We start from the raw sequence: 72,089 nt of genomic DNA, 5'->3' as shown, positions 1-72,089 counted from the left end.
ATATATGATTTGTAACCCTAGGCCCCGAGTATGTTATAGAAGCCTGGGAGCTAGTTCGTCGATAGTATACACACACGAACAATGCCTGGTATTCACGTGTACTTTGTACACACCCCTATCACTAATATACAGTACAAGGAGTAGGCTTTTTCCTCAACTGCAAGGGTCCGAACTTGGGTAAAACCTTGCCTCGTATTGCCATCCAGCCTAACAGTCAGGGATATCCTACCGAATGATCTGATGGAATCATATCTGCCAACTACTAAGAGAGAGGTGTGTCTGTGGGGGGGGGATGTGTGCGAGAGAGGCCTAGATAATGTGCGTGCGGGAGACACATAGGCACATATATGTGCGTATAGAGGGCTAGTAGAGACCGTGCGTGTGTGTATATGCATGTGAGAGAAATAGTGTTTTCCAACTAAGATTAGTGAAAAGAGTGGTACATAGTAGTCAGAAAGAGAGAGAGATACAGAGAGAGTGTGTGCGTGAGGCACCCCGACACCCCGGGAGAGATTGTGAGCATGTGTGAAAGAGAAATGCCGATGTATATAAAGTGTGTGCACTTATGCGTTAGATAGAGAGATATATAGCACGTTTGTGAGGACGGGCCGAGGCATAGTGCATCTACATGTAAAAGGCGGTTCTACGCATTAAATTAAAATATAAATGGCACTATTATTTTTGGATGAGATCATGAATTTTGCAATTTGCGTATGAACGAAAATTGGTCTATCAGACACCCATACTCTATTGAATTCTAACATGTGCATGTGTTTATTTCATGTTATCGATCCATAGAGTGAGAGCGGTTTGAAATACAGGCAATGCATTGCTTTTGCAATTCATATATAAACATTAATTAGTGCACTCCATGTTGTTAGTGTGAAGCACTTTATACATTTGTCACTTACATGGATACATTCCAAATTGCTAGCTACGAAACAGAATACATGTTGAATTCAACATAAAGGGGGTTTCGAAGATTCGAATTCATAGGAAGTGCATTAATCTATTTGAACCCGAGATAATGACATTTGTAAATCAGATCTAAAAGCGGGCATCAATCTTTGTTGTGCGTTTGAACATGCTATATATTCATACGCATGTCTAACTATTTTTTTGCAACCAAGGAGATTATATCTGGAACCATGCATGAACTGAGGTAAGTTGCATATTTTTTAATATATACTCGTGTACAATGTATATTCAAATGTACCCCATCCATTCGAAAACAATCGTAGTTTTAGGACTTTCAAGAGTAAAGATTTGTGAAGTTTGACAAATCCTGAAAGTTCAATTCAAGAGAACCGAAAACGTTAATGCTTCTGCTCCCAAATATTGAACGAAGCGCCAAATAAGCCTCTGGTCACCCGAAACCGCGCGAGACTAATGTTTGGTGGTAGGAAATTACTGTCCTGACTCTGGCACGTGTAGCCTATCGGCCCGATGTCCAAAGGTCTAAACAGGGGTAGGTTTGTAACTTCACCAACATGCTAGTCTCAACCGCCTCCTAGAAGCGCCTCAGGGGTAGGTTTGTAACTTCACCCATGCGCTCGGCCGAAATCTATCCGGCCCACCATTTGGGACACCTGAGATTACTGTCCTACCCCCAACCCGCAATATGTCCGAAATTTTAGATGGGGGCAAAGTTTGTAACTTTCCCCAAATTTCAAACAAGCACGTCCCAAACCGAAAACATTGTTCACCCTTAGTTCCCCCTCCCTCCGTTTCCCCATTCATACTCCATGGGCACCAAAACGCCCTCTCCACCAGCCGCAAAACCCCAGCCTCCTCCGTCCTCCACCCCATCGCGCCCAATCCACCGCTGCCCTCCTCCATCACGCCGGAGTCGGTACCCCGACGTCGTCGTCCAACGCAACCACATCCGCAACGCCCTCAAGGACTTACCAGCTAAAGCCAAGGCAGAGCTGCCTCCACGACGCCCACGCCGACGTGCGCCGTACCAGAACCACTTTGACCACGCCGTCCTGCGCCTCACCGCTGCCGCTCCACTGTCGCAACCGTCCACCGCACCGGAGATGTTCCCGCTACGCCGTCGTTCGCCGCCTCAGATCTGGTTCCCCGCCGCCGACAGACGGCCACCGCACCACACTCAACAACTTGGCCATGGGTTCGTCCAAGGCTCCACCGTCCTCCACAACTTCTCGTTTCCAGCAAACCACAAGAAGATCGTTGGAAAAATAGAAGGAGGACACAGCACTGCCAGCAGAAAGAGGTACTACTCTTCCCTTATTCGTGCAAATCTTACGTCTTTACTCACACCGTATTCATCCCACGAGAGAAACTAGTTGAGCGCTTCGCACTGCATCTTCTTCGTGATACTAAATGCACAAGGTTTCCTCCCATTTACTATTTCACCTTTGCTAGAGGTCAGTAGCCCACCTGCATTTCAATTCAGGGCCAGTCGAATCGCAATTAAAAGAAGCAGCACCCGCTTAGGCGCGCGGAGCACCTAGTCCGCCTGTTCGCCGGGGAAGCGGCGCATCGGTGTCTATCATAGGGGTGTGGGGCGCAGGAGCTGCTTGCGCCCGATCTGGAGGTCGGCGGGGCTTCAAGGGATGGCCGGGGTGGTTCCAAGCATGACGGTGCGGTAAGGTCGAGGGGAGGGCGAAGGCAGGGGACTGGGCCGGTGGTCGCTGGCGTTTTGAGGAAGATCATAACACTGACTGGCTGGAGGTAGATGAAGGCGATCTGCCTGTTCTTTGTACATCAGACGGTGCAGAAAAAATGGATTGACCTATTTGTTTTTAGTCGACTGTTATTTTCATAGGACCACACCTTGTGGTGTGCTTGAGGAGCATCTGCATTTCCCAGCCATCCCTGTGCTCATATTTCAAAATCCTAGAATCTAGTAATTTCATGTGCCATGCATGTTGTAGAGCTATCATATGTCTCCCGTCATTTATTTCTCACCGACCTGCTATCTGCTACCTTTACACTGTATTACTTGTGCACACACTTCACCCATACTCACACTATTGTTTTTTATGCATGGGTATTTCAGACTCTGACGCGGTGTTGATGAATACAAAAAAGAAAAGACAGAAGTCGCTCCAGTGTAATTCGAAGATAAGCACTAAGCGTCTCAGCGCTCTAAAGGGTGCAGTGCCAGCAGATGGAGACAGTAAACGTAGCTCTGTAGTTGATGATCTCAATTGCCACACACAACCATCCCAGGTGCTTGCTTTAACTTCGCGCTGTCAAATGTGGTTGCATGTTGCATATGGTGTCTAGCTTGTATTGCTTCCAATTTGGTTAAATTGCGTCAGCTTACTTTACACATTATACCTTCAATAATGACATGCCTTCATGTTTTTGATACATACTACATATGTCTATTAACCATGTTCGTACATCAAACTAATGCTCTTTTGTATCCCTCATCAATCACTTATGACGAGACAGTCACCCGAGTGGGTTACTGTGAGACGCGCTACTCGTTTAAAGAGTGCAGTGTCATCCTCCCCACATGATTCTCAAGAAACAGCAAGGCTAAATGAAGATAGTCAACGTAGCTCTCTAGTTGATGACCGCAATTCCCCCACACCATCATCGCAGGTGCTTGCTCTTACTTGGCAGTGTGATACGTGGTTGCATGTTGCATATGGTGTCTACCTTGTAATGCTTCTAATTAGGGTAAATTGCATCTGCTTAGTTAACACATTATACCTGTGAATATGACATGCGTTCCCGTTTTTGGTACATATTACGTCTTTGTATTAACCATGTTCTTATCAAACTACTTTTCTTGTGTATCCCTCATCAATCACTTCTGACGAGACACCTTCAAGTTGACAATGTCATATTGGTTGCATCTTGCATATCATTTCAAACATGTATTGCCTCTAAGTTGTTGAAGTGCCACTTATAATGAGACACATCTAACTTGGTAGAGTGATTTTGGTTGGATCTTTCATATGGTGTCTAGATTGCATTGCTTCCAATTTGTTGAAATGCCTTCTGCTTAGCGTTTTTTGTACATATTCCATCCTCCTACAATGTGGTTGCCATACATAAAAGTTGTGTTCGTCAGTATCATGCATCAACGAATTTGGAAGTGCGAATTTCATTCCTTTTTCTTGTGTGTTTACTTGACAAGGCAAAATCTAAAAGGACGAAGGCACGGAATGATGGTGGTCCTCTGGAGCAACCGAAATAGATGATCTCTGCAGATTCTCCTGCTACTCCTACTGCAGTGCAAGTTCCAAATCTCATCTCCCCTACTCCACAACCCCAGGTGCTTGCTCTAACATGGCAGTGTGATATCTGGTTGCATGTTGCATATGGTGCCTAGCTTGTATTGCTCCTAATTTGCTAAATTGCATCTCCTTAGCTTACACATTATACATGTGAATATGACACGCCTTCCTGTTTTTGGTACATACTACATCTGCCTATCACACCATGTTCTTACATCAAACTACTGTTCTTGTGTATCCTGCATCTATCGCTTATGATGAGAAAGTCACGCCCGTGGGTTAGTATGAGACACGCTACTCTTATAAAGAGTGCAGTTTCATCCTCTCCACATGATTCTCAAGAAATAGCAAGCCTAATTGAAGATATTGAACGTAGCTCTGTACTTGAAGACCGCACTTCCCCTACACCACCATCGCAGGTGCTTGCTCTAACTTCGCAGTGTGATATGTGGTTGCATGTTGCATATGATGTCTAGCTTGTAATGCTTCTAATTAAGGTAAATTTCATCTGCTTAGTTTACACATTATACCTGTGAATATGACATGCCTTCCTATTTTTGGTACACACTACATCTATGTGTTAACCATGTTCTTACATGAAACTACCTCTCTTCTGTATCCTGCATCAATCACTTACGATGAGACACCTTTATTCGTTGCATATTGCATATTATTTCTAGCCTGTTGCGATGTATTGCTTCTAATTTGGTCAAATACATTTGTTAGGCCACCCTTTTAATTTGGCAGAGTGATATTGGTTTCATCTTTCATATGGTTTCTAGCTTGCATTGCTTCTAACTAGTTCAAACACCTTGTGCTTAGTTTACACTTTATACATCATACATGTCAATATGTCATGTCGTCCTATTTTTCATACATATTCCATCCTCCCATCAAGCGGCCGTCTTACATGAAAGTAGTGCTCGCCAGTATCATGCATCAATGAGTTCTGAAGAGCAAATTTTATTCCTTTTTCTTATGGGTTTGACTTGACAAGGAAAAATCAAAAAAGAGGAAGAAAAAGAGTAAGAAAGGCGATGATGGTGGTCCTCTGCAACAATGTAAACGGAGCATCTGTACGGATTCTCCTTGTATTGCGAGTGCATTACAAGTTCCAAGTCTCCGCTCCCCTACTCCACCATCCAAGGTGCTTGCTCTAATTTGGCAGTGTGATATCTGGTAGCATGTTGCATATGGTGTCTAGCTTGTATTGCTCCTAATTAGTGTAAACTGCATCTGCTTAGCTTACACATGATACGTGTGAATATGACACGCTTTCCTGTTTTTGGTACATACTATATCTGTCTATCACACCATGTTCTTACATGAAACTACTCTTCTTGTGTATCCTGCGTCAGTCACATATGATGGGACACCTTTAAGTTGGCAGTGTGATATTGGTTTGCGTCTTGAATATGATTTCTAGCATGTAGTGCTTCTAGTTTGATGAACGCCACCTATGACGAGACACTTTTAACTTGGCAGAGTGATATTGATTGCACCTTCCATATGGTGTCTAGCTTGCAGTGCTTCTAATTTGTTGAAGTGCCTCTGCTTAGTTACCACATCATAGGTGTGAATATGTCAAGCCGTCCAGTTTTTCGTACATATTCCATCCTCGTATCATGACTTTGCCTTTCATCAGAGTAGTGTTCGTCAGTATCATGCATGAATGAGTTCTGAAGAGCGAATTTTATTCATTTTTCTTGTCGGTTTAACCTCACAATGCAAAATCAATAAAGCGGAAGGAAATTGGTAAGGCATTGGATGATGGTGGTCCTTCCGAGCAACTTAAACGGAGGGTCTCTACAGATTCTACTCCGCCATCCTCCCAACAAGATTTGCAAGACAATGCAAGGCTAGACAGTCAACGTAGTTGTGTAGATGATGAGCACATCTCCCCTACTCCACCATCACAGGTGCTTTTTCTAACTTGGCACTATCATATGTGGTTGCATGTTGCGTATGATGTCTAGCTTGTATTGCTTCTAACTTTTTTGAATTGCATCTGCTTACTTTACACATAATGCATGTGAATATGACACGTGTTCCTGTTTCTAGAACATACTATATCTGATCACACCATGTTCTTACATCAGACTACTGTTCTTGCATATCCCGCATCAGCCACTTATGATAAGGCACCTTTAAGTCGCCACTATGATATAGGTTGTGTCTTGCATATGATTTCTAGCATGTACTGCTTCTAATTTGTTGAAACGCCAGACAGTTTGAACTTGGCAGAGTGATATTGGTTGCACCTTTCATATGGTGTCTAGCTTGCAGTGCTTCTAATTTGTTGAAATGCCTTCTGCTTAGTTACCACATCATAGGTGTGAATATGTCATGTCGTCCTATTTTTCGTACATATTCCATCCTCGTATCATGTGTTTGCCTTTCATCCGAGTAGTGTTCGTCAGTACCATGCATGAATGAGTTCTGAAGAGCGAATTTTATTCCTTTTTCTTATCGGTTTGACTTCACAATGCAAAATCAATACAGCTGAAGGAAATTAGTCCAGCAGTGGATGATGGTGGTCCTTCAGAGCAACTCGAACAGAGGGTCTCTACAGATTCTACTCCGCCATCCTACCAACAAGATTCGCATGACAACACAAGGCTGGACAGTCAACGTAGCTGTGTAGATGATGAGCACATCTCCCCTACTCCACCATTGCTTGCTCTAACTTGGCACTATTATATGTGGTTGCATGTTGCGTATGATGTCTAGCTTGTACTGCTTCTAACTTTGTTGAATTGCATCTGCTTACTTTACACATAATGCCTGTGGATATGACACCTGTCCCTGTTGATAGAACATACGTGTAGATGATGAGCACATCTCCCCTACTCCACCATCACAGGTGCTTGCTCTAACTTGGAACTGTCATATGTGGTTGCGTGTTCCATATGATGTCTAGTTTGTATTGCTTCCGATTTTGTTGAATTGCATCTGCGTAGCTTACAACTTATACCTGCAACGATCACTTACCCATAAGACACATTTAACTTGGGAGTGTGATGTAGGTTGCATCTTGCACTATCTTCTAGCTTGTACTGCTTATAATTTCTTGAAATGGCACTTACGACGAGACACTGTTTACCTGATAGAGTGATATTGGTTGCATGTTCATATGGTGCCTAGCTTTCATTTCTTCTAATTTTGTTGAAATGCCTTCTGCTTACTGTTTTTCATACATATTCCTCCTCCTATCGTACGTCTGAATATGCAATGTTGTCTTCTTTTGTATATATTCCATCCTCCTATCCTGCGCTTGCCTTACATCAAAGTAGTGTTCGTCTGTATCATGCATCAACCAGTTATGCAGAGCTAATTTTATTCATCTTCTTTTGGTTTTGACTTCATAAGGCAATATCAGAAAATAGGAAGGAAAAGAGTAAGTTAGGGGATGTTGGTGGTCCTCCGGACCGAGGCAAACAGAGACTCTCTAGATTTGCCACTGCTACTGCTAATGAAGTTGAAGTCCCAAGTCTACATGATGAGTTCATCTCCCGTACTCCACCATCGCAGGTGCTTGCTCTAAGTTGACAGTGTGATAATTGGTTTCATGTTGCATATGTTGTCTAGCCTGTATTTCTTCTATTTTGCTTAAATTGCACCTGCTGAGTTTATACGTTATACATGTGCATATGACATGCTTTTTTGTGTCTAGAATACACTGCATCTATCAATCATACCATGTTCTTACATCAAAGTACTGCTGTTGTGTATCCCGCATCAGTCACTCATGATTGGACGCTTTTAACATGGTAGTTTGATAGTGGTTGCATCTTGCATTGATTTCTATGTTGTACTGCTTCTAATTTTTCGAAATGCCACTTATGACAAGACACTTATAACTAGGCAGAGTGATATTGGTTGCATCTTTCATATGGTTTCTAGCTTGCATTACTTCTATTTTCTTGAAAATCCTTCTGCTTAGTTTACACATCGTAGCTATTAATATGTCACGCCGTCCTGTTTTTTTACATATTCCATCCTCATACGGTTGTCTTACATCAAAGTATTGCTTGTCTGTATCATGCATCAATGAGTTCTGAAGAGCGATTTTATTCTTTTATGTTGTGGGTATGCCTTGACATGGCAAAGTCAAAAAAGAGCAAGGAAAAGAATATAGTAGGGAATGGTGTTACTCGTCGGGTGAAACGGAAAAGGATCTGCCCTCGAGATTCTGCTGGTACTTATAGTGCAGTAGAAGGTCCAAGTCCACCGGCTAAATCTACAAACACAGTATCACCTGCTCCACCAGCTGCAGCATCCGCTTCAACTGTACCAGCATCTCAACGAGTTACTCGTTCGTTTGCTCCAGAACTGGCCAGTTCCCAAGCTGCATTCACACCTTACACTACTTCCGAAGCACTGCTGACACAATAGGACTTGGCAAGATCAGATGAACCTCATGAGCATCAACACCAAGACAGTACCTGACCGAGTCAAGTTGCAGTTGCATGCTCCTTTATATGTACTCTCACAGTTTGATGTGCACTAACACTTTCCATATTCGTTGTTGAACTAGCACCACGGTGCAAGCGGAAACAGACATCAGGGATAATGCTTGACAGATTAACAAAATCTAAAGGAGGAAGAATGGAGATCCATTTTGAGGCAGTTTAAAAAGGCCACGTGATGAGAGTCATCCAAGTTAGTATCAGAGGCAGCCATTGCCGTTAGGTGTCATGCACGTATCCTCCCAACGTGGATCCAGTACAGGAATGAGAAAGACAATACCCAGTTTAACACCTTCCTTGACTATTTATCTGTAAGTAATGTTATTCATCGCAATTTGTAATATTGTCTTGCTCTGTGCCATACTTTCTAGCTTCCTCCTAATAAGACTCACATTCTTTTTTCAACAGATGAGGTTCAAGTTGGATCCGAAAGATGATGCAACTAAACAAGCACGCACTCATGTTTTTCAGTCTGCTCTGCGATAGTATCGGTACCACCTTAGAAAATCTCACTTTGAAGGCAAGGCTAACAATGAAATCGCCCAAACATCTCCAGTGGAATATATTACAGATGAAGACTGGACAGCCCTTGTTAAACACTGGTCTGATCCAAAGTATCAGGTAGGGTATATGTATTTGATCAGACCACATATTGAACTTGTATTTATGTATGTGCCTTACAAGTGTATCCTCTTCTAGGCTAACTGTTTGAAGAACAAGACCAACCGTTCTAAAGTGAAATTCCAACAGACAACAGGATCTCGTAGCTATATTGCACACCGCGAGGCTCTTGTAAATAGCTGCTACTTCCTTCTTTTTTCTGTGCCATATTATCGTATCTATATTGACTTGTTCCAAATACAGAGGAAAACCCGTGCGGACCAAAAAGAACCTGAACCGAATGTAGTGCAAATCTTCAAGGATTGCCACACCAGCAAGATGAAGGGCACGAGCACACCAGTTCAGGCCGCTGTTGTAAGTCCTTACTCCTCCTGCCTTTGAACTGATTGGTACTGTGATGTGTTCATTTAACTGCTTGGTTTGTAGCCAATGTCAGTTACTCTGTTCACTTTTATACACAGTTGTCTTAATGTATCATTTCACCTTACATGGTTTAAAAGAGATGAAGGATATTCTTTTGGTCTTGATTTGTAATCTAGTTGTGATGTTCACGTGCGCACACTATGATAGAATAGCCTGTTTGTTTTATATCTGTTTGCCCATGATATGAATGATGTCATACTATGTTTATCCTACTTTAAACCATGTCTCTTTATCCTTAGATGTCAACGAATGTGAGGAAATAGACAATACAGTAGGCATGCTACATGGGCATATGTTCCGAAAGTGATTTTATTATGTAGTTGGCACTACAATACATGCTAATGTATTACAGTAGTTCACCAAAATAAGTTATGTATAAACGTGAAACCTACTTTATTTGTTTTTGTCTCATTAGTAACTTATCCGGTACACTAATCTACAAGTTCAAACTTTCAGCAAGCTATGGAACAAATGATTGAACAGCCACAACCACCTGAAGGTGACGAGGCTACCACAGGCAGAATGTCACCTCTTGCTGCAATGCGTCAGTATCTCTCCACTAACAGTGCAAAAAGCACCTTCTTGGGTAATTCTGGGTTGGTTGTCAAGGTAACCTCGTCCAAATTGCCTACTGAACTAAATCTTTCGGCTAGACAGAGTGATATATCTGTGCTCCAAACACAAGTCCAACCCCTAATGGACGTTGTGTCGGAAACAAAAATAGTGGTTGACAAATGTCGTGAAGATATGAATGGTTTTGAAACCAGACTATCAGACATTTGCTTTGTTGTTCAAGAGCAATGGCGGAAAAAGGGGAAGATCATGTTGCTCCATCAGATTCTACAGCCTGAAACATAAGCACTCAGGTCAAATGATCTGTGCTTCTATACATCTGATGGTGCTTTTATCTGCAAGGATTGTAAACTTTATGCCAACAGGCCTTTTGTTGTATGGTTGGATTTTTGTTGTTGTGATACAACATTTATGATGCTGCCAAAGGCTGTAGTAATTACGACACTATTTTTGTATAGTGTAGGTTTATCTTAGTAATGTATTCGGCCGAAAGCTTCGTAGGAGCCCAACATGCCAACATTCGTCGGGCCCATTCCAATTGGGATAAAAACGATTCTGGGCCGAAATTTGCATGTAGCCCACTAAAAATATCTGGGCCTAAATCAGCATAAGCTTTCATATTTTTCTGGTAGGCCTGTGCCCATAGTGGGCCTTTAACAGGCCTAAATATAATTTGGGCCCTCAGTAATAATAGGCCGTTTACATGTGTAAATATCTTGAGCCCATAAAAAACATGGGCCTTTAATAGGCTGAAAGTAAGATTGGGCCCTAATTGTGCCAAATAACCCACTGGTCTCAGCAGGCCAAAATGGTGGCCGATTTACAATGCGGATCGTCCACAGGCCGAAATTCAGACGGGCCGTAAATGCGCCGACCTACTACACGGGCCTTTAACAGGCCGGAAGTTTGGTCGGGCTTGATTAGTGTCATTTTTATATGGGCCGTTAGGAGGACCGATGTGGCATTGGGCCACATATGGCCCATGGATTTCGTCCGACGTTAACAGGCCAAAAGTCCCAACAGGCTGAAAGTGGCCCAAATCTGTAGCGGGCCTCTAACAGGCTGAATGTCAGACATGGCCGAATATGACCCATATCCTTCACGGTCATTTATGGGCCGAAAGTTTCAATGGCCTATAAATGGGCCCAAATGAAGTAGGACCTTTAACAGACCGGAAACACACCGGGTCGTAATTCGGCCCAAATTCTTAGCGGACTGTTAACAGGCCAGAAGTGACCATGGGCCGCGATGATGACAAGTTTAGGACGGGCCGTTGACGGGCCGATTTGACACTAGCCGTACAGGCCTTAACTGAGAATGTTGGGCCTTTAGCTGGGCCGGCCCATTATGGTCTGCAAAATCTTATGGGCCTTTAGCTGGGCCGGCCCATTATGGCCCACTAAATCTTGTGGGCCATTAGTTGGGCCGGCCCATTATGGCCCGCTAAATTTTGTGGGCCTTTAGTTGGGTCGGCCCATTTAATCTTTATGGGCCACTTTTGGGCCGGTCCACGTGTCAACGTATCATAGGCGCATCTCTCCCATTGGATGAGTGACACCTGTCCCAACGGTGAGCAAACACGTGTTACCTCCGGCCAATGAGTATTTTACATGTGGAAAATCCCCATTGGTCCGGGCTGTTAACGGGTTATCGGATCCAAAACCGGACCCGATAGCTTAACGGCGTTCCGTTACGGTGGATGCCACTTGTCGGTCACCCTTAACGAAAGCACTTCTATGACGCGCGATTTATCGTCATGGAAGTGGACACTTCCGTGATGATAATTTTGGTAATGTCATGGAATACTTATACGATAGCACAGGTATGACTATCTTGATTCTGTCATAAAATTGTCTTGGATGTACATGCATGACAGAAAATGTGACCTACTGTGACAAACACGTATCATCACGAAAGTGTATTTTTTTGTAGTGCTAGGGGCTACCGCTACCTCTACGTCGCCATCGACAAGTTCACCAAATGGGCAGAGGTGGAAGCCGTCCGCACCATCCCAGCCGGGTCGGCAGTTAAGTTCATCAAGGGCCTCGTGAGCCGGTTCGGGGTCCCTAACCGCATCATCACCGCCAACGGCTCGCAGTTCACTAGCAATCTCTTCAAGACATATTGTGCTAACCTTGGAACGCAGATCTGGTACGCTTCGGTGGCACACCCCAGGAGCAATGGCCAAGCCGAACGCGCCAATGCGGAGGTCCTGAGGGGCCTCAAGACCATGACCTTCAAGAAGAAGCTCGAGGCCTTCGGCAGGGGCTGGCACGACGAGCTCCAGTCCATGCTATGGTCTCCGCACCACCGCCACCAAGCCAACAGGCGAGACCCCGTTCTTCCTCGTCTACGGAGCAGAAGCGGTTCTCCCTCACGAGGTCAGGCATCGCTCCGTGCGGGTCCTGGCGTTTGATGAGACGCAGCAGGACGCCATGCAGGGGATGGACCTTGTGTTGGGGGAGGAACGCCGTCGTGAAGCCTCGCTCCGAGCAGCAAGATACCAGCAGGCGCTACCATTGTCGCAGCGTCCGCTCCAGGACGCTCGAGGTGGGTGATCTCGTCCCGAGGCGGGTGCTCTCCAGGGAAGGGCTGCACAAGCTCTCGCCCATGTGGGAGGGCCCATTTAGGATCGCCCACGTCTCCAGGCTGGCGCCGCGCGCCTGGAGATGCAGGACGGGATCCCCATCCAGAACACGTGGAACATCCAGCACCTCCGGAAGTTCTACCCATGAAGCAAGGCCCAGTGCCTGTGAAGGTCTCCACTCGTGACACTCTCACGTAATAATGAGTGGGATTGTACATGCCCCGGAGTCTCCGGAGTGCCGCCCTCGGGCCTCGGGGGCTCCCTCCCACGTCCTACTGCAGCACTTAGCTCCGCGCTGGTGAGAAGACTAGACTAGGTGCCAGATGCGGCTGTTCATTTGCTTTCCGTAGTTGGCTTGCCTCTCTTTAATGGAAAATTTGAATTCTGATGTTTCTCGCTGGCTTGGTTCGATTCCCTTTTCTCTCCATTTCTTCCCTCGGTTTTCTGTTTTGCCCGACATTCTCCCTCGCGCGCCTCGTGAGGGGGCTGGACAGGTGCGCGCGTAAGCGCTTCCCTTGGTCTTCATGAGTCACCCTCGTCCGAGCTCGCGACCGGTGCACCCCTTTTTAAGTCCGTGCCCCACGGGTACCGCGACGTGGTGCGCTAGGCCATGCCCGGCCACGCCTCAGGCCCTGAGCAAGGTAGGATAAGGGTTTCTTAACGAATTTTTGCAGTATCTCGACACCTCCCAAGTCCGCAGCAGGGAGGTCTCATCAGGTGCCGGGAGATGCGCGCCTCACGAGGTGAAAGCTACTTCAGACGCATCGAGCTAAGTTATCCTTACATGCCTACGTAAAGCACTGATGCCGCAGCATAACTCAGAAGTAATAAGCATAACAAAAAGCAGGAAAAGCGCTACGGTTCATCATACGCCCCCGCAGGGCCCCATACTTGTTTCTTGTGATGTAGGGAGAAAAGAAAGGAAAAACAGGCAAAAGCGGCCCCTGCGCCCGCGACTACTCCCGGGAACCAGCTCCCAACGCCTCCCCAAGCTCAGGCGGAGCCCTCCTCGTGCTTCACTGGGGCGTGGCGACTGTCGGATTACGGGTTCTGGCAAAACCCTTGAGGTTCGAACTCTGGGGTGCGCACGAAGATCTCTCCCTCGCCCTAGCTCGCTCGCTCACCACGATCTCAAAGCTCAGCACGCCGAACCCAAAGAATAAGGGACACAAGAGTTTATACTGGTTCGGGCCACCGATGTGGTGTAATACCCTACTCCAGTGTGGTGTGGTGGATTGCCTTGTAGGCTGAGGATGAACAAGTACAAGGGAAGAACAACCTCCTGAGGAGAGGTGTTCTTGTGCTCGGTGAGCTTCGGTGGTGGCTAGGGATGGAATGGATCCGATCCAAGATCAGTTGCCCCTACGGTGGTGGCTAGTCCTATTTATAGAGGCCCTGGTCCTCTTCCCAAATATTAGGCGGGAAGGGATCCCACAACGGCCAATTTGAAGGGGGACAACTAGTACAAGCTATCCTGACAAAAGGTGGTCTTCGCCTGCCAAAGGCTCTGGTGGTGACGCTGACGTGGGCTCCGCGATGACCTCCGTCCTGCTGGTCTTGGTCTCATTGCACCGATATGGAAACCATTGGCTGAGGCCTCGAGACTCCTCGCCTGCGCTTGCTCCCTTAGCACCAAAGAGGAAACGGGTACTCTGCGCCCGCTGGCGCCAGCCTGACCTTGGTCATCATGGCTCACGTCACGGGAACCTCGTGAGGTGCCCCTTGCCTTGATCTCTCCGCTCCTCGCGAGCCAGCCTAGGGAGGCTGCCCTTGAGGAGGTCTTGTGTCGTCCGCCTCGCGAGGCTTGCCCCTCGTGAGGATCTTGAGTGTTTGCTGGTGAAGATGGGCCGTACCAGGCCGCTGGTGGAGCCACGCCGTGGGCCACAGGCAGGCAAGTCTGGGGACTCCCGTTCCCAGAACACCAATAGTAGCCCCCGGGCGCAAGGCGCGCTCGGACTTGGCTTCGAGGCGAAGCCAAGGGGCAAGTGTGAAGCGCCGCGGGCCCTAATCACCTGCGGCCTTGATTGACGCGTGGCGACTGACGGGACGTGGGCGTCTTCGCTTCCCCATGCTGCCTCGGCAACTGCCCTCGATTTGACGAGACCTGGACATGCAGAAAAGCCATCATTACCTACGATCATGGAGGTCGCTGGTTGGCCTTCTCCTGCTATAAATGAGGAGGGGGCGGAGCCCCCGCTGCTCATCTCCTTCTTCCTCGCTGCGCGCTCCTTCTGTTGGGAATCGTAGCATAATTTTAAAATTTTCCTACGCTCACCAAGATGCATCTATGGAGTCTACTAGCAACGAGGGAAGGGAGTGCATCTACATACCGTTGTAGATCGCGAGCGGAAGCGTTCCAATGAACGTGGATGACGGAGTCGTACTCGCCGTGATCCAAATCACCGATGACCGAGTGCCGAACGTACGGCACCTCCGCGTTCAACACACGTACGGTGCAGCGACGTCTCCTCCTTTCTTGATCCAGCAAGGGGGGAGGAGAGGTTGATGGAGATCCAACAGCACGACGGCGTGGTGGTGGATGTAGCGGCTCTCCGGCAGGGCTTCGCCGAGCTTCTGCGCGAGAGAGATAGGTGTTGCAGGGGAGAAGGGAGGTGCCAAAGGCTGTAGTGTGCTGCCCTCCCTCCCCCCTTTATATAGGCCCCCAAGGGGGGTGCGCAGCCCTTGGAGATGGGATCTCCAAGGGGGGGGCGGCGGCCAAGGGGGGAAGGGGTTGCCTTGCCCCCCAAGGCAAGGGGGAACTCCCCCCCTAGGGTTCCCAACCCTAGGCGCATGGGGGGGAGGCCCAAAGTGGCGCCCCAGCCCATTAGGGGCTGGTTCCCCTCCACTTTCAGCCCACGGGGCCCTCCGGGACAGGTGGCCCCACCCGGTGGACCCCCGGGACCCTTCCGGTGGTCCCGGTACAATACCGATAACCCCCGAAACTTTCCCGGTGGCCAAAACTGGACTTCCTATATATAATTCTTCACCTCCGGACCATTCCGGAACCTCTCGTGACGTCCGGGATCTCATCCGGGACTCCAAACAACTTTCGGGTTTCCGCATACATATATCTCTACAACCCTAGCGTCACCGGACCTTAAGTGTGTAGACCCTACGGGTTCGGGAGACATGCAGACATGACCGAGACGCCTCTCCGGTCAATAACCAACAGCGGGATCTGGATACCCATGTTGGCTCCCACATGTTCCACGATGATATCATCGGGTGAACCACGGTGTCGAGGATTCAATCAATCCGTATGCAATTCCCTTTGTCAATCGGTATGTTACTTGCCCGAGATTCGATCGTCGGTATCCCAATACCTTGTTCAATCTCGTTACCGGCAAGTCTCTTTACTCGTACCGCAATGCATGATCCCGTGACTAACGCCTTAGTCACATTGAGCTCATTATGATGATGCATTACCGAGTGGGCCCAGAGTTACCTCTCCGTTTACACGGAGTGACAAATCCCAGTCTCGATCCGTGCCAACCCAACAGACACTTTCGGAGATACCCGTAATGCACCTTTATAGTCACCCAGTTACGTTGTGACGTTTGGCACACCCAAAGCACTCCTACGGTATCCGGGAGTTGCACGATCTCATGGTCTAAGGAAAAAATACTTGACATTGGAAAAGCTCTAGCAAACGAAACTACACGATCTTTTATGCTATGCTTAAGTTGGGTCTTGTCCATCACATCATTCTCCTAATGATGTGATCCCGTCATCAATGACATCCTATGTCCATAGTCAGGAAACCATGACTATCTGTTGATCAACGAGCTAGTCAACTAGAGGCTTACTAGGGACAGGTTGTGGTCTATGTATTCACACATGTATTACGATTTCCGGACAATACAATTATAGCATGAATAAAAGACTATTATCATGAACACAGAAATATAATAATAACCATTTATTATTGCCTCTAGGGCATATTTCCAACAGTCTCCCACTTGCACTAGAGTCAATAATCTAGTTACATTGTGATGAATCGAACACCCATTGCGTCCTGGTGTTGATCATGTTTTGCCCTAGGGAGAGGTTTAGTCAACGGATCTGCTACATTCAGGTCCGTGTGTACTTTACAAATATCTATGTCTCCATTTTGAACACTTTCACGAATGGAGTTGAAGCGACGCTTGATATGCCTGGTCTTCCTGTGAAACCTGGGCTCCTTCGCAAGGGCAATAGCTCCAGTGTTGTCACAGAAGAGAGTCATCGGGCCCGACGCATTGGGAATCACCCCTAGGTCGGTAATGAACTCCTTCATCCAGACTGCTTCCTGTGCTGCCTCCGAGGCTGCCATGTATTCCGCTTCACATGTAGATCCCGCCACGACGCTTTGCTTGCAACTGCACCAGCTTACTGCTCCTCTATTCAAAATATACACGTATCCGGTCTGTGACTTCGAGTCATCCGGATCTGTGTCGAAGCTAGCGTCGACGTAACCCTTTACGACGAGCTCTTCGTCACCTCCATAAACGAGAAACATATCCTTAGTCCTCTTCAGGTACTTCAGGATATTCTTGACCGCTGTCCAGTGTTCCTTGCCGGGATTACTTTGGTACCTTCCTACCAAACTTACGGCAAGGTTTACATCAGGTCTGGTACACAGCATGGCATACATAATAGACCCTATGGCCGAGGCATAGGGGATGACACTCATCTCTTCTATATCTTCTGCCGTGGTCGGGCATTGAGCCGTGCTCAATTGCACACCTTGCAATACAGGCAAGAACCCCTTCTTGGACTGATCCATACTGAACTTCTTCAATATCTTGTCAAGGTATGTACTCTGTGAAAGACCAATGAGGCGTCTTGATCTATCTCTATAGATCTTGATGCCTAATATATAAGCAGCTTCTCCAAGGTCCTTCATTGAAAAACATTTATTCAAATAGGCCTTTATACTTTCCAAGAATTCTTTATCATTTCCCATCAATAATATGTCATCCACATATAATATGAGAAATGCTACAGAGCTCCCACTCACTTTCTTGTAAACACAGGCTTCTCCATAAGTCTGTGTAAACCCAAACGCTTTGATCATCTCATCAAAGCGAATGTTCCAACTCCGAGATGCTTGCACCAGCCCATAGATTGAGCGCTGGAGCTTGCATACTTTGTTAGCATTCTTAGGATCGACAAAACCTTCCGGCTGCATCATATACAACTCTTCCTTAAGGAAGCCGTTAAGGAATGCCGTTTTGACGTCCATCTGCCATATCTCATAATCATAGTATGCGGCAATTGCTAACATGATTCGGACGGACTTCAGCTTCGCTACGGGTGAGAAAGTCTCATCGTAGTCAACCCCTTGAATTTGTCGATAACCCTTAGCGACAAGTCGAGCTTTGTAGATGGTCACATTACCATCTGCGTCCGTCTTCTTCTTAAAGATCCATTTGTTTTCTATGGCTTGCCGCTCATCGGGCAAGTCAGTCAAAGTCCATACTTTGTTTTCATACATGGATTCTATCTCGGATTTCATGGCTTCTAGCCATTTGTCGGAATCCGGGCCCGCCATCGCTTCTTCATAGTTCGAAGGTTCACCGTTGTCTAACAACATGATTTCCAAGACAGGGTTGCCGTACCACTCTGGTGCGGAACGTGTCCTTGTGGACCTACGAAGTTCAGTAACTTGATCTGAAGTTTCATGATCATCATCATTAACTTCCTCCCCAGTCGGTGCAGGCACCACAGGAACATTTTCCCGCGCTGCGCTACTTTCCGGTTCGGAAGGGGTGACTATCACCTCATCAAGTTCCACTTTCCTCCCACTCAATTCTTTCAAGAGAAACTCCTTCTCTAGAAAGGACCCGTTCTTGGCAACGAAGATCTTGCCTTCGGATCTGAGGTAGAAGGTATACCCAATAGTTTCCTTAGGGTATCCTATGAAGACGCATTTTTCCGATTTGGGTTCGAGCTTTTCAGGTTGAAGTTTCTTGACATAAGCATCGCATCCCCAAACTTTTAGAAACGACAGCTTAGGTTTCTTCCCAAACCATAATTCATACGGTGTCGTCTCAACGGATTTAGACGGTGCCCTATTTAAAGTGAATGCGGCAGTCTCTAAAGCATAACCCCAAAATGAGAGCGGTAAATAGGTAAGAGACATCATAGATCGCACCATATCCAATAGAGTGCGATTACGACGTTCGGACACACCATTTCTCTGAGGTGTTCCAGGCGGCGTGAGTTGTGAAACTATTCCACATTTCCTTAAGTGTGTACCAAATTCGTGACTTAAATATTCTCCACCACGATCTGATCGTAAGAATTTTATTTTCCTGTCACGTTGATTCTCGACTTCACTCTGAAATTCCTTGAACTTTTCAAAGGTTTCAGACTTGTGTTTCATTAGGTAGACATACCCATATCTACTTAAATCATCAGTGAGAGTGAGAACATAACGATATCCTCCGCGAGCCTCAACACTCATTGGACCGCACACATCGGTATGTATGATTTCCAATAAGTTGGTTGCTCGCTCCATTGTTCCGGAGAACGGAGTCTTGGTCATCTTACCCATGAGTCATGGTTCGCACGTGTCAAATGATTCGTAATCAAGAGACTCCAAAAGTCCATCTGCATGGAGCTTCTTCATGCGCTTGACACCAATGTGACCAAGGCGGCAGTGCCACAAGTATGTGGGACTATCGTTATCAACTTTACATCTTTTGGTATTCACACTATGAACATGTGTAACATCACGTTCGAGATTCATCAAAAATAAACCATTGACCAGCGGGGCATGACCATAAAACATATCTCTCAAATAAATAGAACAACCATTATTCTCAGATTTAAATGAGTAGCCATCTCGAATTAAACGAGATCCAGATACAATGTTCATGCTCAAAGCTGGCACTAAATAACAATTATTGAGGTTTATAACTAATCCCGTGGGTAGATGCAGAGGTAGCGTGCCGACGGCGATCACATCGACCTTGGAACCATTCCCGACGCGCATCGTCACCTCGTCTTTTGCCAGTCTCCGTTTATTCCGTAGTTCCTGATTTGAGTTACAAATATGAGCAACCGCACCGGTATCAAATACCCAGGAGCTACTACGAGTACTGGTAAGGTACACATCAATTACTTGTATATCACATATACCTTGGGTGTTGCCGGCCTTCTTCTTGTCCGCTAAATATTTGGGGCAGTTCCGCTTCTAGTGACCACTTCCCTTGCAATAAAAGCACTCAGTCTCGGGCTTGGGTCCATTCTTTGACTTCTTCCCGGTAACTGGTTTACCGGGCGCGGCAACTCCCTTGTCGTCCTTCTTGAAGTTCTTCTTACCCTTGCCCTTCTTGAACTTAGTGGTTTTATTCACCATCAACACTTGATGTTCTTTTCTGATCTCCCCTTCCGCTGATTTTAGCATTGAATATACCTCGGGAATGGTCTTTTCCATCCCCTGCATATTGTAGTTCATCACAAAGCTCTTGTAGCTTGGTGGAAGCGACTAGAGGATTCTGTCAATGACCGCGTCATCCAGGAGATTAACTCCCAGCTGAGACAAGCGGTTGTGCAACCCAGACATTCTGAGTATGTGCTCACTAACAGAACTGTTCTCCTCCATTTTACAGCTGAAGAACTTGTCGGAGACTTCATATCTCTCGACCCGGGCATGAGCTTGAAAAACCAGTTTCAGCTCCTCGAACATCTCGTATGCTCCATGTTTCTCAAAACGCTTTTGGAGACCCGGTTCTAAGCTGTAAAGCATGCCGCACTGAACGAGGGAGTAATCATCAGCACGCTGCTGCCAAGCGTTCATAACGTCTTGGTTCTCAGGGATTGGTGCTTCACCTAGCGGTGCTTCTAAGACATAATCTTTCTTGGCAACTATGAGGATGAGCCTCAGGTTCCGGACCCAGTCCGTATAGTTGCTGCCATCATCTTTCAGCTTGGTTTTCTCTAGGAACGCGTTGAAATTGAGGACAACGTGGGCCATTTGATCTACATAATGTAAAGATTTTAGACTAAGTTCATGATAATTAAGTTCATATAATCAAATTATTTAATGAACTCCCACTCAGACAGACATCCCTCTAGTCATCTAAGTGAAACATGATCCGAGCTCAACTAGGCCGTGTCCGATCATCACGTGAGACGGACTAGTCAAGATCGGTGAACATCTCCATGTTGATCGTATCTTCTATACGACTCATGCTCGACCTTTCGGTCCTCCGTGTTCCGAGGCCATGTCTAAACATGCTAGGCTCGTCAAGTCAACCTAAGTGTATTGCGTGTGTTCCGAGGCCATGTCTGTACATGCTAGGCTCGTCAACACCTGTTGTATGCGAACGTAATCTATCACACCCGATCATCACGTGGTGCTTCGAAACGACGAACCTTCGCAACGGTGCACAGTTAGGGTGAACACTTTCTTGAAATTATTATAAGGGATCATCCTACTTGCTACCGTCGTTCTAAGCAAATAAGATGCAAAAACATGATAAACATCACATGCAATCAAACAGTGACATGATATGGCCAATATCATCATGCTCCTTTGATCTCCATCTTCGGGGCACCATGATCATCTTTGTCACCGGCATGACACCATGATCTCCATCATTGTGTCTTCATGAAGTCGTCACGCCAATGATTACTTCTACTTCTATGGCTAACGCGTTTAGCAATAAAGTAAAGTAATTTACATGGCGTCTACTTAATGACACGCAGGTCATACAAAATAATAAAGACAACTCCTATGGCTCCTGCCGGTTGTCATACTCATCGACATGCAAGTCGTGATTCCTATTACAAGAATATGATCAATCTCATACATCACATATATCATTCATCACATCTTCTGGCCATATCACATCACATAGCACTTGCTGCAAAAACAAGTTAGACGTCCTCTAATTGTTGTTGCAAGTTTTTTATCGTGGTTTGTAGGTTTCTAGCAAGAACGTTTTCTTACCTACGTATGACCACAACGTGATTTGCCAATTTCTATTTACCCTTCATAAGGACCCTTTTCATCGAATCCGTTCCGACTAAAGTAGGAGAGACAGACACCCGCTAGCCACCTTATGCAACTAGTGCATGTCAATCGGTGGAACCTGTCTCACGTAAGCGTACGTGTAAGGTCGGTCCGGGCCGCTTCATCCTACAATGCCGCCGAAACAAGAAACGACTAGTAGCGGCAAGAAGAATTGGCAACATCAACGCCCACAACTTCTTTGTGTTCTACTCGTGCATAGTAACTACGCATAGGCCTGGCTCATGATGCCACTGTTGGGAATCGTAGCATAATTTTAAAATTTTCCTACGCTCACCAAGATGCATCTATGGAGTCTACTAGCAACGAGGGAAGGGAGTGCATCTACATACCGTTGTAGATCGCGAGCGGAAGCGTTCCAATGAACGTGGATGACGGAGTCGTACTCGCCGTGATCCAAATCACCGATGACCGAGTGCCGAACGTACGGCACCTCCGCGTTCAACACACGTACGGTGCAGCGACGTCTCCTCCTTTCTTGATCCAGCAAGGGGGGAGGAGTGGTTGATGGAGATCCAACAGCACGACGGCGTGGTGGTGGATGTAGCGGCTCTCCGGCAGGGCTTCGCCGAGCTTCTGCGCGCGAGAGAGAGAGGTGTTGCAGGGGAGAAGGGAGGCGCCAAAGGCTGTAGTGTGCTGCCCTCCCTCCCCCCCTTTATATAGGCCCCCAAGGGGGGTGCGCAGCCCTTGGAGATGGGATCTCCAAGGGGGGGGGGCGGCGGCCAAGGGGGGAAGGGGTTGCCTTGCCCCCCAAGGCAAGGGGGAACTCCCCCCCCTAGGGTTCCCAACCCTAGGCGCATGGGGGGGAGGCCCAAAGTGGCGCCCCAGCCCATTAGGGGCTGGTTCCCCTCCACTTTCAGCCCACGGGGCCCTCCGGGACAGGTGGCCCCACCCGGTGGACCCCCGGGACCCTTCCGGTGGTCCCGGTACAATACCGATAACCCCCGAAACTTTCCCGGTGGCCAAAACTGGACTTCCTATATATAATTCTTCACCTCCGGACCATTCCGGAACCTCTCGTGACGTCCGGGATCTCATCCGGGACTCCGAACAACTTTCGGGTTTCCGCATACATATATCTCTACAACCCTAGCGTCACCGGACCTTAAGTGTGTAGACCCTACGGGTTCGGGAGACATGCAGACATGACCGAGACGCCTCTCCGGTCAATAACCAACAGCGGGATCTGGATACCCATGTTGGCTCCCACATGTTCCACGATGATATCATCGGGTGAACCACGGTGTCGAGGATTCAATCAATCCGTATGCAATTCCCTTTGTCAATCGGTATGTTACTTGCCCGAGATTCGATCGTCGGTATCCCAATACCTTGTTCAATCTCGTTACCGGCAAGTCTCTTTACTCGTACCGCAATGCATGATCCCGTGACTAACGCCTTAGTCACATTGAGCTCATTATGATGATGCATTACCGAGTGGGCCCAGAGTTACCTCTCCGTTTACACGGAGTGACAAATCCCAGTCTCGATCCGTGCCAACCCAACAGACACTTTCGGAGATACCCGTAATGCACCTTTATAGTCACCCAGTTACGTTGTGACGTTTGGCACACCCAAAGCACTCCTACGGTATCCGGGAGTTGCACGATCTCATGGTCTAAGGAAAAAATACTTGACATTGGAAAAGCTCTAGCAAACGAAACTACACGATCTTTTATGCTATGCTTAAGTTGGGTCTTGTCCATCACATCATTCTCCTAATGATGTGATCCCGTCATCAATGACATCCTATGTCCATAGTCAGGAAACCATGACTATCTGTTGATCAACGAGCTAGTCAACTAGAGGCTTACTAGGGACAGGTTGTGGTCTATGTATTCACACATGTATTACGATTTCCGGACAATACAATTATAGCATGAATAAAAGACTATTATCATGAACACAGAAATATAATAATAACCATTTATTATTGCCTCTAGGGCATATTTCCAACACCTTCTTCTTCCTTGCTTCACTACTAGCAGCGACACCCATGGCGGCGGTGAAGAGATTCTCTGCGCGGAGAAAGGCATGGCTCGCCAAGAGGGGCCCAGCTCTCCTCCGCCCAAGAGGGGGCGCGGTCGCCCTCGCAAGTATGCTGCAACCCCTGCTGTGGTTCCCTGTAGATGAGGACGAGTCTCTTCGGGGTCCGGTGCCGCTCTGGGGGTTCGAAGCGGCATGTCTCCTCCTGGTGGAAGCCACTTGGGGCGCAGTGGCTTCGCTGACGGAGGGAGGCGCGCCGCGGTCGCCAGCCCCCTCGGCCGCGCTTCCACTCGGCGAAGGTGCTGCCAGAGTTCGTTGTGCGGTCGGAGAACCCGACCAGTACCTGGCTCCAGCTTCCGCGCTTCTTTGTGGGGGAGCTGGCAGCTTCGGTCCCTGGCGGCCTCTGGCTGTAGGCGGACGGCTGCTGCACCAAGGCCTCATGGGTCGCGGTGGAGATCTCCGTCGCGGGCAACGTAGCCCTGGCCCGTGGCTGGCAGATGTTTGCCCGCGCGTGCGGCCTGGGCCGGCGGTGCACTCTCCACTTTAAGTATGATGGTGCCGCGACCCTCTTCGTGAGGGTGTTCGGGGAAGACGGCCGCCGCGCTGGGTGCTGCCCAGAAGACAACGACGGTGGCGAAGTGCACGGCCTTGGCGACGACCGCGACGAGGACGAGGGCGAGCTCGCCCTTGGTGATGGCTGCGGCTCATCCAACGGCAGCGGCTCCTCCTCCGGCGGAAGCTCCAGCAGCGGCGGCTACGACCAGCCGCCTCGTCGCCGTGCTCGCTTCGAGGGCGGTGGTGGGTCGTCCCGCCGTCGCGCCCCGGTGAAGCACGAGGAGGACTCTGGCTGAGGTGGAGGGAGCGCTGGGGTCCGACTCTCAGGAATAGTTGCAGGCATAGGGGTCGCTTCTGCCTGTTTTCCCCTTCTTCTTCTTCTTCTTCTTCTTTTTCTTTCCTGCATCATCAGAAACAAGTATGGGGCCCTACGGGGGCGTATGATGGATCGTAATGCTTTTCTGCCTTTTGCTATGTTTATCATTTCCGAGTCGTGCTGCAGCATCAGTGTTTTACGTAGGCATGTAGAGATAACTTAGCTTGGTGTATCTGAAGTAGTTTCCGCCTCGTGAGGCGCGCATCTCCCAGCACCTGGTGAGGCCTCCTTGCCGTGGGCTTGGGGGGCATGGAGGTACTGCAAAAATTTGTTAGGAAACCCTTATTCCTCCTTGCTCAGGGCCCCAGGAGTGGCCGGTCATGACCCAGCACTCCACATCGCGGTACCCGAGGGGCACGGACTTAAGAGAGGGAGGTGCGCCAGTTTGCGAGCTCCAACAAGGGTGCCTCACGAAGGCCAGGGAAAAGCTCACGCGCGCACCTGTCCAGCCCCCTCGCGAGGCACGCGAGGGAGAGTACGGGCCAAAACAAAGAACCGAGAAGAAACAGAGGAAAAAGGCAACCGAACCAAGCCAACAAGAAACACCAGAATGCGAATTTCCATTAAACAGGGGCAAGCCAACCACGGAAAGCAAATGAACAGCCGCGTCCAGCACCTAGTCTAGTCTTCTCACTAGCACAGAGCTAAGTGCTGCCACTAGGACATGGGAGGGAGCCCCCGAGGGCCGAGGACGGCACTCCGGAGACTCCGGGGCATGTACGGCCCCACTCATTATTATGTGAGAGTGTCACGAGCGGGGACCTTCACAGGCACTCGGCCTTGCTTCATGGGTAGAACTTCCGGAGGTGCTGGATGTTCCAAGCGTTCTGGATGGGGACCCTATCCTGCGTCTCCAGGCGCACGGCACCAGGCTTGGAGACGTGGGCAACCCTAAACGGGCCCTCCCACATGGGCGAGAGCTTATGCAGCCCTTCCCTGGAGAGCACCCGCCTTAGGACGAGGTCGCCCACTTCGAGCGTCCTGGAACGGACACTGCGGCAGTGATACCGTCGCAGCGCCTGCTGGTATCTTGCCGCTCGGAGTGTGGCTTCACGGCGGCGTTCCTCCCCCAGCACAAGGTCCATCCCCCGCATGGCGTCCTGCTGCGTCTCATCAAACGCCAGGACCCGCGCGGAGCGATGCTTGACCTCGTGAGGGAGAACCGCTTCTGCTCCGTAGACGAGGAAGAACGGGGTCTCGCCTGTTGGCTTGGTGGCGGTAGTGCGGATGGACCACATCACAGACTAGAGCTCATCGTGCCAGCCCCTGCCGCAGGCCACGAGCTTCTTCTTAAAGGTCCTAGTCTTGAGGCCTCTCAGGACCTCCGCGTTGGCGCGCTCGGCTTGGCCATTGCTCCTGGGGTGTGCCACCGAAGCATAGCAGATCTGTGTTCCAAGGTTAGCACAATATGTCTTGAAGAGATTGCTAGTGAACTGCGAGCCGTTGTCGGTGATGATGCGGTTAGGGACCCCGAACCGGCTCACGAGGCCCTTGATGAACCTAACTGCGGACCCGGCCGGGATGGTGCGGACAGCCTCCACCTCTGTCCATTTGGTGAACTTGTCGATGGCGACGTAGAGGTAGCGGTAGCCCCCAGGCGCTCGTGGGAACGGGCCTAGGATATCCAGCCCCCAGAACGCGAATGGCCATGAGAGCGGGATGGTCTGGAGGCCCTGAGCTGGCTGGTGGATCTGCTTGGCGTGGAATTGGCAGGCCTCGCATGACCTCACCAGCTCAGTTGCATCGTTGAGTGTCATAGGCCGGTAGAACCCGCTGCGGAACGCCTTGCCGACCAGGGTGCGCGACGAAGAGTGGTGCCCGCAGTCCCCGCCGTGTATGTCGGCCAGCAACTCGTTCCCCTGCTCCCTGGAGATGCATCGCAAGGAAACATCATTTGGCCGCTTTCTGTATAGCTCACCGTCCTGGATGCAGTATGTCGTAGCCTGCTGGGCCACGCGCTCCGCGTCCTCCTCTTTCTCCGGCAGCATCCCTCACGTAAGGTATTCCTTGAACTCCTCGGTCCAGCACCCCTCCCGAGGCTCAAGCGCCAGGAGCAGGCACGCTCCTGTGGTCGGGCCACAGGCGGGGGCTCCCGAGGCTGGTGGTTGAGGGAGTTCCTCCCGAGGCGACGCCAGCCCCGCGGATGGGGGTGCTGCTGATGGCTTCAAAAGCCGCTTTTCGAAGACGCCAGGCTCCTGAGGCAGACTCTTGGATGCCCTTCTGGCGATGTCGTCGGCTTCCTTGTTCGTGCTGCGAGGCACGTGCTGTAGCTCCAGGCCCAAGGACTGCTTCTCCATCTTGCGCACCTACACGAGGTACGCCTCCATGTGCTCGTCCTTCGGCTCGTACACCTTGTTGGAGAAGTTGACGAGGAGCTCCGAATCGCCCTTGATGGTGAGATGTTTTACCCCCAAGGCCATGTCGGCCTTGAGACCGGCGATCAATCCCTTGTACTCCGCGATGTTGTTGGAGACCTTCTCGCCCTGCTGGAAGCAGAGATGCACGGCATAGTAGAGCTTGTCTTGGGTGGGCGAGATAAGCATGGCTCCAGCCCCCGCGCCTTGCGCGTGAAGGCGCCGTCAAAATACATGACCCAACCATCTGGCGCCTCGCTCCCCTGCGAGAGGGAGCGGCCCTCGCTAACCTCAGGCTCCGGGACGTCGGTCCATTCGGCCATGAAGTCGGCTAGCGCGCCCCCCTTGATCACTCTGGTTGTGCTAAACTCGAGCTGAAATGCCTGTAGTTCGATGTTCCATTCGGCGACCCTTCCCACGGCATTAGGGCTCCAGAGCACCCTCTCCAGTGGGTAAGCCGAGACGACTTTAATCGGGTGGCCCTGGAAGTAATGGCGCAGCTTGCGTGAGGCCACAAGGAGCGCGAGCAGGAGCTTCTGTGGCATGGGGTACCATGCCCTTGCATCCCGTAGTACCGTGCTGACGAAGTACACCGGGTGCTCGACGAGGGCGGGAGCACTTATGGAACCTGCGTCCGCCTGAGGTTGGGGCGCCTCCTGAGGTGACAAGTCCCCAGGAGCCTGGCCATTCATTGGGGCCTCTGCAGGCCCGAGACAATCGTCTTGTTGAGCTTGACCATTTGTTGGCGTTGTGGCAGCTCCTGAGGCACCCTCTTGGCGCCGCACCGCCTCGGTTAGGGGTGCGGCGTGGCGCGGCGGACCCTTGGCCTGGCGCTCCTCCCGTACTGCCATCAACACCGCGCTGGCGGAGTAGGGAGTGGCGGCAAGGTAAAGCACCAGGGGCTCGAGGGGACGAGCGCCACCATCACCGGAGGGCTAGTCAGGTATCTCTTGAGATCTTGAAACGCCAGGTCGGCCTCCGGGGTCCACTTGAACGGACCCTTCTTCTTCATCAGCTTGAAGAATGGCAGGGCGTGCTCCCCCAGCTTCGAGATGAAGCGACCTAGCGATGTCACACAGCCCGCAAGCTTCTGCATTTCCTGGAGGGTCTGCGGTGGACTCATGTCTTCTATTGCCTTGACTTTCTCTGGGTTAGCCTCAATCCCCCTGTGAGACACGAGGAAGCCCAACAGTTTGCCTGAGAGAACACCGAACACACACTCTCTGGGTTGAGTCGCAGGTCCACCTGGTGCAAGCTCGTGAAGGTCTCCTCCAGGTCTTGAATCAGAGTCTTTGCCTCCCGAGATTTTACCACGATGTCGTCGACGTAGGCCTCAGCGTTCCTCCCAAGCTGCTGACCTAGGGCGATGTGCATCAGCCGTTGGAAGGTCGCCCCTGCGTTGCGCAGCCCGAATGGCATGCAAGTGTAGCAGTACACCCCGCATGGGGTCAGGAAGGCCGTCTTATCCACATCCTCCACCGCCATCTTGATCTGGTGGTAGCCCGAGAAAGCGTCCAGGAAACACAGCAAGTCGCACTCTGCAGTGGAGTCGACTATCTGGTCGATGCACGGAAGCGGGAACGGGTCTTGGGGGCAGGCCTTGTTGAGGTTGGTGAAATCGACACACATGCGCTCCTTCCCGCCTTTCTTTGGCACGACGACAGTGTGCGCCAGCCACTCCGGGCACCGGACCTCGCGAATGACACCTGCCGCTTCTAGCTTGCGGGTTTCCTAGACGATGAAGGACTGCTTCTCCGTGGACTGCCGCCGCGCCTTCTACTTCACAGGGCGCACACTGGGGCTCACCCTTAAGTGATGCTCGATCACCCCCCTTGGGACCCCTACCAGCTGCTTGGGTTCCGAGGCGAATACCTCCTTGTTCGCGTGCAAGAACTTCATCAATGCCTCCTCTTGATCTGGGTCGAGGTCGGCACCTATGGTGAAGGTGGCTCCTGAGGGCTCACCTTCCTCGACCGCTACTTGCTTGGTTTCGGCCCGGTTTTGAGTGAACAACAGCTTCTTCTTCGCCGGTGCGGCCTCCTTAGCTCCGGGGGTGGCCTCGTCGGCCGGGCGTGCCGCCGCGGCGGTTTTGAGGGCAAGCTTGAGCGCCGCTAGAGCCTCCTTGGTGTCTCCAACTATGGTGAGGACGTCCTTTCTCCCGGGCATCTCCATGAGGTTGTAGGCCGGATGAGTTGCCGCCATAAACTGAGCCAGGGCCGGGTACCCGAGGATGGCGTTGTACGGGTGGGCAATGCGGGCGATGTCAAAGTCGATCAACTCGGTGCGGTAGTTGTCGCGGGTGCCGAAGGTCACGGGGAGGCGGATCTGCCCTAGGGGGCTTGTGAAGCCATTGCCAACCCCGGAGAAGGGCTTGCTGGGGCGGAGCCATTCGATTTGTACATGGAGCAGGCTAAAGGCCTCCACGGAGAGCATGTTGAGGCCGGCGCCGCCGTCGATGAGGGTCTTGGTGAGAGCTACGTTGCAGATGGTGGGCGTGCAAAGCATTGGGAGCACGCCTGAGCCGACGGTGGAGACGGGGTGATCCCCCGGTCGAAGGTGAGGTCGGCCTTGGGCGCCGCCCATCCTGGAGGAGCCCCCTGCCGTGCGGAAGCGGCGCTGATCTGGCGGAAAAACTGCTTGGCATGGCGGTCCGAGGGCGGTGCTTGCGAGTCACCGAGGAGAGCCGCGACGGTGGCGGGCACCGGTGCCGCGAAGCGTGCGATGAAGAGGCCGCGCAGCTCTTCCCAAGTGGCCACGGAGGACCCGGGCAGGTTAAGCAGCCAGGCGCGCGGCGTGCCCGCGAGGGCCATGGGGAACCAGTTAGCCATGACCTTGTCGTCGCCTCCAGCTTCCAGAATGGCCTCCTCGTACTCCAGCAGGAAGGCCGACGGATCTGCCGCACCGTCGTAGCACGACGGCATCTCCGGCTTGAACTTGGGCGGCCACTGCACCCGCTGCAAAGCGGGGGTAAAAGCTCTGAGCCCCCTGGCGCCGTCGTGGGCGTCGGCTGACCCAGTTGGAGGAGCAATGCCGGCCATGGGGACAGGACGGGAAGGCGGCGCCGGCGGAGAGGCGAACTTCGGCGCACCCCTACCTGGCACGCCAAATGCCGGATTACGGGTTCCGGCAAAACCCTTGAGGTTCGAACTCTGGGGTGCGCACGAAGATCTCTCCCTCGCCCTAGCTTGCTCGCTCACCATGATCTCAAAGCTCAGCACGCCGAACCCGAAGAACAAGGGACACAAGAGTTTATACTGGTTCGGGCCACCAATGTGGTGTAATACCTTACTCCAGTGTGGTGTGGTGGATTGCCTTGTAGGCTGAGGATGAACAAGTACAAGGGAAGAACAGCCTCTTGAGGAGAGGTGTTCTTGTGCTCGGTGAGCTTTGGTGGTGGCTAGGGATGGAATGGATCCGATCCGAGATCAGTTGCCCCCTACGGTGGTGGCTAGTCCTATTTATAGAGGCCCTGGTCCTCTTCCCAAATATTAGGCGGGAAGGGATCCCACAACGGCCAATTTGAAGGGGGACAGCTAGTACAAGCTATCCTGACAAAAGGTGGTCTTCGCCTGCCAAAGGCTCTGGTCGTGACGCCGTCGTGGGCTCCGCGATGACCTCCGTCCTGCCGTCCTGCTAGTCTTGGTCTCGTTGCACCGATATGGAAACCTTTGCCTGAGGCCTCGGGACTCCTCACCCGCGCTTGCTCCTTTAGCACCAAAGAGGAAACAGGTACTCTGTGCCCGCTGGCGCCCGCCTGGCGCCAGCCTGACCTTGGTCGTCATGGCTCACGTCACTGGAACCTCGTGAGGCGCCCCTTGCCTTGATCTCTCCGCTCCTAGTGAGCCAGCCTAGGGAGGCTGCCCCTGAGGAGGTCTTGTGTCGTCCGCCTCGCGAGGCTTGGCCCCTCGCGACGATCTTGAGTGTTTGCTGGTGAAGATGGGTCATACCAGGCCGCTGGTGGAGCCACGCCGTAGGCCGCAGGCAGGCAAGTATGGGGACCCCCGTTCCCAGAACGCCGACAGCGACGGGACGACCCGCCATTGTCCTCGACCACGGGGAGCCACAGCGGGGGTCGCGTCGTGCTTGCGAGGGCGACCACGCCCCCTCTTGGGCGGAGGAGAGCCGGGCCCCTCTTGGCGAGCCTTCCCCTTCTCCGCGGCCGAGAACCTCTTCGTCGGCGCCATGGGTGTCGCTGCTAGCAGTGAAACACGGAGCAAGGAAGAAGAAGCAAGCGGAACGGAGGAAGAGATGGGCAACGGGGGCTCCGCCCCCTCCCCATTTATAGCGGGAGGAGGCCAACCGCCGGCCTCCACGATCGCAGGTAATGATGGCTTTTCTGCATGCACCAGGGACTCGTCAAGTCGGGCAGTTGCCGAGGCAGCATGGGGAAGCGGAGACGCCCACGTCCCATCAGTCGCCACGCGTCGATCAAGGCCGCAGGCGGTTGGGGCCCGCGGCGCTCCGCACTTGCCCCTTGGCTTCGCCTCGAAGCCAAGTCCGAGCGCGCCTTGGGCCCGGGGGCTACTGTCGGTGTTCTGGGAACGGGGGTCCACAGACTTGCCTGCCTGCGGCCCACGGCGTGGCTCCACTAGCGGCCTGGTACGACCCCTCTTCATCGGCAAACACCCAAGACCCTCGCGAGGGGCCAAGCCTCGTGAGGCGGGAGACACAAGACCTCCTTAGGGGCAGCCTCACTAGGCTGGCTCGCGAGGAGCGGAGAGATCAAGGCAAGGGGCACCTCCCGAGGTTCCCGTGACGTGAGCCATGACGACCAAGGCCAGGCGGGCGCCAGCGGGCGCAGAGTACTGGTTTCCTCTTTGGTGCTAAAGGAGCAGGCGCATGCGAGGAGTCCCGAGGCATCAGGCAAAGGTTTCCATATCGGTGCAACGAGACCAAGACCAGCAGGACGGCAGGACGGAGGTCACCGCGGAGCCCACGACGGCGTCACCACCAGAGCCTTTGGCAGGCGAAGACCACCTTTTGTCAGGATAGCTTGTACTAGCCGTCCCCCTTTAAATTGGCCGTTGTGGGATCCCTTCCCGCCTGATATTTGGGAAGAGGACCCGAGCCTCTATAAATAGGACTAGCCACCACCGTGGAGAGGGAGAACAGATTCGGCCCAGACGATCATTCAGATCATCCTCAACCACACAAGCTCACCGAGCTCAAGAACACCTCTCCTCAGGAGGTAGTTCTTCCCTTGTACTTGTTCATCCCAGCCTACAAGGCAATCCACCACACTACACTGGAGTACGGTATTACACCACATCGGTGGCCCGAACCAGTATAAACTCTTGTGTCCCTTGTTCATCGAGTTCGGCGAGCTCAGCTTTGAGATCGTGGTGAGTGTGTGAGCTTGGGGGAGAGAGATCTTCGTGCGCACCCCAGAGTTCGAACCTCAAGGGTTTTGCCGGAACCCGTAATCCGACAAAATAAACGACGAAATGTTACCCACTCGTAGTCTCGTGCATAGCGTCTTAGGCAAACGAGGGGTTTCCACGCCTCCTACCGACGCCACTGCCTATATGTCTCGTCTTCCATGGTCTTAGAGGCGCAATGAATCATGACAAAGGTTGGCAGGAGGGCTCCTACTTCGTTTTTAGATGCTTTATTGAATATTTATAGGGCTTGTTCCTGTTTAGGAAGACAAGGCGATGAAGACTCCCTGAAGATGAAATAAAGTTCTTTCTGCCTAGCCCATGTTCCTGCTGTGTGTCTAACGTTGTCGGAGGGCGTGTGTAGGTGTCTCTTCGGCAAACCTTTACATGATTTGGTCGGTGTTGTTTGTGGTGGACCAGCTTGGATCCAATCTTCATTCGTATGTGTAAAAATGTGTTACGGGTTGGATCCTTCTAATCTACGCTCATTTTCATCATCGACGATTGTTGTTCTAGTGCATGGTTCTTTAGGACTTCAGCACGATGATTTTCCGATTGTCTATTATAAAAGGTTTGTTCGGTTCCGGTGAAAGAGCGGTGCACCTAGTTGCCCCTAAGTAGTCTACAAATTTGGATGTAATTTGTGTTACTTTTGGTGTTCGATGGATAGGTCGATTTTCTTCTTAAAAAAATCCAAACAAATAAGCTCCTTGTTTTTTCAAGTCACTACTCCCGGGGAGTTTTTTCTAACCCTTTCCGCCCTCCCCGGTTTTCCCTCCCGTCGGCGCCGCTCTGCTCCTCTGTGGCTGATGCTGTCACGATGGATCCCTGCCGCCGGGCGCCAGCGGGGGCTGCTGGCCAGGCTGGGCTCACGCGCTTATTCCTACGGGAGGGTGTTCGACGCAGCGGCCCGGGACGGCGAACTTCGGGTGTTCGTTGTCGCCGGTGAGGTCTCCGGCGATTCGCTCGCTTCGCGCCTCATGGCGTCCCTCAGGAAGCTCTCCCCTGTTCCCGTTCGTTTTGCTGGCGTTGGCGGGTGTGGTTTAACCCCATTTTTGGTTCAGTTATCTGTGCTATTATAGTATTTTTCAGTCTCAGTTTGAGCATTTTTTTCTGATGAAATGCCCCAGTTTGAACATTTGATAAATACTACTCCCTCCGTTCGGAATTACTCGTCCAAGAAATGAATGTATCTAGATGTATTTTAGTTGTAGATACATCCATTTTTATCCATTTTTGTGACAAGTAATTCTGAACGGAGGGAGTACTTAGCTCTGAAACCACCTAATCACTTCATGCACTTTAAGCTTTATATTTGCCATTTGATGTCAATGTTTTTTTTTTCAATGAATGTTCATTTGTGCATGGTACTCGTATAGATCTTCGTTACACAGAAATGCTTCATACAGTCAAGGTATTTTGGACTTGAAAGAAACTTGGAGAGGGGTTTAGTTCTGGATTGCTTATTTGTTCTGTTCCGGAAGTGTTTACATGTTCAGATTATGTACTGTACATAGACTAGGCTCCATTTGTAGTTATGTGCACGCTTAAACATCAAATTTGTGGGGATGGAGAGGGAAGTGTGTTCCAGTGGATATTTTGTTCGGTGTCCAATTTTTAGTCAAGTGACAGAATGAGGGAAATTTTTATTTGTTAATTCTTGTTATGCTAGTTTGTGATTCTCTTCTAGGCAGTAGGTTCATCAGGTTCTTAAAGAAACAAGGACGAGTTCCTTCACTTTCTGGATTCAAGTCAGTCTTCAATATTGGAGATGATGTAGAGGAACAGAAAGAAAATTGAAAAGACAACAGTTCTCTTGATACATTGTTTCCTTCTCTTCCATAGGGGAGCGTGAATAAGGAAGATTGGATGTGAATACAGGAAACATAACATTAGGGTTGCTTTATTTATTACTACCTCTGTAACTTAATATAAGACGTTTTTTGACTCTACGACAGTGTAAAAACCCGTCTTATATTTTTTTTTACGGAGGGAGTATTATGTTTTTTATCTTCACCAGAAGAAAACAAAATGGAGGGTCAACTGCCATGTCGTGGAGTTGTCAGTCATCGCCGTCATACAGTTATGATTGATCTCCTTGATGTATGCACATACTTCCTGCTCAAATGCCGTTGGTTGATGTTTGCAGTCAGGAGTTCCTTTGTGTTCCCTCTGTTTGGATGCAAAGTGAGTTCATTTTCATGTGTGTGCTCAACATATCCATGCATTAATTAGTTCAGCATTGTTATAGCGTCATTTTACTTTCCATATGCACGCTTTGATCCAAGTCCAGTTCAAGCTGGATCGCATCATGTTGCAACTTTGATCTTTCATTTTTTTACTCACTAAACAGAATTTTCTCAATGCAGGGAATTAATGTGCAAGGAAGGGTTGCAATCACTTTTTCCCATGGAAGAAATTGCCATAATGGGTTTGTGGGAACTGCTGCCACACATATATAACGTCAAGGTGCATCTCTGGTGTGTCTTGTGCTTTGCTTTCTGTTTGTGTTCACTTGATGTATACTCGTTTTTATGTTGCAGAGGAAGATCAAGGATACTTTAGATGCTGCTATATTATTTCGGCCTCATGCTGTAGTTACTGTTGATTCAAAGGGGTTTTCGTTTCGCCTATTGCAGCAATTAAAATGTAAGGCTTTAAGTGGAATCATTTTTACCATACCACAATTTCATTCAAATAACTAAATTTACATTTATTTTTCCATGAGCAAAGATGGTAAGATTTTTCTTTTGTCTAGGTAGGTACAACCAAAAAGTTGATAGCCCTCTACATGTCCATTATGTTGCACCATCATTCTGGGCCTGGAAAGGTGGTGAAAGCAGGCTCTCAAAGTTGCATAATTTTGTGGATCATATGTTATGTATCCTTCCTTTTGAGGACGAAATTTGCAGATTACATGGGTTGCCTGCTACATATGTGGGCCATCCCTTATTGGATGATGCTGCTGGCTTAAATGTGGCAGGGACTTCGCTTCAACATAAAAATGTGGTAGGGAATTGTGCGGCTTCATTAGTATCTGTTGCATAATGACCTTCTCCTTTGTTGACCATAGAATTATAGTCAAGGCGAGATCTCATCAAAAAATTGAAGTTCATTGGCTGTTGTCATTGATGGATAATAAGGCCTATCTCCTTTGTTGAGAAAGGTGGCTCATATCCATTAGGACATGGAATGTGCATCTAAAGATTCCTATACTATTCCTGCCTAAACCTGGGTGTGGCCATAGAAATCCAAGGAGCTAAATCTCATCCAAAGCTAGGTAGAAGCAAGGGTTAGGGACTAGATTATACTTAGCACTATATTATTGTATAAGAAATGGATCTGAGGATCATGATCCTAAAAGGTTCAAGTGGGTTGTGAGAGAGCGGCATTCCCTTGTTTTCTTCTGAGATTGTGCAATGCTAAGAATAATGTTGACATGGAATGTTGTCTTGTCTTCTAGAAGTGACTAACCGGTTTCAAACTGCATTGCTGATATCATGTAAATGAATTGTTAAGACTAGTACTTTTGAATTTTGTATATCTGTTTGATATCTGGGACCACCAACTTTACTCACAATATAGTTGTTTATGTCTTCAAATTTCATAGGACTCAGAATTATCTCCTGACATGTCCATGCGTCAACGAAGTGGTGAAGCTTTTAGCCTGGAGCATGGGTTGTCTTCAGGTAATTAAATGTGTCATTCTTTGTGCCTTCTTGGATTCTTCTTGTGCACAAATACTAGATCGTTATGCCAATTATTATATCCCTTTTTGTGTTTTTCCTTCTTATATATATATCAGATTGGTGAATTGTAATGTGTTAACTTTGTAATTGATGCATTTTATGAATTATCATCAAGGAAATATACAAACATGTAAGTTAGGAAAATTCAGTTGCCAATAACTACTGGGAGGGCATGCTGTTTTCTGAATTTCATAGGAAACTAATACTACTGTTTTCCGAAAACTAACATGACGGTTGATGTATGTTAATGGTGCAACTTCAGATCTACAGATCGCTGTGGCAGTTTATTAACTTCCATTCAAATGTAGGCATGCTCGCACACTATCAATCCTCAAGGCTCAGTTTGTGATTGCTGAACTGTGATGTGCTTAACTTATTTTATAATCTGCTGGGAAAGATAGCCACATAAACAGGAAAAAGTGGTTACCGAAATTGTAAAGTAGACAAAAGCTGGTTGAAGAAACTATTATCATAATTGGCAGCAATGACAAACGCAACCTGAGTACCAACTGCCAGATGATTCATTACATAGTCAAATCTGTTTTACATGAGATGCAAAGGAGATGGCCAAATATTTTAGCACCTGCTTTTTCTTGTGATTTCATTTATATTAATTTTAACTGCAAATATCAATATGGTGAAACAAGGAACATAGCTAAAGCTGAAAAAGAACTATATAGAACTAGCCAACTGGGCCTCTTTAATTCGTAGGATTCTCAAAGTGCGGGAATAGGAAAACATAGGAATAGAGTGTCATGTCCTCTTGTATCCTACGGGATTGAGAGAAGTGTTTGATAGCACAGGAAAAACAATGGAATTCTACAAAGAGCTTTGAGTGGATGGAAAGTTTCCTTCAAAATGTAGTACAGATGAATCCTATGGAAAAAATCCTAAGGATTCCAATCCTACAAATCAAATGACCATCGTAGGAAAAATTCCTAAGGATTCAAATCCTTTAAAAATCCTATGAAATTCCTTTGTATCAAAGGAGCCCTAGGAGACAAATTAGACACTTGTATGGTCTACTATACCATCCATATATTATTAACATGATACACATTTATTTTTTGTTTTACACAATGGTAAAGCTGCTGCCTTTGTGACCATGAGGTCGCGGGTTCAAGTCCTGGAAACAGCCTCTTGCAGAAATGTAGGGAAAGGCTGCGTACTAAAGACCCAAAGTGGTTGGATCCTTCCCTGGACCCTGCGCAAGCGGGAGCTACATGCACCGGGCTGCCCTTTTTTACACAATGCAAGGCCATCAAAATTTCTGTCTGAATCATTAAATTTTTCTCGCCTAGAGTGCCGAGTAGCTAGAGTGCGCGTGTTGTTTGATCTTAATCCTGGTACTTGCTACCCAAGTCTAGTAATTGTTTGCTTCTCCTCTTAATGAAAAGAGGACAAACACTTGCTTGCACGTTCTCTAGGAAACATTTCTTGCCTTATCATATGCATCAGTAACAATTCATAGCAAGACATCATATCTGGATTTTGTGTTCTGGCATGATGCTAGTTTATTGACCGCTCTATAAATGATTGTTGTGTTATAAAAAGCATGTCTGTTTTCTAATGATAAATACTCCTTTGATAGATGCCACAATCTTAACCATGCTGCCTGGAAGCAGGATGCAGGAAGTAGCTCGTATGCTTCCAATCTTCTTTCGGACTGTGCAACATTTAAGTCACACTTTAAATGATCTGTCACTAGTCATCCCAGTTGCTCCACATCGGGATGTGAGGACCTATGTTGAAAATGTAGTTCGATCAGTGCCGTTTCCAGTGGTACTGATACCTGGGGGTTCACTAGAAAAAAGATATGGTGCATTCAATGTAAGCTCACTTCTTTTTCGAGTTAATGGCTTTATTTCTCTACCACCAAATTCACTCTTTGGATATTGCCATTTTCGAATGTTGATATTTTCACTCATTTGACGGATGTGAAGACTGTAGCACCATACCTTGCTAACACACATATCATGTATTGCTGTTTGTTCCAAAAGGATTCATGTTACTACTGTCCCTTTACAGCTGTGCTGTGGCTATAACCCCAGACTATGATTGGTTAAGTTAGCATTAGCATTTTCATCTCATCTTATATAGGATCAAAATCTCTATGAAGAAAAATCTAGAACACTGTTGATTACTGTAGCCGCTGGATTGTCCCACGGGCCCACACATTATATTCCAGCCATGCTTTTATTCTTTTTTTCCCTAGGAAACGATTGTCTAATTATATTAAGATACAGTGTTGTCTGTCAACAGTTCTATTAGTTATACACAAATAGTGATTCTCTAAGTGTTCACTCTTTGTTTTTGAGACAGCATTTATTCCTTGGTTGGTAATGTTAAGGCTCCTCTGTTCAAACCAACCATTCCTTTGGTAGCGAAGTGTACTAACCCAATAGGGCTAGATTTGAAATTTATTAGACTTGATTGATTGTTAGTATGTGAAACTTATCGCGGCCAGAGTCTACTTTTCTAATATTCCTTTTTTTTGCAGGCTAGTAAAGCAGCATTATGTACTTCCGGAACAGCTGTCATGGAACTAATGCTAGCAAAGCTACCCTGTGTGGTGGCCTACCAAGCTCATTTCCTTACCGAGTGCTTCATCCACCTGAGAAAAAAGATAAACTTTATTTCTCTACCAAACATCCTTTTGGACTCTCCCATTGTGCCTGAGATCCTTTTTCGAGCGTGCACAGATAAAAATCTAGCTGCAAAACTAAGGTAATTTTCCTTCTTCTAATCTACACCTTATATTTCCGTAAGTACAAAGGTGGCTTCTAGTTATGCGAAACGACGTTCTCAATTAAGCATCAACATGATTGTGCTATATATTCATTTTAACCTGTTGGGCAATATTCCACCTGCATTTCTAACTGTGGATTGGACCTCATCATATGTCTATCTCATTTTGACTGGTCCAGCGAGGTTATCTTCAACGATGAAGTCCGTCAGCTGCAAGTTGGATCAGCTGAGCGAATGCTCCAGGTTCTCTACGAACCGATCAAGCGACAAGGCAATTTGTTCGCAGAGGAGTTGGGGGACTCGGGCTTGTCATCAGATGTCTACTCCCCCAGCACGATTGCAGCATTGACAGTGCTTTATACGGACAAACATCGGCGGATGGTGCACCGGAATTGAGCGGGCTTTCGCAGTGGTGGATGAATGTTTCATCTTCCAGAGTGCCAGGGCAGTCGCTACCGGCAGGGGACTGTATTGGCTGCAGTTGATGATTGATCATTGGAGGAGCAAAGCAAATGGTTGGGTAAACTTTTTCGGTGTGGACTGATGTAGAGTTCGTGTCAGCATCACAATATCGTTGTAGAAATTTCGAACGCATGTGCTCTGGTGGGTCAATTGTGTGTGGGCCTTGGTCATGGACAAATCCGGAGTGATGTTTGGCAGAGAAAACTCTTCCATGAGTGGAATTTTGTGGAGGGTGCATGGAGCATATGAGCTGGGGAAGAAGTAACTTAAAATATTTATATCCTGCAGCTTTTGTAACTGTAAGTCTGGCCATTTGCTAATTTGGTTCGTGCTGCTGCGCTTTTTAATGCGGTTTGAGCATCAAGTGTATCAAATGATCAAATATAGTCTGGGCTCTTGCTTCGTGCCAACTCTGGCCATAGAGGATCCTGGACAATGACGGAAGCACTGGTGGCGCCGTAGCCGGTGATCATGTCACGGCTGAGCTCATGTACGCTGCGGGCCATGGGGCCGCGAATCTTCAATGGAAAATATTTCGGAGTGGAATTTTTAGTTTTGGTCCCCAAGTTGCCATCGTCATCTACATCAATTTGGTGGCTTTATAGCCGATTTTTGTCTGCCAAGTGGGCGTGGTGCATTTTCATCGGTCTTCACGAGTTCACGTACTAATCATAGAACGCTAACCATCCGTGAAGGAATTTCAGGGCCTCCTTGATTCGTAGGATTTTGAAAACGTAGCAATAGGAGAAGCATAGGGTTGAAGTGACATGCCCACTTGAATTATATAGGATTAGCAATAAATGTTTGATGCCACAGGAAAAACAAAGAAATTATATAAAGAGGTTGGAGTGGATGTTAGATTTCCTATGAAATGTAGCACAAAAGAATCCATAGGAAAAATTCCTATAGAATCCAATCCTATAAATCAAAGAACAAACATAGGAAAAAATTCTAAGGATCTCAGTCCTCCAGAAATCCTATAAAATTCCTTTAAATCAAAGGAGCCGAGGAATCGTTCCAGATGAATACAAGGTTTGTCGAGGGAATCTGTCTTCTCATTACCGGTTCACACAGTTCTCCAGATTTCGTAAAATTTCAGACGAGACTGGTAGTAGTACTACTGTACAATTGATGATTGATATCTGTTGATAACCGTAGAGAGATCACCAAAATAGCACCTTCGCCCGAAGCTAGAGACGATACCCACGAAATGCAAATTGGTCCACCACAGACCACACCACGCATGAATGAACGGTTACAGAATGGGAATTCAATGTTTCGATGCCTAAACTAAGAAGCTAACAACACGCAGCTAAGAGAGAGAGGAACGATCGGCGAGAGAACGAACGCACGTAGCATTCACCTCGCCTCATTGGCGCCGCCGCGGCGCGCCTCGTGCGCCCCCACGGCCGGCGGGAAGTTGAGCAGCGCCTTGGCGCCGCGCAGGCGGAACGCGGCGCGGTCGTACGCGACGGCCGCCTCCTCGGCCGTGCCGAAGGTGCCGAGCCACAGGCGCGTGCCGGGCCGCGACGGGTCCCGGATCTCCGCCGCGTACTTGCCCCACGGCCGCCGCCTCACCCCGCGGTAGTGCGGGCGCTCCGCGGCCCTCCCGGCCGCGCATGCCCCGCCGCCCTCGATCGCGTCGGCGCCAGCGGCGGCAATGGCCGTCGCCGTCTTCGTCGGGGGAGAGGAGGACGAGGAGGGCGAGGCGGCGGCCACGGCGGAGGCCTCGCGGAGGACGTCGAAGAGGAGCATGTCGAGGGAGTCGTTCTCGTTGAGCGGGAGGTAGGCGGCGGCACCGCCCAGCGAGAGGGACGTGTCCATGCCCATGCCCGTGCCCACCCGCGCAGGCGGAGCGCGCGCGCCGGGCGCGGCGAGGTGGTCGGCGCCGAGCGAGAGAGGCATGCCTGCGCGCGGGTGGGGCGTGCGGTGGGGGTTTAGCTTGCTGCGCACACCGGGGAGAGGTATATGTTGCTATTTACAGCAGCCCGGAGAAGGCGTCTCTGGCAAGACACTGGTTTTCTGGGGGAGCATTGACGAGGTGGAGACCGAGACCGCGTGGGCGCTCTGTGCGCCGCAGGCGTCACGATTCTTGGGGAGGAAGGCAAGGCAGGCAGAGGAGGACAAAGAGAAACAAGGGAGTGTAGCGGACCCGTGGTGGGATTTGTCAAGCGACGAGCGTAGATCCGTGACACAGATCGTCGTCGGAGCGCCACGCCATGGGACGGACGAGCAGCCAGGGGCCCCGGCGGGAAGAGTCGCGGTCGTGTGAGCCAGTGTTGTTCTCGAAGGGACTGACGGGCAGGGCAAAGGTTCTGGACTGGTTGAGTTGTTTTGCCTGCTCCGGCAACGATCGGTCAAGGCGTGTGCGCCCTTTTTCATTTTGGCAATGTGCGTGTTTTGTTTTGGGCGAGTGCTAGGAATCAGACTACTGATATTTAGCTTTCTATATCAGACTCCTAGTCCACCGTTACATTGATGCAGCCTGGACCGTGTGATTGAAGAGGTGGACCTAGGTAGTTAGTTAGTTTGCATGCTGCACTAATTACGATTTGTTTCCCATCAACTGCTCCTCAGAAATCACGCTAGACCTACATCACATCACTTTAGCCGTAACCTCCTCCTTTCTGCTTCATCCGTACGTGCTTTGAAATCTGCACTAAACTAGGAGAAACTAGTCCATCTGATGCATGCTGTTGGCCAGTTTTTTGTGACTGGGAAGCAGATACATTTATTTTGCTTCTATTTCCTAGCACTTGAACAATTCAATTCATTTTGCTTCTATTTCCTAGCGAATTTGCTTCCACATCAACAGTAGATTGTTTCATTCCATTGAGGTTTTTATCCATCGCGACCATTTATTCAATTTGTTTAGACTATAGGAAATTTTGCTTCAAATTACCATACATAAGCTCAAAAAAGAGCCTCCTCCTCCAAGAAAAGCTGGGGTTCGTGCCTCTCGCCGGCTCCGTCGCAGGTCCGCCTCGTCTCCGGTGGCCCTAGGGCCATGGGGGCGCAGTGGATCCTAGCAAGGGCCGGCGGGAGGGCTCCGTTGTTAGTCGTTCCTTTGAGATTTGTTAGGGTTTGTGTCCTATTCAGGAAGGCGAGACGGCGGTGGCTCCCTGAAGATGGAATAAAGGTCTCCCCGCCTAGTCCCCGTTCCAGTGGTGCGTCTAGCATCGTTGGTGGGCGTGTGGAGGTGTGCCTCCGACGGATCTATCATCGATGGATTTGCTTGGATCTGGTTGTGGTTCTTCTATATTCGTATGTCTTCAGGTTGGATCCTTCCGATCTACGTTATTCTTCATCGATGGCGGTTGCTGCTCTGGTACGCTGGTCCTATGGGGCCTTAGCACGACGACTTCCCGACTGTCTACTACAACAAGTTGTGCCCGACTCCGGTGACGGAGGGGTGATGATGGCGGCGCGCCTTCGGCTCGCTTCAGTGCTTGTAGTCGTCGCTAGGTGGTCTACGAATCTGGATGTAATTTTATTATTTCTGGTATTCGTTGTACTTTCATGATTGAAGATGAATAGATCGAAAGTTTTCTCGCAAAAAAAAGACACCAGTGCAACAATAAAATGCTTCCAACAATACAAATATATGATTCCATCAAACACCTTTTTTTACCATTGTTATTACTGCCGGTTTTGAAGATATTAAATTGAGACTTTGCTTTCAAAGAATTCGGTATTTGCGTCCAAAGGAATGGGAATTTGCTTCCTAAAAAAAATGGTATTTGCTTCCTTAATATTTGGTATTTGCGTCCAAAGAAATGGGAATTTGCTTCCTAAAAATTTGGTATTTGCGGCCGAAGAAATGGGAATTCGCTTCCAAAGAATTCCAAACTTGCATAAAAAATGAGAATTTGCTTCCATATACAACAAAAAATAAGGACGCCGATAACTGCCACACGTGTGGCATCTAGGGGTATCTGCAGCACGCCCCGTGTGGCATCGACACAGGCCTGCTCGCACGAGCACGTCCGGCGCTCCCCGCCACAGCCCGCACGTTCGGTGTGCGGCGCGATCGCCCGCATGAGCACGTCCGGGTGAGCGACCACGCGGCCCGCACGACCTGTCTCGGCCGTCGCCCCTCCCCGCCTGCGAGCCACACGCCCCGCGTGGCAGTAACCACGCGGCCCGCCGCGATTTCCATGGTCTGGACCCTCTTCCATGTCCGTGTAACTGCATTTGCCATGTCGCTGAACTACAGTTGCCATGTCGGACAACTACAGTTGCCATGGTTGTTCAACTGCAGTTGCCATCTCAAGTCAAGTGCCGGATGCCATTTTTGGGCAACTGCAGTTGTTGCCATGTATGGTCTGGTTTACTACAGTTGTCATGATTTGAAAACTTTAGGAGTTGCCACCTACTAACACTAGACAGTTGCCATGTAGCACTACAAAACATGGCAAAAAACATGTCCGGGTAAAGAGAGAGTTGCCATCTGTTTACAAGCACACTAGGGCAGTTGCCATGTACCCTGCAAAAACACATGACAACTGATAGCTTTTGGTGTGTGGGAAAGGAGACGGGCATGTGGGCTACGGTGGTATCTTTAGGAGTTGCCACCTACTAACATTAGACAGTTGCCATGTAGCTCTACAAAACAGACGTGGCAACAATAACACGTTCGGGTAAAAGAGAGTTGCCATCTGCTTACAATCACGAATAGGGCAGTTGCCATGTAACCTGCAAAAAACATGGCAAATGACAACTTGGGTGTGGGAGAGTGGGAAAATGGGCAGTCGTGGGAGATGGGGACAGAAGTCGTGCGGGGCGTGCGGGCGCGACGGCAGTTCCACCGCACGCCCCGAGTCGCAACAGCTGACCTCGGAGGGAAAACAGCGTGCGAGCGAACTCCCTCACATGCCACACACGCGAGTTGTCCTGCGTGGCACACAAAATCAGCCCTCTCGTGCCAAGATTCGTGCAAAAGGCACTGGATGGCGATCGAGGCGTGTGAGTGAGTTGGCTAACGCCCACACGTGTGGGCGTTAGTGTTTTCGAAAAATAATGCATGTGACCAGGTTTTGCATCTCCTGGCACAATGATGCCATGCTTCCAAAGATATATATTTTGCTTATAAATCATTATATGATAATATTTTCATAATCAGAGAATTGCTTCCATACAAACATATATTTATTTCAATCAAAAAGGAAGAACATATAATTTAAACATGGAGATATGTCTCCGCGATTGAGAACATTTGTGAGAATTTGCTTCCATGGTGATCATGAAGCGCTGCACCATCGGCAGAGACACGATCTGCAAGCATAAGTGCAGCGCACCGTGGCCTTGTGGAAAGACGTTTTGCATCTTACATTCTTACTACCTTCTTGTGTGCTTCCTGCAATCCGAGACATAATCATGCGTCGGAGTTGACAAAATTGGATTAACAAATCCTAGGGCAATCGAGAAGAACTCTACAATGCTTAAAATAATGAAATGTCCCAATGGAGAAAAGAACGATACAAACTATGCCTCCTTCATCATTCATGATGAATTAATGATACGTGCAATCCAGTTTCAAACTAGTGCATCAATCGGGACTCACATGTGCTTCATCCTCGTCGCCTACCTGTACATGCAATGCTGAGTTGCAATGCCGCTCGGTAATCCACCCTCCTCTCTCCTGCATGGCGTGAAAGACTATCCTACTTGGCCTCGTTTCCAAACTACGATGGCGCTCAGGCGAGGTGGATCAAAGGCCAAAACTGCAGGTAGAACCGGGTCCAATCCTGGCGGAATTAAGCACGGCGACGAAGGAGGTTACGAGCTTGTCGGTGAGCAGGTGGTGGGTCAGTCCCCGCGTGGCCGCCGGACAAGATGGTGCAACGACGAGGTGGAACGGAGGTCATAGATGTGCGGGTCAGAAACTCGTGCTGGGGCGCTGGGCGATAGATGAGTAGCGGTGACGAGCATGGCGAGATCCCTGATGTGTGCGGGATGGACAGGAAAGATGGAGAGAGTTAATTCAGGGAGAGATTAAAGGGTGTGGGCCAAAAAATCTGGTGGTTAATATCAGGCTTGATTTAGGGGCATCTCTCAGCCGTGAGATCAAATACAAATTAACGTTGTCCGATGAGTCTGACGAATGATTCTCATCAGACTTCTGTAGAGAAGTGTTTCCCTTTTGTTTTTGTGTAGTGAGGGCGTGTGTACCCGGCTAGCATCTTTTTAAGGTGGAGGCTGGAGGGTGTATTTTTCGTCCTGAACTATTATTTTGAAAGTATATAAATGGTTCTTCAACTTTAAACGAACAAACCTTGGTATACCAACTTATCAAACTGAATATCCCCGTTTTTTTGGCAAGCAAGCCAAGGCAAGCCTGAAACCTGCTCAACGCTGGGAGGGAACCGGATCCTCTAACTTAGAGAAGGAATGTCACGGTGCTACAGTGCTTGTCTGTAAAATGAAGAAAGAAAGTTAGAAACTGTTAACATGTTGTTTATTATTGATATTTATTATAGATATAAATAATCTAAAATTAATTTTATTTCACCATCAATTTATTTATATGTAATTACTGTAAATGTACATGGTAGATTTGTAATTTGTAAATTAATTTATGTCATTTTAGCATTAATCATATGGATTGAAAGAAGGCAAGTTAGAGTATTGTACCTTCTCTAACATCCCTTATGTATGTTAGAGGATCTAGTTTCCACTGGGAGCCCCCTCCACTGGATGTCCTGAAGATTAACATTGATGGTAGCTTTGTGGCTGATCTCAAGAGAGGAGGTTGGGGCTTTGTGATAAGAGACGTACAGGGAGAAGTAATGGGTTCGGGGTAAGATGCAATGGCGGAGTAATGTTGATGTCTCAGGGGGCAGTGCCCCCCCCCAAAAAACTTTGAAATATTTGTGAGGAAGTTTTTTCTAAGGAGGCATCCATTTAGAGAAAAATAGTTCCTGGCTCCCTCAGATTTCATGATTTGACTTTAGCCCCCCTGAACCTTTTGCCTAGCTCCGCCACTGGTAAGATGGACCATGTTCAAGACAGTTTGCAAGCGGAGGCAGTGTGTCATGTCCGATCTAGGATTACTTTCTCAGATTTGAGTAGAAGGGGAAAACCAGAGGAGGAAAGGAACACTTGCTTTCCTTGGCAAACAACCGGTGCTCTCTCAAGATTTCCAACACTTGTCTTAAATGTTCTATGTGAGATTCCAAATCTTCACTGAAAACTAGGATATCATCCATGAAAATCAACACACATCTTCTTGTAAACTTGGCAAATATTGCATTCATAAGGCACTGAAAGGTTGCTGGAGCATTTGTAAGACCAAAGGGCATCACCCTAAACTGAAATTGACCATGATGAGTCTTAAATGTTGTTTTAGCCTCATCCTCTTCCACCATTCTAATTTGATGATATCCTTCTCTAAGATCCAGTTTGGAAAACCATTTGGCACCTGCAAGTTCATCCAGTAGCTCATCGACCACATGCATAGGAAATTTGCTTTTGACTGTCAACATATTCAATTTTCTATAATCCACACAAAACCTCCATGTTCCATCCTTCTTCTTGACCAGCAACACAGGAGAAGCAAAAGGAGACATACTAGGTTGTACTAGTCCAACTTCAATCATTTCAGACACCTGCTTTTCAATTTCATCCCTTTGCAAAGGAGAGTATCTATATGGTCTAGAATTCACCGGAACACAATCAGGTAAAAGCGAAATGGCATGATCAAATGCTCTATGTGGTGGCAACTGTTGTGGTTTTTGGAACACATCACCATATTCAGTTAGAAGCTGTTGAATACCTTTAGGTATAGTTTGAACAGATATACCCGCCTCCGGGGCTAATACAGCTGTAGCCCAAACATCATTTCCTTTAAGACACTCTTCAAATTGTTCTGCAATGAGTTCTTTAATCTGTGTGACAAGAAGATGCAATGGCGGATTAATGTTGATGTCTGAGGGGGCAGTGCCCACCCCAAACTTTGATATATTTGTGAGGAAGTTTTTTCTAAGGAGGCATCCATTCAGAGAAAAATAGTTTCTGGCCCCCTCAGATTTCAATGATTTTCCTTTAGGCCCCCTGAACCTTTTGCCTAGCTCCGCCACTTGTAAGATGGACCATGTTCAAGATAGGTGGCAAGCAGAGGCAGTGTGTCATGTCCAATCTAGGATTACGTTCTCAGATTGAGTACAAGGGGAAAACCAGAGGAGGAAAGAAACACTTTCTTTCCTTGGCAAACAACTGGTGCTCTCTCAAGATTTCCAACAATTGTCTTAAATGTTCTATGTGAGATTCCAAATCTTCACTGAAAACTAGGATATCATCCATAAATATCAACACACATCTTCTTGTAAACTTGGCAAATATTGCATTCATAGGGCACTGAAAGGTTGCTGGAGCATTTGTAAGACCAAAGGGCATCACCCTAAACTGAAATTGACCATGATGAGTCTTAAATGTTGTTTTAGCCTCATCCTCTTCCACCATTCTAGTTTTATGATATCCTTCTCTAAGATCTAGTTTGGAAAACCATTTGGCACCTGCAACTTCATCCAGTAGCTCATCGACCACATGCATAGGAAATTTGCTTTTGACTGTCAACAGATTCAATTTTCTATAATCCACACAAAACCTCCATGTTCCATCCTTCTTCTTGACCGGCAGCACGAGAGAAGCAAAAGGAGATATACTAGGCTGTACTAGTCCAGCTTCAATCATATCAGCCACCTGCTTCTCAATTTCATCCTTTTGCGAAGGAGAGTATCTATATGGTCTAGAATTCACTGGAACACAATCGGGTAAAAGGGAAATGGCATGATCAAATGCTCTATGTGGTGGCAACTGTTGTGGTTTTTGGAACACATCACCATATTCAGTTAGAAGCTGTTGAATACCTTCAGGTGTAGTTTGAATAGATATACCCACCTCCGGGGCTAATACAGTTGTAGCCCAAACATCATTTCCTTTAAGACACTTTTCAAATTGTTCTGTAGTGAGTTCTTTAATTTGTGTGACAGGTTTATCTTGCATGCCTTGTAAAGTAATCACCTGGTCCGGATGTTGGAACTGGATCCATTTTTGTTCCCAATGACAGGTCATAGGACCCCACTGCTCCAGCCAATCCATGCCCAAAATGGTGTCATAGCCTCCCAAGGGACAACCTTCATGTCAGTAGTGAATGTATGACCCTGAATCCACCATTTGAGCCCCTCGACTTCTTGCTCACACTACATGAACTCACCATTTGCCACTTTCACTTTCAAAGGGGCAGGAAGTGGAGTAGTAGTACACTGTAGCCTATCCACTAACTGTTGGTCAATGAAAGTATGTGAACTGCCAGAGTCCACTAACAGGAGCATGACTTTATTGTCCACCATGACTCTTAATCTAATTGTCTTGGGATTTTGTGAACCAGACAGAGCATTAACAGACAGAAATGCAGTAGCTCGGCTGCATATTCTTCCACAGCCAGGGCGTCCAACATAGCATCTTCCAAATACACTCGGTCCTTTGTACTGATAGCAGCTGCCTTGGCCTGCACTTCATTTTTTGCACAAGTGTCCTGCACCAATGCATATTCGGACGCTGTGTTGACTGACAAGAGTAACTGAATTTCCACGGCAGAACGGATTTCTTCCTTCAGTCCTAAAACAAACTGAGTTACCAGCAGCGTTTCACTCATAGCCCCATCATACAGCCATACTTGGTACACCAACTGGTTGAAATTATTGTGGTATTCTTGTACTGATCCCACCTGTGTCAGCACTAGCAAATCCTGAAGGAAATATGCCCTAGAGGCAATAATAAAGTTGTTATTTTATATTTCCTTATTCATGATAAATGTTTATTATTCATGCTAGAATTGTATTGATCGGAAACCTAAATACATGTGTGAATACATAGACAAACACTGTGTCCCTAGTGAGCCTCTACTTGACTAGCTTGTGTTGGGGAACGTAGCATGCAATTTCAAAAAATTTCCTACGATCACACAAGATCTATCTAGGAGATGCATAGCAACGAGAGGGGGAGAGTGTGTCCACGTACCCTCGTAGACCGAAAGCGGAAGCGTTAGCTTAACGCGGTTGATGTAGTCGAACATCTTCGCGATCCAACCGATCAAGCACCGAACGTACGACACCTCCGAGTTCTGCACACATTCAGCTCGATGACGTCCCTCGAACTCTTGATCCAGCAAATTTCGAGGGAGAGTTTCGTCAGCACGACGGCGTGATGATGGTGATGGTGGTGTGATCCGCGCAGGGCTTCGCCTAAGCACTACGACAATATGACCGGAGGAGTAAACTGTGGAGGGGGGCACCGCACACGGCTAAGAGAACAATTGATGTGTTTTGGGGTGCCCCCTGACCCAAATATAAAGGAGGAGAAGGGAGGAGGCCGGCCCTAGGGGGCGCGCCAAGTGTGGGGGAAACCCACTAGCACTCCTAGTCCTAGTCGGTTTCCCCCTTCTTTCTCATGGAGGGGAAAGGGGGGAGGAGAGGGAGAGGGGGAAGGAAGGGGGGGGGGCGCAGTGGCCCATTACTTTCCCCGGGGGGTTCCGGTAACCCCTCGGTACTCCGATAAATATCCGAAACGCTCCGTAACCATTCCAATGTCCAAATACTATCGTCCAATATGTCAATCTTTACCTCTCGTCCATTTCGAGACTCCTCGTCATGTCCGTGATCTCATCTGGGACTCTGAACAATCTTCGGTCACCAAAACACATAACTCATAATACAAATCATCATCGAACGTTAAGCGTGTGGACCCTACGGGTTCGAGAACTATGTAGATATGACCGAGACACATCTCCGATCAATAACCAATAGCGGAACCTGGATGCTCATATTTGTTCCTACATATTCTACGAAGATCTTTATCGGTCAAACCGCAATGACAACATACGTAATTCCCTTTGTCATCGGTATGTTACTTGCCCAAGATTCGATCGTCAGTATCCTCATACCTAGTTCAATCTCGTTACCGGCAAGTCTCTTTACTCATTCCGTAATGCATCATCCCGCAACTAACTCGTTAGTCACATTGCTTGCAAGGCTTATCATGATGTGCATTACCGAGAGGGCCCAGAGATACCTCTCCGATACTCGGAGTGACAAATCCTAATCTCGATCTATGCCAACCCAACAAACACCTTCGGAGATACCTGTAGAGCATCTTTATAATCACCCAGTTACATTGTGATGTTTGATAGCACACAAGGTATTCCTCGGTATCCGGGAGTTGCATAATCTCATAGTCAAAGGAATATGTATAAGTCATGAAGAAAGCAATAGCAATAAAACTTAACGATCATTATGCTAAGCTAACGGATGGGTCTTGTCCATCAAATGATGTGATCCCGTTCATCAAATGACAACACATGTCTATGGTTAGGAAACTTAACCATCTTTGATTAACGAGCTAGTCTAGTAGAGGCTTACTAGGGATACTATGTTTTGTCTATGTATCCACACATGTATCAAGTTTCCGGTTAATAAAATTCTAGCATGAATAATAAACATTTATCATGATATAAGGAAATATAAAATAACAACTTTATTATTGCCTCTAGGGCATATTTCCTTCAGTCTCCCACTTGCACTAGATCAATAATCTAGTTCACATCGCCATGTGATTTAACACTAATAGTTCACATCTTTATGTGATTAACACCCATAGTTCACATCGCCATGTGATCAACACCCAAAGGGTTTACTAGATTCAATAATCTAGTTCACATCGCTATGTGATTAACACCCAAAGGGTACTAAGGTGTGATCATGTTTTGCTTGTGAGAGAAGTTTAGTCAATGGGTCTGCCACATTCAGATCCGTATGTATTTTGCAAATTTCTATGTCTACAATGCTCTGCATAGAGCTACTCTAGCTAATTGCTCCCACTTTCAATATGTATCCAGATTGAGACTCAGAGTCATCCAGATCGGTGTCAAAGCTTGCATCGACGTAACTCTTTACGACGAATTCTTTATCACCTCCATAACCGAGAAATATCTCCTTAGTCTTCTAAGAATAATTTTGACCATTGTCCAGTGATCTACTCCTAGATTACTATTGTACCCCTGTGCCAAACTCATGGCAAGGTACACAATAGGTCTGGTATACAGCGTGGCATACTTTATAGAACCTATGGCTGAGGCATAGGGAATGACTTTCATTCTCTCTCTATCTTCTGCCGTGGTCGGGTTTTGAGTCTTACTCAACTTCATACCTTACAACTCAGGCAAGAACTCCTTATTTGACTGATCCATTTTGAACTCCTTCAAAATCTTATCAAGGTATGTACTCATCGAAAGTCTTATCAAGCGTCTTGATCTATCTCTATAGATCTTGATGTCCAATATGTAAGCAGCTTCACCGAGGTCTTTCTTTGAAAAACTCCTTTAAAACACTCCTTTATGCTTTCGAGAAAATTCTACATCATTTCCGATCAACAATATGTCATTCACATATACTTATTAGAAAGGTTGTAGTGCTCCCACTCACTTTCTTGTAAATACAGGCTTCTCCACAAGTCCGTATAAAACCATATGCTTTGATCACCTTATCAAAGCGTATATTCCAACTCCGAGATGCTTGCGCCAGTCCATAGATGGATCGCTGGAGTTTGCACACTTTGTTAGCACCTTTAGTATCGACGAAACCTTTTGGTTGCATCATATACAACTCTTCTTTAAGAAATCCATTAAGGAATGCAGTTTTGACATCCATTTGCCAGATTTCATAAAATGTGGCAATTGCTAACATGATTTGGACAGACTTAAGCATCACTACGAGTGCGAAAATCTCATCATAGTCAACACCTTGAACTTGTCAAAAACCTTTTTCGACAAGTCTAGCTTTGTAGATAGTAACACTACTATTAGCGTCTGTCTTCCTCTTGAAGATCCATTTATTCTCTATGGCTTGCCGATCATCGGGCAAGTCAACCAAAGTCCATACTTTGTTCTCATACATGGATCCTATCTCATATTTCATGGCCTCAAGCCATTTTGCAGAATCTGGGCTCATCATCGCTTCCTCATAGTTCGTAGGTTCATCATGGTCTAGTAACATGACTTCCAGAACAGGATTACCGTACCACTCTGGTGCGGAACGTGCTCTGGTTGACCTACGAGGTTCGGTAGTAACTTGATCTGAAGTTTCATGATCATTATCATTAGCTTCCTCTCTTGTTGGTGTAGGCATCACGGGAATGTTTTTCTGTGATGAGCTACTTTCCAATTCGAGAGAAGGTACAATTACCTCATCAAGTTCTACTTTCCTCCCACTCACTTCTTTCGAGAGAAACTCCTCTAGAAAGGATCCATTCTTAGCAACAAAGATCTTGCCTTTGGATCTGTGATAGAGGTGTACCCAACAGTTTCTTTTGGGTATCCTATGAAGACGCACTTCTCCGATCTGGGTTCGGGCTTATCACGCTGAAGCTTTTTTACATAAGCATTGCAGCCCCAAACTTTAAGAAACGACAACTTAGGTTTCTTGCCAAACCATAGTTCATACGGTGTCATCTCAATGGATTTAGATGGTGCCCTATTTAACGTGAATGCAGCTGTCTCTAATGCATAACCCCAAAGCGATAGTGGTAAATCGGTAAGAGACATCATAGATCGCACCATATCTAATAAAGTACGGTTATGACGTTCGGACACACCATTACACTGTGGTGTTCCAGGTGGCGTGAGTTGTGAAACTATTCCACATTGTTTTAAATGAAGGCCAAACTCGTAACTCAAATATTCGCCTCCGCAATCAGATCATAGAAACTTTATTTCCTTGTTACGATGATTCTCCACTTCACTCTGAAATTCTTTGAACTTTTCAAATGTTTCAGACTTGTGTTTCATTAAGTAGATATACCCATATCTGCTTAAATCATCTGTGAAGGTTAGAAATTGACGATACCCGCCGCGAGCCTCAACACTCATCGGACCGCATGCATCGGTATGTATTATTTCCAATAAGTTAGTGGCTCGCTCCATTGTTCCGGAGAACGGAGTCTTAGTCATCTTGCCCATGAGGCATGGTTTGCAAGCATCAAATGATTCATAATCAAGTGATTCCAAAAGTCCATCCGCATGGAGTTTCTTCATGCGCTTTACACCAATATGACCTAAACGGCAGTGCCACAAATATGTTGCACTATCATTATCAACTTTGCATCTTTTGGCATCAATATTATGAATATGTGTATCATTACGATCGAGATTCAATAAACCATTCACATTGGGTGTATGACCATAGAAGGTTTTATTCATGTAAATAGAACAACAATTATTCTCTGACTTAAATGAATAACCGTATTGCAATAAACATGATCAAATCATATTTTTGCTCAACGCAAACACCAAATAACATTTATTTAGGTTCAACACTAATCCCGAAGGTAGAGGGAGAATGCGATGGTGATCTTATCAACCTTGGAATCACTTTCAACACACATCATCACCTTGCCCGTAACTAGTCTCTGTTCATTTTGCAACTCCTGTTTCGAGTTACTACTCTTAGCAACTGAACCAGTATCAAATAGCGAGGGTTCTATAAACACTAGTAAAGTACACATCAATGACATGTATATCAAATATACCTTTGTTCACTTTGCCATCCTTCTTATCCGCCAAGTATCTAGGGCAGTTCCACTTCCAGTGACCATTTCCTTTATAGTAGAAGCACTCAGTTTCAGGCTTGGGTCTAGCTTTGGGCTTCTTCATGGGAGTGGCAACTTGCTTGCCATTCTTCTTGAAGTTCCCTTTCTTTCCCTTGCCCTTTTTCTTAAAACTAGTGGTCTTGTTAATCATCAACACTTGATGTTCTTTCTTGATTTCTACCTTCGCCGATTTCAGCATCGCGTATAGCTCGGGAATCATTTTTGTCATCCCTTGCAAATTATAGTTCATCACAAAGTTCTAGTAGCTTCGTGATAGTGACTAGAGAATTCTGTCAATCACTATCTTATCTGGAAGATTAACTCCCACTTGATTCAAGCGATTGTAGTACCCAGACATTCTGAGTACATGCTCACTGGCTGAGCTATGCTCCTCCATCTTGTAGGAAAAGTACTTGTCAGAGGTCTCACACCTCTCGACACGGGCATGAGTCTGAAATACAATTTTAACTCTTGGAACATATCATATGCTCCGTGGCGTTTCAAAACATTTTTGAAGTCCCGGTTCTAAGCCGTAAAGCATGGTGCACTAAACTATCAGGTAGTCATCATACCGAGCTTGCAAAATGTTCATAACGTTTGCATCTGCTCCTTCAATAGTAGGTAAATTTTTAACATCCTCAGCTTTAATACCTTTTTCCTCCATAGATTTCTTTGCCTCTTGCATATCTTCAGGACTGAGATATAATATACCCCTCTTCTTCAGAGTGGGTTTAGGCGGTTGTTCACGAAGAGTCCAATCATCATAATTTTTCAATATATTATTCAATAATTCTTCAGCTTGCCCAACAGTTCGTTCCCTGAAAACACAACCAGCACAAGTATCTAGGAAATCCCTAGAAGCATCGGTTAGTCCATTATAGAAGATATCAAGTATTTCATTTTTCTTAAGAGGATGATCAGGCAAAGCATTAAGTAACTGGCAAAGCCTCCCCCAAGCTTGTGGGAGACTCTCTTCTTTAGTTTGCACAAAGTTAAATATTTCCTGTAAGGCGGCTTGTTTCTTATGAGCAGGAAAATATTTCTCAAAGAAGTAATAGATCATATCCTGGGGACTATGCACACAACCAGGAGTAAGAGTATTGTTCCAATCTTTAGCATCACCCTTTAATGCGAACGGAAATAATTTGCGAATAAAATAATAACGAGTCTTCTCGTCATGAGTAAAAAGGGTGGCTATGTCATTCAACTTAGTAAGATGTGCCACAACAGTTTCAGTTTCATAACCATGGAAAGGATCAGATTCAACCAAAGTAATTAACTCTGGGTCGACAGAGAATTCATGAACCTTATCATCAATAAAGATAGGTGAGGTAGCAAACTTAGGATCATATTGCATTCTAGTATTCAGAGATTTTTCTTTGTACTTGCATAATAATTTCTCTAGATCATCTCTATCCTTACAAGCAAGAATATCTCTAGTTGTCTCCTCATTCATAACATAACCTTCCGGTACCTTAGGCAATTCATATCTAGGAAGGCTAGTTATAGCAGGTGTTTCAGGAGTATCAGTTTCAAGCTCATCATCAGATTCAACAACATCATGTTGTATTACTCTAGCAATTTGTTCATCAAGAAAGTCACCAAGTGGCACAACATCATCATCAAGCAAGGTACTAGCATCATCATAAGCATCATTCATAGTAGAAGTAGCATCATCAGTAACTTGCGACATATCAGGATTAATAGCATGTGGTGGTGTTGCAAGTTTACTTATAACAGAAGGTGAATCTAAAGCAGAACTGGATGGCAGTTCCTTACCTCCCCTCGTCTTAGAGGGATAAATCTTAGTCTTAGCATCCTTCAGATTCTTCATAGTGATAAATTGATAATAATCCCAAGTGACTCAACAAATATAGCTATGCTCCCCGACAACGGCGCCAGAAAAAGGTCATGATAACCCACAAGTATAGGGGATCGCAACAGTTTTCGAGGGTAGAGTATTCAACCCAAATTTATAGATTCGACACAAGGGGAGCCAAAGAATATTTGAAGGTATTAGCAGCTGAGTTGTCAATTCAACCACACCTAGAGGTTAATTATCTACAGCAAAGTGATCAGTAGCAAAGTAGTATGATAGTTTTGATAATAGTGATAGCAGCAATGGTAATGGTAACAATGATAGCAGTAATTTTGTAGCAAGTGCAACAGTAACAATAGCAGTAGTAACTTAGCAAGAAAATATATGATAAATTCGTAGGCATTGGATCGGTAATTTGCTGGATGATATTCATCATGTGACAGTCATAACCTAGGGCGATACGGCACTAGCTCCAGTTCATAAATATAATGTAGGCATGTATTCCATAAATAGTCATACGTGCTTACGGAAAGAACTTGCATGACATCTTTTGTCCTACCCTCCCGTGGCAGCGGGGTCCAATTGGAAACTAAGGGATATTAAGGCCTCCTTTTAATAGAGAATCGGAACAAAGCATTAACACACGGTGAATACATGAACTCCTCAAACTACGGTCATCACCGGGAGTGGTCCCGACTATTGTCACTCCGGGGTTGCCGGATCATAATACATAGTAGGTGACTATAACTTGCAAGATCGGATCTAGAACATGGATATAATGGTGATAACATAAATGGTTCAGATCCGAAATCATGGCACCCGGGCCCAAAGTGACAAGCATTAAGCATGGCAAAGTCATAGCAACATCAATCTCAGAACATAGTGGATACTAGGGATCAAGCCCTAATAAAACTAACTAGATTACATGATGAATCTCATCCAACTCCTCACCGGCCAGCGAGCCTACGAAGGAATTACTCACTCCCGATGGGGAGCATCATGGAATTGGCGATGGAGAAGGGTTGGTGATGATGAAGAACGAAGATCCCCCTCTCCGGAGCCCCAAACTGACTCCAGATCTGGCCTCCCGATGAAGAACAGGAGGTGACGGCGGCTCCGTCTCGTGGATCGCGATAATTCTTTCTCCCTGAGTTTTCTTCAAATATGCGATTTTATAGTATCAGTGTTGAGGTGTGTGGGGCCACCAGGTGGGGACAACCCACCTGGGCGCACCTGGGGGCAGGCGCGCCCTGGTGGGTTGTGCCCACCCAAGTGCCCCCCTCAAGTGACTCTTGGCTCCAGAAATTCTCTTTTATTGTATAAAAAATCCTCGCAAAGTTTCGTTCCATTCTGAGAACTTTTATTTCTGCACAAAAACAACACCATGGTAGTTCTGCTGAAAACAGCGTCAGTCCGGGGTTAGTTTCATTCAAATCATGCAAATTAGAGTCCAAAACAAGAGGAAAAGCTTTAGGAAATGTAGATACATTGTAGACGTATCAACTCCCCCAAGCTTAAACCTTTGCTTGTCCTCAAGCAATTCAGTTATAAACTGAAAGTGGAAAAGAAAAACTTTTACGAACTCTTTTGCTCTTGTTTGCATAAATAAGCTTAAACAACACCCAGGTTTTCAGCCAACATTATAACTAACCATACCGACAGTAACTCTTAAAAAATATATTAACTCATATCAATGACATAATCAACTAGCGAGCAATAATAAGATATCTCAAACAGCAACACGTTATCAAAACAACCATGATATAATATGATAATAGTGGTATCTCTCTAGCCCTTTCTAAGACCGCAAAACATAAATATAGAGCACCTCCAAAGTTCAAGCAGCGACTAAACATTGTAATTCATGGTAGAAAAGATTGAGTCATGATGCACCCAACATTAGCTACACACAATGCATCTGCATGACAATAGTGCTCTTAGGTTCTGGCGCTTATTTTAGAAGGTGATGACACAACATAAAAGTAAATAGATAGTCCCTTCGCAGAGGGAAGCAGTGATTTGCAGAGGTGTGAGAGCTCAAGTTTTGAAAACAAATGTAAATGATATTTTGAGATATGCACCCTTCTCATTTACTTCACGACTATCAGTTATCAATATCTTCCATGCTAAGCACGCTAGTGGCGGTTCACGAGCGATAAAAGTAAAGGTTTACTCCCCCTCCACCATCAATCACACTCCAAGGCTTGTCCGAAACAATGGGTGCCGTCCATACCAACAACAGTCCCGGGGGAGTTTTGTTTAATTATTTGCATTTTTTAGTTCGGGACTGGGAATCCCTATTACCGCCCTTTTCTCGTGCGATGGCAAGTGAATAAACACTCGACCTGAGAATAAACCGCTTAGCATGGAAGATACCGACCACCTCCTGTCGTTCCATGAACGATCCAGGGACACAAAAAGGATAATTATTTGAAGTTTTTAGAGGTGGCACATTCAAATTTACTTAGGACGGCAGGGTAATACCGCATATAGGTAGGTATGGTGGACTCATCTGGAATAACTTTGGTTCAAGGTTTTTGATGTACAAGCAGAATTCCCACTTAGTTCAGGCGAAGGCTAGATAATAGGTTGAGAAGTGGCCAGCTAGAGAGCAACAACGGTCATGAACATGCATTATGCATAAGTAACATCGGACACTAGCATGAGTAGGATATGAACACCATGAACATAAATATAGAGGCTATGTTGGTTTTGATTCAACTACATGCATGAACATGTGCCAAGTCAAGCCACTCGAACATTCAGAGGAGGATACCATATCATCATACTACATCACAATCATTTTAACGCAATGTTGATATCCAAGATAAATCATTATCCACTCCTGGCTAATTATGCATGGCATGAGAAACTATAATCTCTAATTGTCATTGCAAACATGTTTAATCATAATGGACTGAATCATGGATACTAGGTTAAACATATTTACAAAAACAGAACAAGTCGAGTTCATCCCCGTTTCTCTCTGCCATGGCCAGTTCATCGAATATCGTCATTATTGCCTTTCACTTGCATGGCCGAATGATGTGAAAATAATAATAGTGCAAGAGTGCCGTGGACTAAGCTGGAATCTGCAAACATTTTATTCAACGGGAGAAGACAAGGTAAAATGGGCTCTTTATTAGATCAACAATTATTCATATGAGAGCCACTCAACATTTTCATCGTGGTCTCCTCCTTGGTACGACTTGAATAAAAAGAAAAGAAATTCAGAGAAACACACAGAAATATTTTTGGAGTTTTTGGTTTTTCTTGAACAAGCAAATAAAAGGAAAAACGAAAAAAATATTTACACGGGAAAGCTCCCAACAAGCAAAAGAAGAACAAGGAAATCTTTTTGGGTTTTCTTTTTAGTGCTACAGCTAAACATGCATAGAAAGTAAACTAACTACAACTATTTTTTTGGTTTTTCCAAGGTTTTTCAAACACACAAGAAGAAAGCGAGAAAATAAATTTAACATGGATAATACAATGGAAACGTGTGGACACCGACAACTGGAATGAAATGTGTGAACATGAATGTAATGTCGGCGGAAAACACGTACTCCCCCAAGCTTAGGCTTTTGGCCTAACTTGGTAAGCAGTCAGTAGTCTGGATAGTAGTTGGGGTGCTGAGGAGCGGGCATCCATGGATCCCACTGCCGAGGCTCCTCCTCTGCTGCAGCCTGGTCGTTCCAGTGGGCGATGATATCAGCAGGCATAATCCTATATCCGCCCCTGTCAACAGGATCAAACAAAGCAGGAGCAGGCAATGGAATAATATCACGAGTGTCAATGCTGAAAACAAGGTTATAAGGAACGCGAATGTCAGGATAATCTCGTGCAATAAAATGGTGGTGTTCCATGGCTGCGCGATCTAAGTAAACCTTGGTCAGAGGGTAATCATGAAGGCGTATCTCAACATTAAAGCGAGCCGCCAAGCGAGTAGCAAAAATACCACCATGTATTTTACCCTTGGACTTATTAACGTGGAGGCGACGTGCCACAATAGCTCCCAAGCTATAAGTGTTTTCGCCCTCTAGTGCACGATGTAAAACAGCAAGGTCTGGTGAACTAAGTGCGCCCACCTTTTCTCTAGCAAGCAATCATTTTGCAATGAAAAGAGCAAAATAATGAAAAGTAGGAAAATGCAAGCCAGCGGCAATTATACCCGACACCCCTCTCTCATCTCCCACTGTCAAGGTACGATAAAAGGCCTCAAACTCTGCCGGCCTAGGCTCTACCAAACCACCATTAGCAGGAAGCATGCATATTTCAAAAACTTAGTAAGCGGTATCTGATGGAAATCAGAATATAAACTAAACTGCACCTCAGGAGGATTATTCCTAGGAAGGAAATTAAAACTTTGAACACAGATGTTTGTGAGGAGATGATACTGTTCACATTCAGCTGAGATGAAGTCGGTGAGGCCGGCATTAGCAACATATTGTGTAAACTCCTGAAGGATTCCGGCCTCTTCCATGAACGGGGTATGCGGCCATTCGCACGGCCGTACTTCCACCAACCTCTCAGGGTGGAGATCACTATCAGATGACTCCCCAATAACTCCCTTGGAGTTCTTCTTGGAAGCAAACTTCCTAAAGATATTCATCCTTTGCCTATGAACAAAAATTCTGAAAATTTTAGTCCAGAAGTTTTTCTCAACAAAACTTCACAGAATTGATAGCAACTACTCATAGGGATACATAGAGGCCATAGCAAGCATTCAAACTACTTAGAACTCTAAGAATTCAACATGCAAGCTCATCTACAGCAGCACCAAGAGTAGCTAATTATTCAAAATATGAACCACTAAAGCAAAAACTAATTGGACAAACGGTGGAGTCACATACCAAGCAACAATCCCCTAAAACAGTTTCGAAAACGGAGCTTCGAGCAAAGAGATCGAAATCCGCGGGTTTGAGATCAAGAACACGAGAGAGAGAGAGAGGGAGCAATGGTGAATTTTTTCTGGAGGTAGGTGATGATGTGGGATGAAGAGAAAGTGAGGGCGACCACGTGGGGACCACAACCCACCAGGACATGCCTGCGGGTCCTGGCGCGCCCAGGTGGGTTGTGCCCACCTGGTGCACCTCCCTCTGATATTATTTGCACCAAAAATTCTTAAATATTAAGAAAAAATCGTATTAAATTTTTAGAGCATTCCGAGAACTTTTATTTTTGGGTCATTTTTTTATTGCATGGAAAATTCAGAAAACAGACAAAACATGGCATTTTATTTTATTTAACTAATAAAAACAGAAAACAAAAGATAGGGACAGAAGGTAGTGCTTACTAAATTCATCAACTTCATGCCTCTCAAAAATGATCCATTAATACGGTTGATCAAGTCTTATTAACAACCACTTTCGATTAGCATGAAACCGAAGAACTTTCGTAAATCACTAACTTACCTCAACGGGGATGTGAATATTGATACGTCCATTTTGCATCATGTTTTCTTACTGTCATTTATAATGTTTTTATCCATAATAATGCTTTTTGGAGTAATTCTAATGCCTTCTCTCTCATAATTTGCAAGGAACACACCAAGAGGGAGAATTCCGGCAGCTGGAAATCTGGACCTGAAAAAGCTACGCACGCTACCTATTCTGCACAACTCCAAACAAGCTGAAACTTCACAGAGATTTTTTATGAAATATATAAGAAATATTGGAGCAAATAACTACCAGAGGGGGCCCACCAGGTGGGCACAACCCACCTGGGCACGCCAGGGAGCCCAGGCGCGCCCTGGTGGGTTGTGCCCTCCTCGGCCCACCTCCGGTGCCCATCTTCTGGTATATAAGTCATTTTTACGTAGAAAAAATAAGAAGAAGGTTTTTGGGACGGAGCGCCGCCATCTCGAGGCGGAACTTGGGCATGAGCACTTTTGCCCTCCGGCGGAGCGATTCCGTTGGGGGAACTTCCCTCCCGGAGGGGGAAATCATCGTCATCATCATCACCAACAACTCTCCCATCTTGGGGAGGGCAATCTCCATCAACATCTTCAACAGCACCATCTCATCTCAAACCCTAGTTCATCTCTTGTATTCAATCTTGTTACCGGAACTATAGATTGGTGCTTGTGGGTGACTAGTAGTGTTGATTACATCTTGTAGTTGATTACTATATGGTTTATTTGGTGGAAGATTATATGTTCAGATCCGTTATGCTATTTAATACTCCTCTGATCATGAGCATGTTTATCATTTGTGAGTAGTTACTTTTGTTCTTGAGGTCACGGGAGAAATCATGTTGCAAGTAATCATGTGAATTTGATATGTGTTCAATATTTTGATAGTATGTATGTTGTGATTCCCTTAGTGCTGTCATGTGAACGTCGACTACATGACACTTCACCATATTTGGGCCTAAGGGAATGCATTGTGGAGTAGCAAATAGATGATGGGTTGCGAGAGTGACAGAAGCTTAAACCCCAGTTTATGCGCTATTCCGTAAGGGACCGATTGGATCCATAAGTTTAATGCTATGGTTAGAATTTATTCTTAATACTTTTATCGTAGTTGTGGATGCTTGCGGAGGGTTAATCATAAGTAGGAGGTTTGTTCAAGTAAGAACAGCACCTAAGCACTGGTCCACCCACATATCAAATTATCAAAGTAGCGAACACAAATCGAACCAACATGATGAAAGTGACTAGATGAAATTCCCGTGTACCCTCAAGAACGCTTTGCTTATCATAAGAGACCGTTTTGGCCTGTCCTTTCCTCAAAAGGATTGGGCTACCTTGCTGCATATTTGTTACTACTATCGTTACTTGCTCGTTACAAATTATCTTGCTATCAAACTAGTTCGCTACTTACAATTTCAGCACTTGCAGACATTACCTTACTGAAAACTACTTGTCATTTCCTTCTGCTCCTCGTTGGGTTCGACACTCTTACTTATCGAAAAGAGCTACAATTGATCCCCTATACTTGTGGGGCATCAAGGCTATTTTTTGGCGCCGTTGCCGGGAAGTGAAGCGCCTTTGGTAAGGAAACATTTATATAGTGTGCTGAAATTTATTGTCACTTGTTACTATGGAAAACAATCCTTTGAGGGGTTTGTTTGGGGTATATTCACCTCGTCCGGAACCACAATTAGCTACCCCTCAACCTACTGCACCTACTTAAAATGTTGAATATGAAATTCCTTCGGGTATGATAGAACAACTGCTAGCTAATCCTTATGCAGGAGATGGAACCGAACATCCTGATATGCACTTGATGTATGTGGAACAAATTTGTGGATTGTTCAAGCTTGCAGGTTTACCCGGAGACGAGGTGATGAAAAAGGTTTTCCCTTTATCTTTGAAGGGAAAAGCATTGGCAAGGTATAGGCTATGCGATGATATTGGATCATGGAATTGGAATCGTTTGAAATTGGAGTTCCACCAAAAAATTTATCCTATGCATCTAGTTCATTGTGATCGGAATTATATATATAATTTTTGGCCTCGTGAAGGAGAAAGTATCGCTCTAGCTTGGGGAGGCTTAAGTCAATGTTATATTCATGCCCCAATCATGAGCTCTCAAGAGAAATTATTATCCGGAACTTTTATGCTCGGCTTCCTCGTAATGATCAAACCATGCTGGATACCTCTTGTGCTGGTTCTTTTATGAAGAAGACTATTGAATTCCGGCGGGATCTTTTGGAAAGAATTAAACGCAGCTCTAAAGATTGGGAACTCGACGAAGGTAAAGAGTCAGGTATCAAACTTAAGTATGATTGTGTTAAATCTTTTGTGAATACCGATGCTTTTAAAAAGTTTAGCACTAAATATGGACTTGACTCTGAGATAGTAGCCTCCTTTTGTGAATCATTTGCTACTCATGTTGAACTCCCTAAAGAGAAGTGGTTTAAATATCACCCACCTATTAAAGAAGAAATTAAAGAACCGGTACTGGTGAAAGAAGAAACTATACTTTATAATGTTGATCCAGTTGTCCCTTCTGCTTATATTGAGAAACCACCTTTTCCTGTTAGGATAAAGGAACATGCTAAAGTTTCAACTGTGGTTAACAAAAGCTATATTAGAACACCTAAACCTGATGAACAAATTAAAGTAGAACCTAGCATTGCTATGGTTAAAGATCTCTTAGAAGAAGATATTGATGGGCATGTTATTTACTTCTGTGAAGAAGCAGCTAGAATTGCTAAACCTGATAAAAAGAGATAAACATAGACCAGTTGTCGGCATGCCTATCTTCTTAGTTAAAATAGGAGATCACTGATACGTCTCCATCGTATCTACTTTTCCAAACACTTTTGCCCTTGTTTTGGACTCTAACTTGCATGATTTGAATGGAACTAACCCGGACTGACGCTGTTTTCAGCAGAATTGCCATGGTGTTATTTTTGTGCAGAAATAGAAGTTCTCGGAATGACCTGAAACTTCACGGAGAATATTTTTGGAATTTATAAAAAATACTGGCGAAAGAATCAAGACTAGGGGGCCCACACCCTGTCCACGAGCCCCCTGGTATGGAATGAACTTATAATCTGATGATCGAGTCGATTCCATGATTATAAGTTCATAACCCTAGCGCCCATTCCCATTTCGGGCGCGCCCCTTGCCTCGTGGGCCCCCTGGTGCTCCACCGACCTCAACTCCAACTCTATATATTCACGTTTGGGGAGAAAAAAATCAAAGAGAAGGATTCATCATGTTTACGATACGGAGCCGCCGCCAAGCCCTAATCTCTCTCGGGAGGGTTGATCTGGAGTCCGTTCGGGGCTCCGGAAAGGGGAATCCGTCGCCGTCGTCATCATCAACCTTCCTCCATCACCAATTTCATGATGCTCACTGCCGTGCGTTAGTAATTCCATCGTAGGCTTGCTGGACGTGATGGGTTAGATGAGATTTATCATGTAATCGAGTTAGTTTTGTTAGGGTTTGATCCCTAGTATCCATTATGTTCTGAGATTGATGTTGCTATGACTTTGCTATGCTTAATGCTTGTCACTAGGGCCCGAGTGCCATGATTTCAGATCTGAACCTATTATGTTTTCATGAATATTTGTGAGTTCTTGATCCTATCTTGCAAGTCAATAGTCACCTACTATGTGTTATGATCCGGTAACCCCGAAGTGACAATAATTGGGACCACTCCCGGTGATGACCGTATTTTGAGGAGTTCATGTATTCACTAAGTGTTAATGCTTTGGTCCGGTACTCTATTAAAAGGAGGCCTTAATATCCCTTAGTTTCCAATAGGACCCCGCTGCCACGGGAGGGTAGGACAAAAGATGTCATGCAAGTTCTTTTCCATAAGCACGTATGACTATATTTAGAATACATGCCTACATTATATTGATGAATTGGAGCTAGTTCTGTGTCACCCTATGTTATAACTGTTGCATGAAGAATCGCAGCCGACATAATTATCTATCACTGATCCAATGCCTACGAGCTTTTCACATATTGATCTTTGCTTAGTTACTTTTCCGTTACCACTGTTACAATTACTACAAAATTGCTACTGTTACTTTTGCCACCGTTACCGTTACTTCCATACTACTTTGCTACTAAATACTTTGCTGCAGATATTAAGTTTTCCAGGTGTGGTTGAATTGACAACTCAACTGCTAATACTTGAGAATATTCTTTGGCTCCCCTTGTGTCGAATCAATAAATTTGGGTTGAATACTCTACCCTCGAAAACTGTTACGATCCCTTATACTTGTGGGGTATCAATCACTGTTATCGTGGTTTATGTGAAATGGGTGCCAGTGTGAGTGCTATTCCTTGCACTTTATGTTAAGAAATTATGAAAGACATAGCACCTGCTGAGATAGAAGAAATAGATGTTACTATTAAACTTGCTAATAGAGACACCGTATCACCAATTGGGATTGTTAGAGATGTTGAAGTCTTGTGTGGGAAAATAAAATACCCTACTGATTTTCTTGTTCTTGGTTCCCCACAAGATGACTTCTGTCCCATTATCTTTGGTAGACCTTTCTTGAACACAGCTAATGCTAAAATAGATTGTAAGAAACAAACTGTGGGTGTTAGTTTTGGTGAAGAGTCTCATGAGTTTAATTTTTCCAAGTTTAGTAGAAAACTTCGTGAAAAAGAATTGCCTAGTAAGGATGAATTAATTGGTCTTGCTTCTATTGTTGTGCCACCTACTGATCCTTTAGAACAATATTTGCTAGACCATGAAAATGATTTACATATGCATGAAAGAAATGAAATAGATAAGATTTTCTTTGAACAACGTCCTCTACTTACACACAATTTGCCTATCGAAACTCTGGGAGGTCCTCCTCCACCCAAAGGTGATCCTGTGTTTGAATTAAAACAATTGCGAGACACTTTGAAATATGCTTATCTTGATGAAAAGAAAATATATCCTGTTATTATCAGTGCTAACCTTTCAGAACATGAAGAAGAAAGATTATTGAAAGTTCTAAGGAAGCACCGGGCTGCTATTGGATATACTCTTGATGATTTAAAGGGCATTGGTCCCACTCTATGTCAGCACAAAATTCAGATGGAACCTGATGCTAAACCTGTCGTTGATCACCAACGTCGGTTAAATCCGAAGATGAAAGAGGTGGTAAGAACGGAAATATTAAAACTTCTGGAAGCAGGTATAATCTATCCTATAGCTGATAGTAGATGGGTAAGTCCTGTTCATTGTGTCCCTAAGAAAGGAGGTATTACTATTGTTCATAATGATAAGAATGAACTTATTCCACAAGGAATTGTTACAGGCTATAGAATGGTAATTGATTTTAGAAAATTAAATAAAGCAACTAGAAAAGATCATTACCCTCTGCCTTTTATTGATGAAATGCTTGAAAGATTATCTAAGTGCACCGTATGCTCATTACCATTGATATGAAAAGTGACCTTGCTTTTATTGCAATCAATAATAGCCCCTGCAGCATTCAAGAAGGGTCTACCAAGCATAATCGACATGTTGTCATCCTCGGGCATCTCAAGTATAACAAATTGAATCAAAATAGTAACATTAGCAACAACAACGGGCACATCCTCACAAATACTGATAGGTATGGCAGTTGATTTGTCAGCCATTTGCAAAGATATTTCAGCAAGTGTGAGTCTATTCAAATCAAGTCTTTTATATAAAGAGAAAGGCATAACACTAACACCTGCTCCTAAACCACACAAAGCAGTTTTCACATAATTTCTTTTGATGGAGCAAGGTATAGTTGGTATTCCTGGATCTCCAAGTTTTTAGGTACTCCATATTTAAAAGTATAATTAGCAAGCATAGTAGAGATTTTAGCTTCCGGTATTTTTCTCTTATTGGTGATGATGTCTTTCATGTACTTTGTATAAGGAGGCATTTTCAAGATATCAGTCAAGCAAGTACGCAAAAACACTGGCCTCAACATTTCAGCAAAGCGCTCAAATTCTTCATCATCTTTCTTTTTAGTTGACTTAGGTGGAAAGGGCATAGTTTTTTGAACCCACGGTTCTCTTTCTTTACCGCTTTTTCTAGCAATAAAATCTCTTTTATCATATCTTGTATTCTTGGGTTGTGGGTTATCAAGATCAACTAGAGGTTCTATCTCAACATCATTATCTGGTTCTTTTTCATTGTTTGGTTGAGTATTCTCATGAACATCAGCATTATCTTTTTCATTATCACTAGGTGAATGTTCATTATCAGACTGAGTTTCAGCATCAGAGATAGAAACATCATTATCATTATCAGGAGGTTTTTCTATTTCAGGTTCACTAGAAGCATGCAAGGTCCTATCATTTTTCTTTTCCTTCTTCTTTTTAGAAGGACTAGGTGCAGTGGTGTTATTCCTTTGTGAATCCTGTTCAATTCTTTTTGGGTGTCCCTCAGGATAAAGTGGTTCATGAGTCATTTTACCTACTCTAGTTGCAACTCTAACAGCAAAGTCATGTATATTATTATTCATTTCATCAAGCAACTCTCTTTGTATTTAGCAACTTGTTCTAACTGGGTTTGAACCATAGAAGCATGTTTTCCAACACCTCTAACATCATTTGAGATTCTAAATAACAAGTCACTCAAGCGAGCAATCATATCAGAATTGTATTTCAATTGTTTCATAACTGTTACATTGAAGTGATCTTGTTTTCTAATGTAGTTTTCAAACTCATAAAGGCATTGGCTAGGGTGCATATTGTGGGATTATCATTATCATTGAATTTCATTAGAGAATTTACCTCTACCACCTTAGGTGGTGGTGCTGTATTAAGCCCATGTATTTCTTCAATAGGAGGTAAATTTTTAACATCCTCAGCTTTAATACCTTTTTCCTTCAAAGATTTCTTTGCCTCTTGCATATCTTCAGGACTGAGATATAATATACCCCTCTTCTTCAGAGTGGGTTTAGGCGGTGGTTCAGGAAGAGTCCAATCATCATAATTTTTTGATATATTATTCAATAATTCTTCAGCTTGCCCAACACAACCAGCACAACTATAAAGGAAATCCCTAGAAGCATCGGTTAGTACATTATAGAAGATATCAAGTATTTCGTTTTTCTTAAGAGGATGATCAAGCAAAGCATTAAGTAACTGGCAAAGCCTCCCCCAAGCTTGTGGGAGACTCTCTTCTTTAGTTTGCACAAAGTTAAATATTTCCTACAAGGCAGCTTGTTTCTTATGAGCAGGAAAATATTTTCCAGAGAAGTAATAGATCATATCCTGGGGACTACGCACACAACCAGGAGTAAGAGTATTGTGCCAAGCTTTAGCATCACCCTTTAATGAGAACGGAAATAATTTGAGAATAAAATAATAACGAGTCTTCTCATCATGAGTAAAAAGGGTGGCTATGTCATTCAACTTAGTAAGATGTGCCACAACAGTTTCAGTTGCATAACCATGGAAAGGATCATATTCAACCAAAGTAATTAACTCTGGGTCGACAGAGAATTCATAATCCTTATCATCAATAAAGATAGGTGAGGTAGCAAACTTATGATCATATTGCATTCTAGCATTCAGAGATTTTTCTTTATACTTGCATAATAATTTCTCTAGATCATTTCTATCCTTACAAGCAAGAATATCTCTAGTTTTCTCCTCATTCATAACATAAACTTTTGGTACCTTAGGCAATTCATATCTAGGAAGGCTAGTTCTAGCAAGTGTTTCAGGAGTATCAGTTTCAAGCTCATGATCAGATTCAACAACATCATGTTGTATTACTCTAGCAATTTGTTCATCAAGAAAGTCACCAAGTGGCACATCATTATCATCATCAAGCAGGGTACTAGCATCATCATAAGCATCATTCATAGTAGAAGTAGCATCATCAATAACTTGTGACATATCAGGATTAATAGCATGTGGTGGTGTTGCAAGTTTACTTATAACAGAAGGTGAATCTAAAGCAGAACTGGATGGCAGTTCCTCACCTCCCCTCGTCTTAGAGGGATAAATCTTAGTCTTAGCATCCTTCAGATTCTTCATAGTGATACATTAATAATAATCCCAAGTGACTCAACAAATATAGCTATGCTCCCCGGCAATGGCGCCAGAAAAAGGTCTTGATAACCCACAAGTATAGGGGATCGCAACAATTAGTATTCAACCCAAATTTATAGATTCGACACAAGGGGAGCCAAAGAATATTTGAAGGTATTAGTAACTGAGTTGTCAATTCAAACACACCTGGAGATTAATTATCTGCAGCAAAGTGATCAGTAGCAAAGTAGTATGATAGTTTTGATAATAGTGATAGCAGCAATGGTAACGGTAACAGTGATAGCAGTAATTTTCTAGCAAGTGCAACAATAACAATAGCAGTAGTAACTTAGCAAGAACAATATATGATAAATTTCTAGGCATTGGATCAGTAGTTTGCTGGATGATATTCATCATGTGACAGCCATAACCTAGGGCGATACGGCACTAGCTCCAGTTCATAAATATAATGTAGGCATGTATTGCGTAAATAGTCATACATGCTTATGGAAAGAACATGCATGACATCTTTTGTCCTACCCTCCCGTGGCAGCGGGGTCCAATTGAAAACTAAGGGATATTAAGGCCTCCTTTTAATAGAGAATCGGAACAAAGCATTAACACACGGTGAATACATGAACTCCGCAAACTACGGTCATCACCGGGAGTGGTCCCGACTATTGTCACTCCGGTGTTGCCGGATCATAACATGTAGTAGGTGACTATAACTTGCAAGCTCGGATCTAGAACATGGATATAATGGTGATAACATAAACGGTTCAGATCTGAAATCATGGCACCCGGGCCCAAAGTGACAAGCATTAAGCATGGCAAAGTCATAGCAACATCAATCTCAGAACATAGTGGATACTAGGGATCAAGCCCTAACAAAACTAACTAGATTACATGATGAATCTCATCCAACTCCACACCGACAAGTGAGCCTACGAAGGAATTACTCACTCCCGGTGGGGAGCATCATGGAATTGGCGATGGAGAAGGGTTGGTGATGATGAACAACGAAGATCCCCCTCTCCGGAGACCCAAACGGACTCCAGATCTGGCCTCCCGATGAAGAACAGGAGGTGACGTCGGCTCCATCTCATGGATCACGATAATTCTTTCTCCCTAATTTTTTCTCCGAATATGTGATTTTATAGTATCAGGGTTGAGGTCAGCGGGACCACCAGGCGGGGACAACTCACCTGGGCGCGCCTGGGGGGGGCAAGCGCGCCCTGGTGGGTTGTGCCCACCCAGGTGCCCCCCTCAAGTGACTCTTGGCTCCAAAAATTCTCTTTTATTGTATAAAAAATCCTCACAAAGTTTCATTCCATTCCGAGAACTTTTATTTCTGCACAAAAACAACACCATGGTAGTTCTGCTGAAAACAACGTCAGTCCGGGATTAGTTTCATTCAAATCATGCAAATTAGAGTCCAAAACAAGAGGAAAAGCATTAGGAAAAGTAGATACGTTGGAGACGTATCACCCGCGAAGAAGCGCGGGAGCGAGAGCCAGGTGCCGCGAGCCTCTCCGACCACACTATGAACTCCGGGAGCACATCTGCCGAGTGGAAGCGCGGCCGAGGAGGTCGGGAAACCATGGCACACCTCCCCTCATCGCAGGGGCTGCCTCGCCCTTGGCGGCTCCCACCTCGAGAAGAAGCGCCGCCCCGACCGCCCAAAGCAACGTCGGCCTGCAGAAGTGCGCCCGCGCCCCCGAGGAGCTACCGCCGGGGTCGTAGCATGCTTGCGAGGGCGGCCATGCCCTCTCTTGGGCGGCGGCAAGCCGGGCCCCTCCTTGGGGGCCTTCCTCTTCTCAGTGGCGGAGAACCTCCTCGTCGGCACCATGGATGCTACGGCAAGACGGGGAGACGAAGAAGAGGAAGGAGAGGGAGCGGGCGGCGAGAAGATGGAGATGAGAAAGGGGGGCTCCACCCCTTCCCTCATTTATAGCCGGAGGAAGGCCAACCGCTGGCCTCCACGATCCCACGCAATGATGGTTTTTCTCTACATGCAGCAGAGTCTCGTCAAGTCGGGAACGGTTGTCGAGGCTGCGTGGGGAAGCGGAGACGCCCCACGTCCCATCAATCGCCATGCGTCGACCAAGGCTGTAGGTGGTTAGGGCCCGCGGCGCTCCGCACTTGCCCTTTGGCTTCGCCTCGAAGCCAAGTCTGAGCGCGCCTTGGGCCCGGGGGCTACTGTTGGCATTCTGGGAACGGGGGTCCCCAGACTTGCCTGCCTATGGCCCACGGCGTGGCTCCACCAGCGGCCTGGTACGGCCCATCTTCTCTGAATTCTTTTATGTATGATTGGTTATCTTTGCAAGTCTCTTCGAATTATCAGTTTGGTTTGGCCTACTAGATTGATCTTTCTTACAATGGGAGAAGTGCTTAGCTTTGGGTTCAATCTTGCGGTGTCCTTTCCCAGTGACAGTAGAGGCAGCAAGGCACGTATTGTATTGTTGCCATCGAGGATAACAAGATGGGGTTTATATCATATTGCATGAGTTTATCCCTCTACATCATGTCATCTTGCTTAAAGCGTTACTCTGTTCTTATGAACTTAATACTCTAGATGCATGCTGGATAGCGGTCGATGTGTGGAGTAATAGTAGTAGATGCAGGCAGGAGTCGGTCTACTTGTCTCGGACGTGATGCCTATATACATGATCATACCT

At 46.3% G+C, this 72,089-nt stretch overlaps 2 protein-coding genes across 4 annotated transcripts; one reads left to right on the top strand and one right to left on the bottom strand.

The window, feature by feature from the left end:
* Window positions 1–33,299: 33,299 nt before the first annotated feature.
* On the top strand, window positions 33,300–39,826 carry LOC109752942 (probable lipid-A-disaccharide synthase, mitochondrial). 3 transcript variants are annotated; one of them, XM_073510714.1, is made up of 10 exons: window positions 33,300–33,509; window positions 33,944–33,978; window positions 34,714–34,751; window positions 34,934–35,033; window positions 35,108–35,213; window positions 35,323–35,573; window positions 36,175–36,253; window positions 37,905–38,143; window positions 38,814–39,040; window positions 39,241–39,826. In XM_073510714.1, exons 1-10 carry the CDS (start codon window positions 33,374–33,376, stop codon window positions 39,455–39,457), a joined length of 1,428 nt encoding a protein of 475 aa, XP_073366815.1. In that variant the 5' UTR covers window positions 33,300–33,373; the 3' UTR covers window positions 39,458–39,826. The 3 variants fall into 3 exon arrangements, with proteins under 3 accessions (XP_073366815.1, XP_020167456.1, XP_020167455.1); XM_020311867.4 differs by lacking the exons at window positions 33,944–33,978; window positions 34,714–34,751; XM_020311866.4 differs by lacking the exons at window positions 33,944–33,978; window positions 34,714–34,751 and having other exon boundaries at window positions 33,300–33,600.
* A 719-nt stretch (window positions 39,827–40,545) lies between these two features.
* On the bottom strand, window positions 40,546–41,652 carry LOC109752922 (ethylene-responsive transcription factor 1A). Its single transcript, XM_020311846.4, has one exon. The coding sequence runs from the start codon at window positions 41,426–41,428 to the stop codon at window positions 40,883–40,885; it is 546 nt and encodes a 181-aa protein (XP_020167435.1). The 5' UTR covers window positions 41,429–41,652; the 3' UTR covers window positions 40,546–40,882.
* Between the last annotated feature and the right edge of the window lie 30,437 nt (window positions 41,653–72,089).

This window comes from Aegilops tauschii, chromosome 3 (assembly GCF_002575655.3).
Source record: "Aegilops tauschii subsp. strangulata cultivar AL8/78 chromosome 3, Aet v6.0, whole genome shotgun sequence".
NCBI lineage: Eukaryota > Viridiplantae > Streptophyta > Magnoliopsida > Poales > Poaceae > Aegilops > Aegilops tauschii.
The sequence above is the reverse complement of the archived record's forward strand: the minus strand, read 5'-3'. Positions and strand labels throughout refer to the sequence as shown.

What these genes read in the sequence shown, in the direction of transcription:
- LOC109752942 (XM_020311866.4), top strand. Translation starts at nt 33,374, where the DNA reads ATGCTGTCACGATGGATCCCTGCCGCCGGGCGCCAGCGGGGGCTGCTG. An exon ending in CCTATTGCAGCAATTAAAAT is followed by an intron (nt 35,214 to 35,322) that starts GTAAGGCTTTAA and finishes TCTTTTGTCTAG; the next exon opens with GTAGGTACAACCAAAAAGTT. An exon ending in CGCTTCAACATAAAAATGTG is followed by an intron (nt 35,574 to 36,174) that starts GTAGGGAATTGT and finishes CAAATTTCATAG; the next exon opens with GACTCAGAATTATCTCCTGA.
- LOC109752922 (XM_020311846.4), bottom strand. Translation starts at nt 41,428, where the DNA reads ATGCCTCTCTCGCTCGGCGCCGACCACCTCGCCGCGCCCGGCGCGCGC.